Here is a 72,089-nt window from a genome sequence, read left to right as displayed (position 1 = left end):
AATATATTGAGTTTCACTCAGTCAGATACAGGTACACAATATGGAATGGTTCCTGCTCTTGAAAAGAGCAGAGAATAAGGTATCACACACACACAGACACACACACACACACAAAAAGTATGATTAGTTCAATTTTACAGGTGGAAAGCTGAAGATGGAAATTTCAGTGTCTCACCCCAGATCAACATCAGAAGTTGTAGCTTTGCTAGGATATTGTCATTTTTAGTCACAGGCTAATACCTCACTGAAAGATTGCTCTTTCTTTGTTCTGTGACTGTTGTAGGATAATAGCTGACTTTAGGCATTAATCTGAGACCATGTAAAAAAGCTATCAGTCACTCAGAAATTATTAAAAATTGCAGCTAATTTCTTTTTATGCCAATGTATGTATGCAATCACATCATAAGACATTTGGGTGCAGAATTCCTGGACTGTGATGTGCCTTAAATTTCCCCAGGCTCTCTCACTGAAAATTCTTTGTATCACTTGGCACTGGTATTAAAAGCTTACTGAAGAAAAGCTTCAAACACTGTGTTATGTCTTGTACAGCCCTATTTACAAGCACTCACTTCATTCTGAAAGTCAGATTCTGTCATCCTCACCCACAGTGAATTTTCATTATACTCCATGTATTGCTACATTGCTTCTAATGTGGTTTTGCATGCTTCAATATAAAAGAATGAAAGCAATGGAATTAATCTCAGTATCTTTTGGCTGCACTAATTCTGGGAATGATTTTTTTTTTTCTCTTTTCCCTCCAACACTGTCTGTGTGGGTCAAAGAAGAGTAAGAGAAAATCTTTTTTATTTTTCAGAATTTATTTACCAATACAGTGATATTTGAGGATAAGCATAATTTGGATGGCTTTAAAGGAAGCTACAGCATTCCCTATCATTCTTTGCCTTGGAACCAATAGAAAAGACACACTTAGTTTTGCTTGATTTTTTCCCACCTCTTTTTTGTGTGATTTTTTTCTGAACTCCCTGTTTGGGGGCATCAGGAAAGGAAGGACCTAAAAGTCAAGCTAAGTCTTTTGCTTAGAATATGTTCTCTTCTATGTCACAAAGATGTGTAGAATAAAAGTTGCTTATTTTTTAATGAGATATTTAAAATGCTATAACTTTTTTCTTTGTTTTCTATCTACTTAATTTTTCTTCACAATGAAATAAAATAAATAAATAAAGACACCATTAAAATTGCATTTACTGATTGAAATGAGAATAACATTTTGATGTAACATGCTATTTACGAAGATCTCTGGGTGGCCACAGCAGAATTGTGACGTAACAACTCATTAAAATTAATGCTGTATACCATCTAAGAAAAAAAGAAAAGAAAAGAAAAGAAAAGAAAAGAAAAGAAAATAAAAGAAAAGAAAAGAAAAGAAAAGAAAAGAAAAGAAAAAGAAAAGAAAAGAAAAGAAAAAAGGAAAAAGGGGTCAGACAATTAGATACAACAAGGTTTTCACCATTGTAATGTTGGATAGTTTATATAAAAAGTAATGGTACAATGTCAAACACTTTTAAACTCTCTGAATGCACAGAAGGCTATTCTGATAGTTTGAAGTTCCCATTTTTAAAGTGTAACTTCCATCATTTGTTGCTAACTTTAAGTTCATAGTTCATGACAGTTAGACCTTCCCTAAAAGAAAGAAAACTGCATGCAGGATACATAAGTATGTGAATGGACATGTATACATCACACAGAATTAAAAATAAAATAGTTTCTCTGGTGTTGACTAAAACTGACAGCAGTGTGCACCCTCTTCAGTGTCTAGGGAATTTACTCCAGGAGTAATTCAGTGAGCTGTGATAGTTTGTGAACAGTGTTCTTGAGAAAATGAGGAACAATATTACTCATTTTCCAGAGAAGTCCAGAATCTTCTCAAAATAAAGTATTGGCATCGTTAATGTGGGAAGTGTGAAATGATAACCAATTCAAGGGGGGAAAGGGAAGGGGAGGCACTGGGTAGTGTAGGGCATAATTAGTGAATGTTAACATCAAACCCCCATGAATAGGAATTATACCAAAGGACAAAACACAATACATGATTTTCTGAGATAGCAGCTACCCAAAGCTTCTGGACAAGTCAGAAGGAGCTGACAGTGTTCAGAGCCTGGGAAAAATCCATCCTTTTCTTTGACTGCTAATGCCTCAGTAATACAAATTTACTGTATAGATTATGGTGGGTAATAATAATCACACATTCTATATTTATGCATTGTACACAGGTTACAAAGTCAGAGGAAACTCTAAATAAGTTTTAACTCTAAATACGCCTTCCAATGTCCTTTGTTTTTATTTACCAGGATTAGTTTTAAAATTACAAGGCTTCTGCCTCAGGCATCTGCAGGAAAAGTGACCATTAGGAAAACATAAAAAGAAAATTTCCCATTTATATTTCCTACACACAAAATAATACAGCTGATGGCACAAAAGATATGCACTATAAAATTCCTGGGGCCCCTAGATGGCAGTCAATGGAGGGATTAGAAATGACTTGTATCTTCAGCTTCAGAAAATGTATAGCAAGGATACTTCCGTGAATCTCTTTTGGGACACTACACTAGCGATTCCTTAATTTGATGTATTGAGAGTAGCTTATTTCTTTCACTTTGTTTTGTATTTTTTTGTGACTACCTGCCTATTAAAATTTGCACAGGCACCTAACTATTAATATTTTTATAAGTCTGCATGATAATATACATACTTGCTCTATACCAGTGTGAACAAAATTTTGTGAACAAAATAATTGCAGTAGAAGAAATTAGGGGATGCAAAGGAATTGACGTTGTGCAGGACTGATAATTTTTGGCATGTTCTGCAAAATACAGCTCACACAGAAGATGTGCACTGAAGCACAGACGGAATATGTATGAATTTACTGGCCATGCCCCTCTGAGAAGGATGGGGCTTCTGGACCTTCAGAGACACCCAATACAGGGACTCATAGAGCAGCAGTAATGGTTAGCACAGAGAGAAGGGCCTTTCACGCCATCACACCCCTCAGACCCAGCTGAGTGTTAGTCCCTTTATTCTAAATCTGCTCTGGCATCAGACTTCCATCTTTCTGAATAACTTTAGAAATTATTTCAAGTCCTCAGCGTTCCTACATGTCCGAGATGTGAATTCCACCTTAAGTGTGCACAACCAAAAAGCATGTTTATAGCCCTGAGATGGATTTTTAGGGCCACTATAGAAAGAAATGCAGAGTTCAGTGATCTTTACTCACTGCTATTCATATGCATAAAGAAATTTCTTTGTCCCATAAAAACTTAATCTTTAGCTAAAGTACTGATTCTGAATCATTTAAATTGGACTGTGTTATAAAGCATTTTAAAGTATAGGAGCTGGTCTCTCTTTCTCAAGACTTTTATATTAAATGAGCTGTTGTGATCAAGTTCCAACTTCTGCTATGCATAAAATGTAATTTGATATTTAAACTGAGTAATAGCAATTTAATTTTCAGAGTCTCTGGGAAAGCAAAGATTCCAATGAACTTGATTTGTTCTGTAAGTTATCAGAAAAGCAGGCTTTTGAGTATCTTTGCTTGGGATCTGAAAAGAATCCTTTTCATTTGTTAGTTTGTATGAAAATTAGACTCTTTTGTTTAACTTCTGGCCTGTCAGGCTAAGTGCCTTACATTAAGCTTGAATATCGTTGAGCCAGATTCCAAGGTCCTTATCAAAGATCCAGCTCAAAATATTTTAATCAGTTGGGTGCTTCTAAATTGCAGCAGTTGAAATTTGTCAGAGATAAGATCAAATGAAAATGGGAAGAATTTAAGAAGCTGGGCTCTGTCTTTCTCCCATGTTGAAATAATTGATTCAACTGGGAACAGGACTGAATAACTGTTAAAAGTTAACAGTAAAACAAGGCAGCTATAGTTAAAGGCAGAAATGATGGGTTCTCTTTATCAAGTAAAATAAATTAAAAGCATTTAGTTCTCATATTTAATCAACTATATTTGGGTGATTTGCTGTAAGGAAAATACAAAAGTTCAGCAAATCCGATATTTTCCTAGCTAGATTTTCCTTTGGGAACATCTCTTGTGCACTGCTTTTAATACCTTATGCACAAGTACAGCCCAATATTAAGGTTAATTCAAATGGATTTCACTGTGGTCCATACTCCTGGAAAGGACAAAGGCATGCTGACCTTCACATGCACACTCGTAAATGCCATGGTTTTTTCAGATGATTTTCTGGAGAAACATCTAGCTTTTGATACAGTCTTTCAAAAGATCTTTTTCCCAATCAGGTGAAATAAAATAATGATACTATGATTATTTATTTTTCCCCATATAGAGCTATATGATTTCTCTGACAAGGTCTACAGAGAAAATGGTGCAGCTAGTAGTTTGCCACTTCCGGCTTGGAGAGGTTCATTTCAATTTTCCTATTCGCCTTTGTATTTTCACTGCTGGTTTAGGCAGGGCTCTGTGGTCCAGGAACTAAAGACCTTCTTTCATCCTATTGTCCTCTATTGATTTTACTGGGACTTAAATACTTTAAAAGCTCTTGGCTTCAGTTTCTCTGGAGAGATTCTTCTAGTGTTAGCCATCTTGTCAGGCATCTAATCTGAATCAACTAATTTAGATTTAGGCTTCTTCTAGTCTACTGAGAGAGAGAAGAAAGAACTTCCAAAAGCTCTTTATCCTAAAATATGTATTTAGAATAATAAAAATACGCTGTTCTCTGGGATGAATATCTCTCTATCTTGATTTGCTACAGAGGAATCCTAAATGATTAGCTTAGACTCAGTGGTTAAGTATTCAACAATTAGCTACGTGTGGTGAATGGAACCAGCTCTATCCCAATACCTAACTATAGAATAAGAAAAGTACCTAAAAAATCTCGCTAAGCATTTAAGATTCATCACAAGAAATGTTTTCATTAGTGAGAGAAGACATCATGAAGTAAATTAATTTTTTGAGACATATCAGCAGGAGGAAAAGGATTTGTTTTAAGGGTCAGAGCCTAATCCCCCAGTCACTTCATTGAATACTTCATTCTTCTTTCATGACAGGCATAATCATGTTGGAATAATATAAGGTTATTGACATTTAGTGACCTGTTTGGCTGTCTTATCTGGCTTAATAACAAAGATAAAAAAAGCTTGTTTTTATTTTTTTTATTTTTTTAAATCTGAAAGACTGTTTACCCCATGTTAAAATGCATGATTTACTATGTTATGCTGAAAGCTACATATTAATAAACTGCCATTAGTAGCTACTGTACCAAAATGAGTTATAAAAATTCTAATGGAAAAATTACTATCTTATTACTTATTTTCTCAAATCTCAAGGTCCATATGAAAAATAAAATCTATCTCCTATACCTAAAAGTTATTTTGCAGACCCAGGTTAATAAAGTCTCCACCCTAAAATAGATAGGAAAAACTGTGGGAAAAAGATACATTTACTACTAGTCTTTCTGACAGTGTTGTAAATGGTAATACAGCTTTTAAGCAGAGCAGAGTATTACTACTGTTAATGAAAGCAAGGTGCACACTCTGTACACTCTTAAAACAGCCTGCTGAAGACTTACAAAATAACTGTTATTCTTAATTACCAGGGAAGTTTTACCTTTTTTTTACAATTTTTCTAGGGGGTAAGGTAAGACCATATTCTTTCACTTGTATTGCTATACATTGCAGTTTATCATATTTCTTGGATATTTTTTTTTCTAAAGAAGCATAACAAAACAAAAACTATTCCACATGCTGATACAAAACCAAAGGTCAGTCAGTGGAGGAGAGAGCTTTGGCTGAATATCAGCTTGGCAATTTTGAGTTGATATTTTGATAGATCACAATATGCTGAAGGTGGTTCAGAACTGTGCTGCTATCCTCCTGCCTTCTAGAGCAGACAGTTATTTGAATTAATTAATACCAATCTACTTTTAATAGAGTGTTTCTGAGACACATTTCAGTAACAAATGTTACACAACAGAAAATAAAACATAGCCCTGTCTGATATATATGGAGCCTCAGCTGTACATATTTGACCCCTATTTTACACAGTTGCGGCTCATTGATTCTCTCTTTTAAACTCCTGGACCGAGCACTCAGCAATCATTGGACCACCCATACATCTTCTGAGCTGATTTAGTCTATGAACTGTAACCCTGCAACAGGGCTGTAATGTTTCTGGCACCTACAATGCTGGTTGCTTGTCATTATGACATATAACCTAGAAGATGTACTTAAGAACAAATAACCTCAGAAGTGTTAACATGCCATCAGTCTTTTCAGCTAAAGCAAAGACGGGGCTTGAAACTATCCAAAAATGAATAAATGACCAAATTCACACACTATCACAGAAATCACCAAAATTCACGTTTGGATCCAAAAGTGTCAGAGAAAGAAAGAAATCTAGAAAAGACCTAAATAGCACAAAGATCTATTCATTTTACTTCATTACTTCATGAAAGGCTGTACAGTCAGGTGAGCCATTTTTCTTGTTTGAACTTGAAAGATTATACTCTTTTACATAAAATGTCTACAATTGCTGCATGAAGCTGATGATGGACAAGCTTAAATTATAAATATTTTCCTTTTTCAAAGTTTATTAGAAGTGCCAATATGAACATAGACCAATTGAAATAGAGCATCCTAATTTAACGTAATAGAGCTTTCTAAAAGGTCAGGCAGAACATTTTACATTGAAAATTAAAATATAGATAGCACTAGCACTGGAGTTACTGTTTATCCCACTTCAGTCCTGTTCTTAATGAAATTGTATTGAATTTTTTATAATGCATCATAGAGTCAACATGAAACAGTTCACAGAGTATTAAATATATCAACAATATAAAGCTGGGTCAGATAATGGCAGAATTAAACAAAGACGAAAGGTAACAAATCTGCCTTCAATTAATGTACTGAATTAATGAATGATCTCTATTACTCTACTCATGTTCATTAAACAAGTATAATGGGCTTCTGAATTGTCCATGTGAACCTAGAGAGTCTATTCAATCAAAATTACCTATGCTTACTGTCAATCCCTTGCTGATTATTCATTGTCAGAGGCATTTGTAATGAGCCCTTTGGCACTGTCAGTTGCTTAGGGCTCGAGCATCCAGTGTTACCAGGGCAGTGCCTGTGAACACAGATTCCTTTAAAAGAGTAAATCCCCACTTTTTATAGCTCTTTGTGTGTATATTCACAGTCAAATAACATACTGGTCTTTATTAGTTGCCTGTAGGGCTAACCAGATCCGCCAGCTGTGTACCGTCCCACTTTTTAGAATAAAGGTGTTCTTTGACTGTGGACTCCCATAGGGAGTAACAGTTCGGGGCTGAAAGACTGAGTGTTTCTTTCAATGCTCAGGTACACTCTTCCTGGAGAAAATGGTGAAAATGGAAGCAGGATGTAGACAAATCTGTGCCTATATACATTTGTAACATCAAAAAACAGGTGTCAGCAGGTGCCAATGACTGCTAGAACTACAAGCACCTCCTTGTAAAGGAAGGGATTGTGGCCCTTGGTAGCAATTCATTCCCTCCTGGTTTGCAGTCACTACCTGTGTGCTGTGTCTTGGAGTGAGTGCAATCCTTTAAATTTCCCCACCGCCCACACCAATTTGTGTAGCCTAGAGATTAAATTCCTGTGCTTGTCATGTTGGCTCTCCCAAGCTAGACAGTGAACATCTGTAGTACTTCATGTGTGCATTTTTAGTGAACTTTAAAAACAAGACACTACAACCTAGTCTTTTGTTTGTAGTCAGGCCAATAACCACTGCTTATTTAAAATATATTGTCTTAAGGGAATCATCACTGCCTTGCTCATATGTACTCAACCAGTTTCTCACAAGCTGTTGAAGCAGAATCATTTGCCTGTTTTGCTTTCATTTGCTTGAGTTACAGAACACAATTCAGCCCTTAACCTTGTTATGTTTTCCTTGCAGTTTTCGAGCTGAAAACCATAAGTCTTTTCCAATAACCTCTACAAGATGGCCCTGTGGCTTTCTGTTAGGATGTTATAATTTTTTTGTGCTATTTTATGACAGGAGTATTAGAATGAGGTAAAAGCACTAAACTCATGTTAAATGTTTCTGTAGGAATGATGGTTGCATTTATTAGGATTAATAGACTACCTATACTAGAAACTAAAATCCTCTTTTTATTCACATTCAGTATAGTGTGCAGGTAACCAAAATCTAATCTTCTTAATCCTCAGTGAAGCAGCTTTTTCCCTGACTTCAGCGACAGTTCAATTTCTGTTATGCTAACCATATGCTTCTGATTGATTATCAGTTGTATTTAATTATTCAGAGTTACAGATGGCAGTTTTGTGAAGCAAACTGCTGATCTCTGGAGGCCCTGTGTGCTGATGTCACTGACTCTGTAGTTGCAACCCTTGAGTCTCTGAGGCTGAGAAAAAATGGCAATTTAACAACTTCTATAAGCTATATTGGCCTATCCAGCCAGAGGAGAAAGCAAAGATTCTGATACTAAGGTATTTTGAACCCATAGAGCTGGAAGAGAGGATATTGAGATGGAAGCCTGTGTTATAGAGCCTTTCCTCAGTGAACTGTTGTGAGGAGTTGCCAAAAGCCTTCCCTGGGAGGAAGGATGGCTTCCTGGCCCTTCCCATTGATACTTCACTCTGAAGAATTCTCAGGAAATGCTCTGAAAAACTTCCCAGAGGTGTTACAGTCACCAGAGCACGAAGCTTTCAGTGATGGTGCCATCAGATTTCTCTGCAGCTTCCACTGTGGGTAGTAACTGATGGGATCTCTCAGGGAGGGCTGTACCAGCTGACCTAGGCTGCTCATACATCGTCGTATGAAAGCATGTATTTCTTTGTGGCCAGTAATTTTCAGACTGATTCCTGAAGCTCAGGAGCAGCAAAGTAAGTATTATTTCCAAAAGTGGACTGTCCCTACCGAATTCTGCTTTTGTAGAAGAGCATCAGGTTAATCACAGCCTGCAGTACACAATGTCTTTTGTTTCTTTGGTTTTCACTTCCAGCCTTCTGTAGTTTGTATTTATGAATAATTATAAAAATGGATGTTTCTGCCACTCATAGAATATAAAATTAGGGATTATTTATTTATTTATTTATTTATTGTTAGATAAATAGCATCTTCCTAAGCCACTAGCTGTTAGTATGAAAAAATAAAAATAAAAAAAAATCCATATTCAGAATCCAAAGAGGTAGAAGATTATTATGTTAGAAATAATAAATTAAAACCTTCCTATAATTAATGACACTCTTTCTCCTGATCCTTTGAAATATATCTTCAAGTTGCGCTACATTTTTTCTTCCACCAATTTTTCCCATTCTCCATGTCCCAGTTTTGGCTGGGATTAGAGTTATTTTTCTTCCTAGTAGCTGGTATGGTGCTGTGTTTTGAATTTAGAATGAGAGTAATGCTGATAACACACCAATGTTCTTAGTTGTTGCAGAGCAGTGCTTGCAGAAAGCACTGTACAGCTTTCCGTACAGCTGTACTTTACAGCTTCTCATGCTGCCCTGCCAGTGAGGAGGAAGGGGGTGCACAAGGAGCTGGGAGGGGACACAGCCAGGACAGGTGACCCAAATAACTAAAGGGATGTCCAACATCATGTGGCATTGTGCTGAGCAATAAATATAGGTTGGAAGACCAGGGCTGGGGTAACCACTGTTTGGGGATGGGTGGGATGGACATCTTTCAGTGGGTGGTGAGCAATTGCATTGTGCATCACTTGTTTTGTGGATATATATCATATATGTATTACTATTAAGTTATTATTATTATTGTTGTTGTTGTTGTTTATTGTTTATTATTGTTGTTTTGTTGTTGTTGTTGTTGTTGTTGTTGTTATTATTCCTTCATATTCTGTCCTAAACTATCTTTATCTAACCCACAAGCTTTACCTTTTTCCAGTTCTCCCTGCCACATCACACTAGGGGGGAGTGAGTGAATTGCTGTTGGGTGCTTAGCAGCCTGACGGGTTAAAGCACAATGCTCCACATCTGAAAGGTATTTGTGCTATACTACTTATAATAGTGTGCTTAGTATAGAATTAAGTCCTTGCTTCCATAACCATAGAATCTTTCAGGCTCTCCGGTCAGTCCTTATAACTCCAGTATTCAATACAGAACAATACTTGGTAAGCAAAGCAGCATGGGTCAGATGCTTTGTTTCCAGAATGGAAAGTACACAAACAGCACATAGACAGCAAGTTGAATATGAGCCAGCAGTGTGCCTTGGCAGCCAAAAGGGCCAACCATATCCTGGGGTGCATCAGGCACAGCATTGATAGCTGGTCGAGGGAAGGGATTGTCCCGCTCTGCTCTGCACTGGTTCGGCCTCACCTCCAGTGCAGTGTGCTGGTTTGGGCACCACTGTATAAGAAGGACATAAAACCGTTAGAGAGAGTCTAAAGTAGGGCAACAAAGATGGTGAAAGGTCTGGAACACAAGACGTATGAGGAGTGGCTGAGGTCCCTTGGTTTATTCAGCCCAGAGCAGAGCAGGCTGAAGGGAGGCCTCAGGGCAGCCTGCAGCTCCCTCCCGAGGGGAGTGGAGGAGCAGGCACTGAGCTCTGCTCTCTGGGGTCAGTGACAGGACCTGAGGGAATGGCATGAAGCTGGGACAAGAGAGGGTCAGGCTGGGTGTTAGGATGTTGGATGTCCTTCACTGAGAGAGTGGTTAGGCACTGGAACAGGCTCCCCAAGGCACCAAGCCTGCCGGCATTCAAGAAGCATTTGGGCAATGCTCTCAGACACGTGGTTTGACGTGGTGGTCCTGTGTGGGGCCAGGAATTGGACTCAATGATCCTTGTAGGTCCCTTCCAATTCAGGATATTCTATGATTCTATGAACAGCAGAAAACCAGACAACAAAATATTTCTCCCCTTTTCCGAATGGTAGTACTATTGAAAAATCAATCAATCAATCAATCAATCGATGTTTTCTCCCCTTGATCTTTTATTTGGTGATGATTACCACAGGGACAGTGGGAGAGAATCTTTTTTTTTTTTTTTTTTTTTTCTTGCTACTTTCCTGAAGGAGGTCTTTTGTTTTCAATTCATCTGATAGCGCAGTCCCAGCAGAATGCACCTAACAAATCATAGTGTGTGTCTGCACCTTGCTATGTATCAAAGTCCCTTAATGTGCCAACAAAGTTCTCCAAGGTCAGAAAAGCAGTTTATCAACCTCTTATATCTCTTATAGCAGACAATAAATTTATTCTACTGTTGGAATCTATGAATATTTCAGATGCTCTGTGAGATAAACACTATTGCTTAGGATGCTCTGCATGTCATTGTCAACTAGTACCAAGCACTGTCATTGCTCCATGAACTCCATACTTTTAAATTGCTCTGAGCTCAGGAAAATGTAATGCTGTATAGCTTGCATTTTTCTATGCCCTTTAGCTCTTTGAAGCTTGTTTTCCTGGAAGCAGATGATTATTAATACAACTTTCCATTAAAAAAACAGATTGAAGCAATTAATGTTCTGATTAACTTTTTGTTCCCCTCTGTTTTAATCTCTAAGCAAGCTAAAAACTATCTTTATAAAAAGATAAATTTTATCTCTTCTATAACTCTTTATAGAAGTTTTATAGAACTTCTTATGAACAAAGCAAACAAAATTTCTTCATTGACTATTTTTATAGCAATCATTGAAATCCAAGGTACTTCCTATTTCTCTTCAGCTTAAGCAAATGTATATGATTTAATATATACTTAAGCCTAGCTAATCTTAGAATAATTTTATGGAACACTTTAAAATACATAATGAAATATTTAATTCACTTATTATAAAACCATTCTGAACTTTACGACATTTATCACAATATAGCCCTACTGAGCCAAATTAAAATTCATTTGTATGATCTATGAGATAGGAAATAAGAAAAAAAGAAAAAAAAAAAAGTAGGATTTTTGAACCATCAGCTTTGTAGAGGGACTTAAAAGCCAAATACAATGGACTCCTTCTTGTATTTTCTCCTTGACTGTAACTTCCATATAGAGGCAAAAGTAATATTTAGTAGTAAGTAGTTAACTTTGTAACCTGTACTGAAATTTTAGATTCTTCTGGATGGTTTTTAGTGTCTACATCTATGACTAGCCAAGAGATTTTAAACATCATTTTGAAATTTTAACTGATAGAATTGTGCAATTTTTTTAAACATGGAAAAGTAATACATTTATATACCTGAGTCCATATTTACAGTGAATAACAGCTACTGAAATTAATAGTATGACCTACAATATTTCTAAAGAACCTTAACCTCATTTCACCTAAAAGGACTCAGCAGTTTTCCCTGACACTATCTCCTGCTTCTGAAACTTAAAGCTCTTAAATTTGGTAGAATTTTATATTAGAAAATATGCGTATGTTCAGTTTTATGTGATATGAAGTAAATAAGGTTACAGTGGTGAAGGGCTCCTAAATGTTGGATATACATTTAAAATAAAACAAATAGCTATGCATAAGGAGTCCTACAAAAAGAAATAAGATTATATTTCCTAAAGCAATTATAATAATGGCAGCTTTTCAATAAAAGTAAGCAGTTAAAAATAAAATAAAATAAAAATTGAGAATAGCAGTAATGATTTGGCCTCAAAGAGGAAAGTTAAATGGAAAGAGAATTCTTGTATCTCTTCCTAAATGTCCTCACCAATGACACAATGTTTTGTGCAGCAGTCCTCCATAGATCATTGCCATTTTAGTGGAATTTTCTTTTGCAGCAGTGACAAAGCTATAAAAGGCAGAGGAATTGTTTTAAGATGGTAGGTTTTCTAGTCATTCTGATATAATATAAAGTCTTCTTTAAAGCAGTTTGTTTCTTTGTTTCTTCACTCACTTAACATCATCAGACTCATAAAAGAATAACTGGTCCCTATTGTACAGCTAAATTGAATCAAATCTTTTAAGAGATTGTTTCTCTAGACGGAACATATGGATGTGATTAAGACAAACATTTTGTCAAGCCTGTAGCATTCATTTCAGTTGCTGCTTATAAACTATAACAAGAAATATACATATATATTTGTACACACATATTCTCTGTGGTTTACAGTATGATACTTGCATTAAGTATTAGAAAACTACCAAAAGGAAATTATCTAGAAGATTATATTTCCTTCTTTCCTTTCTGGAGATCTGATTATTGTATAATAGGTTATCTTCTTTTAGCTTAAATCCATTTTCTACACAAAAGTCCTCTTAAAAACTCACCCTGTTAAACCCACCCTGTTTTTCCTTTGAGTTGACTGAAAATAATTTCATTATTCTAACCAAAATGTTTCAAATTGAGCAAAATCTGAAGTTGTTTTTAAATATGCATAGAGCATATATTTTAATGGATATTTTTGTGTTTATATTTGAATGATTTTGATCTCAAAATAAAAAAAAAATGAATGAGTTGAAAAAAAGTTGAAAATTTTTACTAGAATATTCGCACATCTCATAGCTCACGCTGGTATAGGGTTCGGGTAGTTACTGTTGATTTTTCGACATCCTCATCCTCATCTTCATCCTCCTGCACACTTGATGGCCCAGCCCCGTCTTCTCCATACCCAGACTTAGCAGAAGACTGTCTGCGTTCTAAACGACCTGAGTCTCTATACCATTTTTTCACCTTGTCTACAGGGGCAACTTGCACTGCTACAGCTTGCTTCTCTGACCCAGCTACAGGGTCTGCCACAGGGGTTGGAATACCCTCTGCAGGGACAACTTGCACTGCTACAGTTCGTTTCTCCGACCCAGCCACAATTTTTACTAGAAAAAGAATTTTTCTTTGAACATTCTCCAAATTATTTTGATTCTGCTCTTCACATATATAATATATGTACTGTCCTAGTCATCTGAGAAGTCATCATTAAGCCTCACAAATTCAGATGAGGAATGATGTTTAAACAAATACACCCTTTATTGTAAACATTCTATTGGAATGAAAAAAAAAATATTAAAAAAAAATACTGAAAGGGCCTGAGGAGATGAAATACAACCTCAGAGTTCTGGGACAGTGACTGTGCAAGCTGTATAAACTCACCTTTAATTTATAAGTTTAACAACCCAGCCGTTGCACTCTGGATGTCAAGACATTTGCAATTAACACGAAAGTGAGGCTTCTTCCTTTCAGCAAAGACTCCTTAAGACAGGAGTTTTAGGCCTTCAATGAAGACTAAAGGGAGACCAGAGGTAGGTGAGAAACCCGTGGAGCAGTAGCTCCCAGTCCGTGCACGTGGATATACCCTAAGTTAGGTAGTATGTACTTGCAGAACTTGATAAAACCCTTTGCTGATTTGTACTCCAAAAGAAAAGTACCCCCCCCCTCTCCCTTCCTGGTTCCTGCCTCCCTCCCCGCACCCTCTTCCCCCCGCCCCCCCCACCCCAGTAAAACCCCATAAAAATGGCTTTTTTGTTATTATGCTAAGAGAGTATTTACACAAACTCTGGATCTAACAGGTCTGGAAGATTCTTAGGCAACCTTCCTACAGTGAATTTCATCAGTATATTTCTGGATGTTTTTTGTTGGTGTTTGTTGTTGTTGTTGTTGTTGTTGTTGCTGTTTTGTTTTTTGTTTTCCTTCCTTAGGCTGATGCAGTCCCTGAGCTGTAGTAAATTAGTAAATGCATAGATAATACCTTGTTACATGTACTTCAGTCATGTAAATGGGACAGATTTCACACTTGCTGTAATTTGGCTCCATTTTATTCAGGCCAGTCTGGAAGAACATAGTTAAATATGCTGTATGCTGTTAAACGAATATAAGGAATATTTATTAACTGCTGCAAGAAGTGATAATAAAATGAGTAAAAACATGTCTACACATAAAGATATTTATACAATCTGGCCTCTTGCAGAATTATGTGACACTATTCATTGACACACACACACCCACACACCCTGTATAAGAAAGTCAGTGTTGTTTTATAATCTAATATCACATTTTAGAAACAACAACAGTGACTATTTATAGATTTCCTACAGCATGGAGGGTTTCCCAGTAAACCATTGCCTGCCTCAACTGTGTAATGTAAACAGTATCTACTTTTTTTTTTTTTTTGGTCTTTAGTATGGTTATAAAGTAATGCTTCCTTTATGAGTCTTATCTTCCAGCTGTAAATTTAATTGTTACTGCAGACTATACCACTGACATTAGTTTTAATGATGTGAGACTCCAATAACTCCTAAAGAGTTTAAGATTAATGCAAAATAACTTAACTTTGTGAGTCATGACTTATTTTTATTAGTAACTGCAGTTTGATTTAGATTCAGAATGGGAGATAATATTATTTGCCCATAGAAATGAGAGACTGCTTATTTTATTATATCATTTATAAGTAATATGTGTTTGATTCTAATTTCTATATGCAACAGGGAAGCAAATATTTGGGGGCAGGTAGGTCAAAATTCTTGCAGGCTGCATAGTTTCTCTATGGGGCCCATTCAAACTCTGCCAAAGGACTTTATGGAGTCTCCTTCTCTAGGGATATTCAAAACCCGCCTGGATGCCATCCTTCGCAATGTGCTCTATGTGATCCTGCTCATCAGGGGGGGGTTGAACTAGGTGATCTTCAGAGGTCCCTTCCAACCCCACCCATTCGGTGATTCTGTGATTCTGTGACTCAATCAGTGGCTTCAGAACCAGACCTGCACTTTGAAAAGGACAAGAAAATCTCAAGTACCAGAGACAGAAATGCTAAAAAATATATATATATTTTGTTTTGTTGGTCTGACAGCAGAGAATGGAGTGTGCTGTTACATCAGATAAGGACATTGCCAAGTTGAAGCCTGATAATTTCTTTGTACCCATCTAACCAGACCATTGGAAAAGTCCCTTTCTACTTCATCTTTTCAGATAATAAGAATGAGGCTGTCAGAAATTGAAGTAAGGAGAGAAGAGAATAAATAGTTTTCATAGTGGAACTGTCTGACAATAAAGTGCCTTAGATACTGACAAAAGTATGTAATTTAATGTGAATAAACTGTTAAGCTGCATGGCGGCAGAAATATTAACTGTCTTTAAAAGACATGTTCATCAAGGTGCCAGGGATTTCAGACAAGTGAGATATGACCTCAATACCAGGACAATCCTTTCAGTCTTAAAAACATAATTATAACCGTTGTGAGGAGTTAAAACAACAACAGCAAAAACACACAAGACTATCCTTTCTTGTTAAAAAAAAAAAATAATCTGATCTAGTAGACTCCTTTGATGATGTCAGAAGAGTGGTCCATATCACTGATGATTTATCAGCCATTCTCACTGCCAGAGTTCAGAGAAGACTGATCAAAATAATAAGAAAACACACATATAAAAGAATAGAGTTAATAATCCAGGTTTGTAGTAATATTAAAAAGATGCATATAAGCAAAGAAACGTTAGAAACACCCCAGATGATTAGCACAGAGAACATGTATCCCTGTTCTTGTTTCTTAGTTTTCAGGAAATGATCAAGAAAGAATTTTTAGTAAGATTATAATGTAAAAACAAAACGAAACAACAACAAAAAAACACATCAACAAAAGCAACAAGCAAACAAAAAACCCTAAATATGCTAAAATGGATATATTCAATCCCTTTTTAATTATTTATTTAATAAGTTTTGTTTTTGCAGTTGCAAATCTCCCAGCTCTTTTGGTTGCTGTTGTTTTGACTTTTGGATTATGCCAAGTGAATCTCACCCAGCCAGAAAGCAAAGTAGAGCATTAACCCTCTGACGTGAAATAGAAAAACTAACAGCTGCAGAACATCAGGATAGGGATTATTGTGATCTGACAAAGATAGAATTAAATAGTTTCAGCAGGCTTCATAACAAAAATGTGTCCCAAGCTGTTAGTATTTTTTCTTAACACAGTAAATAGAGAAGCTATTAAAGAATTGAGACCTGTGCTATGAAATAAACAACGTTACCCACAGAAAGGTTGTTCTCTCAGAAGTGAATTCATTAGAAATCCTAAGTAAGGCCACAGTTGAATGAAACAGAACAGAACAGAACAAAATTAACAAAACAGAACAGAACAGAACAGAACAGAACAGAATAGAATAGAATAGAATAGAATGGAATGGAATAATTCAGTTGGAAGGGACCTTCAAAGACCACCTAGTCCTACTGCCTGTCCATTCTAGGGCTAACCAAATGTTAAAGCTTATAATTGAGGGCATTATCCAAATGTCTCTTGAACACTGTGCTTTAAATCCCTTGCAGTCTCAGAGAAAGCAAACTCTATAGTACATATAAAAGGTTTTAAAGAAAAGCATGCTTTTCTTTTTACAGGCTATGTGCATGAGTGGAACAGCTCACAGAATAAAACAGTGACTGAAAAATTAGGACAGTACCATTTTTTACGGTATGCCCAAAGAACTGCTTGTATTCCCATCTCACAGCTGGGAACCTGAAGCATGGAGAAACCACTTGTCTGAAGTTACTAATTTTTTGGAGATGAAGGCCATGTAAAAGCTCTCATGGGTTTGACTTTTGCTGCTATCTAGAGCTGAAAACCAGTCACCCCCAGCCTTTGTTCTTTTTCCTCTTTTCTATTTCTTGCAGCTGCTGTCAGGTCTCCTTTACCTTCTGTTATTTGCTTTCAAAGGCAAGACATTTCACTGGTGGCTGCCACCTTGTCAGAAAGACCTGTCCTTTTAACAGAGATTTTCCTCATAATTTGGGAATTGATATGGGAGATGAACAATTATATTTTTGGAAGTTATCTGTGGTTAACCATTGCCAAGAAGATAAGAGTTTTGCCTTTAACTTGGTTTAATATGTCTTTCAGCTCCAAGAGGGAACAATAAAAATGAAACAGTGACCTGTGTATCATACACATAATTGCCAATTTACTGTTAGGCTACAAAAATATTTTTCTTGATATCTGTTTTGCTTCTTTTCTGTTAGTTTGTTAGCTGTGTTTAAATGTTTGTGTGAATAAATCTTGTTTGCTTATGTTACCCACTCACAGCATTGCTTGCCAATAAAAGATATTAAGGGGAATAAAGATCTCAGTTTGCTGCTTTGGAAACATACTTCACTAAAAACAGAGAAATCGAGACCTAGTTTTGAAATTAACTTTTTCCTGACACTTTCTAAGATAATTTGAATTCTGGATACTTTAAAAGATTGTGGATTGCACATAACTTAAAAGAGCTCAAGGGGAAAGTTGTTGCTAGTCAGCTTTTACAATGTGGCTTTTGTTAAAAGCCAAATGGAGGCTGGTTGGTTGGGTTTGTTTTTTAAATCATCTTTATGAACTGAAAAATTTAATCTTTTTTTTTTTTTTTCTTTGAATATAGAAATTTTCATATGATTCAGACCCATGGTTTTCATTTGTCAGAGATCCCTATTGACTTCAATGACTGACTTAGTTATACCTGTTTTCTTTCCTGTCACATATATTCATAAGGATGCAGTATGTAACTGATTTATAATAAATTTAATGCCTTACACCTCTATATCTGTATCTCTATATGTTTGTCTGTAGCTGAATGTAAAGTTCACAAAATGCAAGCAAACAAACAAACAACTCCAGTGCTTGCAGTAGGTAACAATTGAAACAAACTAAACTAAGCAAAATCTGTTAGTGTAAGCTTCATACAGGCAATGAAACCACATATGGAATTACTTTGGCCTGCCTCTGGGCAGGCAGACAAAGATATTTTTAACCTTTTAAAATGTAATATAAAGAGTCTGCAACTTAAAAATTCCCAGAAAGCAAAGCAATTTTATTTTTGTTTATTAATTTGTTCACCTCAAAGAAGAGTTCCAAAAAGAACCAAGAGACAATAGGTCAGCTTTAAAACCTATAACATTTGCCAGACAGTGTAGAATATTTTACTATATTTACATATAAAATTTATTTTCAGAATTTCATAACTTACATCAGAGTTCTTTAGCAGACTCTGAACAAGAACTTAGTCGTATTCCACAAGGAAGGTGAAAATGCCTCCTGCTAAAATAATCACATTTTATATACTTCTATGGAGAACAAATCAGCTTTTAGAGAGCAAAGCTGGCTAAAAGACTCTTGTTTCTTAAAAGTAATCACATAAGTATCTATGTCATCTAAACAAGACAGAAGAGAATTAAATGTTCAGTGATCAAGTAAAACACAGCATTGCACTAAAGGAAATGAGGACCAAGCATATTGAAGTTCAAACCCTGTGAAACAAGTCAAAGCAATTTTCACAGAACCACAGAATCATCTAGGTTGGAAGAGACCTCCAAGATCACCTAGTCCAACCTCTGACCTAACACTAAGTCCTCCACTATGGTGATATGGTTATATCACTAAGATGTTTGGTATAGATACCACAGAAGGTGCTCTGGTAGAACAAGCGATCCATACATGTGCGTGGAATGATGGCTGTTGGAAATACTGCTAGATAATGTATATGTACGGAAACAGTACAGCCAAAACTGTAAATGCTGTGCAGCTGGTTGGGATATCTGCATCTGTGGAAGTAGGAACAGTCAGAAGGGAAGGAGGGCATCCGATGCCTGCTGGAGACAGCTCCTGCCCATTCTCCAGCAATGTTGCAGAAAATCAGAGATGTCAGAGGGCTGGGACCTGAGGGAGGTGACCAGCCCTCCCGTCCCACAGCACTGCCAGACAGTCCTCCTGGGCTGCTGGCCCAGCACGGAGACCTCCAGGCGGTGGTGGTGGAGCACGTGCGGCCTGAACCGCGACTCACATTAGGGTTTCTTGTTGCCTCCGGGTGCCAGAGCATTTGGATGCACGTTAATTAGTTCCATTAACACCTTGGTATGTTTGCAGGAACTTGTTTATGGGGAGAGGAGATGGTTCCTGCCGAGTGGGAGCCTCCTGCTGGCTCTTCCCAGCCTGATGGAGCGCATCCAGGTGCCCCATCTGTGGGGTGGGAGCACCTCCATTTGGGGGATCTGCAATGACAGGAGGAACTACCTGCCAGCTCACGGGACTGTGACGGGACTGGAGCAGGCATCCTGGCACAGAAGTGAAATCCTCTACATGGAAGATTTACAGGTCTGGGTAATACAATGTATAAACGAAGAACTCAAAGTTTGCTACGCTGTTCTTCTATGTCACAATTTGTCAGTTTTCCATTGTGGCAAATGATTATTTAACATAGTACAGGTAAAGATAGTAAGTATAACCAATGGAAAATGCTGGCTTTTTCATCAAACAAGTAAATGTTTGCTGTTATGAAAGAAACTTATGGTCACAAATGAATAATGATCTTTCTGTTCACTAACTCACTGAAATTCCTTTCCTCTTTATTTCAATGTCTACATTAGGTTATCCAAGAGTCTGAAAATTGTTGCTTTGCTTGAAGTAGTGAAAGTATATAGTTCTCCAGGTACTTATGAGAGAGACAGCACCTTGCTTAGGACACAATTGTGTAAATTCTCTTTCAAGGGGTAACCTCTAAAACACACAAGAAACACAGCACAAAACTCAGTAATGTGAATCTCTGCAAGAGGACAAAAGGAGAAGTAGAAACTGTTCTTTGTTAAATCAGAAGTTATTAGTGAGATGCTGGTATTGCAAGCATTAGTGCTGTGTCCTCTACTATTTTTATTCATACAAATGAATTGGATAATGCTTTTGAAAGCAAGATTTCCATGTGATTCTAAATTAGGAAGAACAGTAAATAATGAGGAACAACGCAGACAGTAACAGGACTAATAGATGACAAATGTAGTTCAATGCAGCTTAATGCAGAATAATGAATTTGGTAGTGAAGAGAAAAAAATAAAAGAGAGAAAAATTTAACCACCTGCAAGCTCAAACACACACAAAAGAACAAAGCTAAATGAAAATGAAAAGAAAAGGGAAATGGAAAGGTAAAAGGGGAAAAAAAAAAAAGGAAAAGGAAAAAGAAAAATCGTGGGCATGTCTTTTCCTAAAAAGAATTCTTTGCAAAGCTCCAGCCTCAATATCTCCTGAGGATAAGAAGACTGGTTAAAGGTTGGGTTAACTACAGGGAAGACGTGGAAACAAGATGATAAGATGATGGTTATCACTCTTAAACAGAAAAAAAAAAAAAAAGAGTTTTTCCAAATCTGTTCTTTAATCCTCTGTTCATTTTGGCCCCTGAACAGCCTGCCACAGACTAAGTACATGGATAGTTGAGGTGATGCATTGGTGATGACTGTTGTAGAAGTTTACACTTTATTTTTCAGCCAAAGACAATGCTATTTTCAAACAGTTTCAATCCATCTTTTGCTGTTTAGCTTCAGATAGCCTAGTAGCCATGGTTTCCAAAGGTTCCCTTTCAATACTGCATTACTAGAAGTAATTTCAGTGAGCATATGCAGTGTTTATATACCCCACTGCATATCTACCGTCCAGATGGTAAATCACAAAGGAGCAACATTGTTGGTTTTCTACTCTATGAGTTTATTCATATGCATTTTAATAATAATTTATAGGAATAGCTTTTAAAAATTAGTATTTTCTAGTTAATGCTATCATGTCAGTGAAACCAGTATTCTTCAATACTGGAAAAATCACTGTTAGTGCTGGTTATTTAATCTTGACAGTTTTCAGATGTAAGCAATTGAAAGCATGTAATCTGGAAGCTTCCTGATGTATTGATATGGCATGATTTTGGTCTGAATCATAAAGCAATTTGGAAAGCACCACTAGGTTGTAAAATATGATCTTTATTATAGGCAACTATGATGTAGCTTCCCTGTATTATGATATTATGGTGTGGACATTCAAAGCTCTAATACAGCACATTGCTTTAGTATGTGTTTAGCATTAAGCATCTGAGTATTGCTTTTGATGTGGATATGATCATGTAGCTTCTTAAAGGATAAGTCTTCCTCACCTGATTCTGATTCTTTTGATGTATACTTTTAGATAGTTACCTATTTTATTAGGTGTTTTGTTTCCTCAAACATTCTTTTCATTGTTGTTACTTCCTGATAGGAGATTATGAATAGGATTATGTTTCTTTCTCTTCTTTCCTTATTTAGTTAATTTTGCCTTAGGAATTTTTTTTATGCATTAATAATATTAATTGCATTAAATTAGGTGTGTTTTTTTTCTTTAAAAAAAAGTAAGTTTACTCACTTTTCTGAGAGATTAAATATTTGATTTTCTGAAAACACAAGATATTTATCAATAATATATATATATATGTAGTTTTTCTCCTTAAAAATAAGCATTTGCTTATTATAAAAAACAAACAAACAAAAAACCGACAACAAACTTTCCATTCCCTGTTTCACTTATATTTTTTGTTTGTTTGTTTGTTTGTTTGTGAATTTAAAATCACCTAGCTCTAGTACCATTTTTCATGTACCTGCAAGGTTCTTCTGTTGAGATCTTTGACTGACTGTAGGTTTGTTTTAAACACTGGATACCGAGGATCAAGTGTTCAAGGCCAACAAATGCTATTTTGGTCAGATTGGAAGGGAAATTGCCTTGATTTTGTTCCAAGCAGGCAATTAAGAAATGATAAATTGGAATCCCTGTAATGCTGGAAACCATTATTCTCAGATGTGTCATCTCTCACTTTACCTTGAAGTGTAAAACACCAGATGATAATAATAAATACTATTACTAATTGTAAAACAATGCAAATGAACACAAACATATATGAGTGATGTGTTTTAAAAGCTGGCATTTGTTAGGAAATTTCTACTTAATCTTATGGAGTTAATAATTTTCCCACCTTTTCTATGTAATGTTTGAGCAACCTGTCCTTGGTAACATAAAACTAATTCTTTGATGCCTTAACATTTGTCCTTCTAGAATTTCCATATGTAATGTTCAAACAGAAATACAGGACCTCCTCTGCACTTGTAGCAAGCAATGATAGCAAAGGTTATGGGAGGTACCAAGTCAGCCATCTAGCATAGGAGAAACCCCTGTTACTTCACCACCTTCTCTTGGGTGTGCAGGCTGCATCTTGAAATTAAAATCTAAATCCTAATACATATTACAGAAGACCTATAAGATATGTGGAATAAACAGCAGTATTTATGAATGAAAATATCGGTTTTAAGGCGTTGCAAAAGGAAAGAAAGACTATCGTTGTGACCATGTAGAGCTCAGGTTTGGGAAAAACATTTTCAGTTCTTGACTCGTATTATAGTTGCAAGCTGCTTCATTTTGCTCTTCTTATGTGGAATAAAATGGGAATCCTTGCAAGCTCCATTAAATAAGTGTCTGCACTGCTAGCATTGCTATGGCCAGGATACTCTTTGTCTTTGTCAGGTAGTTGGAACAAATTGATTGCTCATGGAAATTGTATTTTTGTGATAATCTCTTCTTCCAGGTTAGTTTAGATTAAAACATACATACAGAACAGAATGAAGTCATTCACATAGGCACAGTAACTGTACATGGGGAGCAGTGCCAGGAGGCTGCTACCTTTCATGCACAGTAAATTTCCTTTAAGAGAATCTACCTGTTACGCTAATTTCTAGGCCAGATCTGATGTTAAGTATATCCATCACTTGGTAGGTATGAAAGTTTTCACAAGCATTGCAATTTGTAACCAATGGATGTCTCTTTCTGATTAAAAAAAAAAGATACTTCAAGAGATGTACTCAGTGATATTCATGCAGATAATATGACCTAAGTGAATAGTGTTGAACATGGTCTAGTACAGGGACTTCTGGGGATGTAATTTAATTATTCTGATTACCTACTTAAGTGACCTTGTTCAATAGCTGAATAATGAAAATTACTTGTCCACAAAATTATCTGAAATTGAACATTAACTTTGACATTTTTCTGCTTAAGACTTTGAAAAAGTAACAAGTGTTACATTTAGGAGGGCTGGGATTTCCTTGCAACCAAGTCTATTTTTTAATTTTCCTAGGTTTCACTGTAGACTAATACTTTGGAATGCGGTAACTACCAAGTTCAGTAACAATGGAAATAAATATTAAAAATGAATGTGTTTGTGATTTCATCTGTTATTTATTTATTTATTTTTAATGCTTTTACATTTCAACTGATATTTGTTATCTCCCACCTAGTTTTTTAAATGTTTCACTACTTGCTTTTAGTACTGATTTGTGAATAGATTAGAACTCAGTCTTTTTAAGATTTCTGTTCCAATTACTTGACATCCTGAAGACAGAGAAAACACTCAGACACTACTGTTATATTTTTTGTGAAGTATGACTTTATTCATTTTGTCAGAAGTTCATCTTCATTAACTGTTTCTGAAAGAAGAATGGGCAGTGTTTTAATTGGATTCACTTGAAACAGCATAAGGAAAAGCAACTGCAGAATAGCACTTATAAACAAAAGCTATCTGTTTGTTAATCACAATTACAAAGAACAAAAGATTAAGCTTAAAGGTCATTCCAAGAATGGGTACTAATGACTTGTTTTATTTTCTCGATTGAAAATTGAAGTGAATTTTTTATATCACAAGAAAAACTCTTTAGATGAGTCCAAGCAGCACTTTAAGCCTTTGTTTCTTGCATGAAAATAACTTAAAATTGCTTATTTGATCTACACCTGAAATCTATGTTTTCTCACCTGCTAATGGAGAGACAGAAGTAACATTAGCAGGGAAATCCTTTCTGCAAAGAGATGCTTTAAGATCAAAAGACATTGGCAGAGAGTCTGCCTTTTTCTGCAATGATGACTGGAACACAATGACCAGCTTAAGTTTTCCTCCTAATTTTTAAACAGCTAGAGTTATATGAGACAAAAATCTTATGTCTATAATTTGTCTGACGGTGCTGGAAACAAACAAGATAATATTGAAGAAGTTTGAATGTTGGAGTAGTTGAAGTCCAAGATAGAATTATTTGTTCAATCCATTGAAATGCTTCTGTAGCAATATGTAGTGACATTTAAGAGCTAAAATAATGTGGAACTGGCAAAGGCCACTCTGCTAATGTCCACCTATGTGATAAAGTGATAAACTTTAAGAGCTGCTATTATGTCCAGAAGTAAAAAGGAAATATAACCTACTTGTTAGCCAATATGGCTTTAAAAAACAAAACAAAACAAAACAAAACAAAACAAATAAAAACAACAAACAACAACAAGAACCACTTCTAAATGGAATCAAAGTGTTTGAAATCAAATATGCAAATGAGGTTGAGATATTATACTGTGAAATTATACTGTGAAATTTAACGCTCATTTGAACTCTTCTTCCCAGTCCATATTGGGCTTACCTTGCAAACGTAGTGATGTGCCCTCTATGTCATCTCTCATAATCTATGGAGATATATTGGGATTTTGATGGAAAAAGTGTTTTCATTTCAAGCTAGATAATATTCTATTGAACATTTATTGAACATAACATTACATTGAACATTTAGAGTGGTTTTGCTTTTTAGCTTTTGCTACCCTCAGTATGAGCTTCCTAGGTTACAAAGAGGAGTTTCACCCAGATTTCAGACTGTTCTAGGCAGTAGGCAAGTCCTTATGCAATAATTAAAAAAAAATTAATTATCTTGATTTATTATTTTTCATAATTGGGATAATATGTATCTACATATTCATCACTTAAAGACTCACTTAAAGGACTACGGATGAAAACCTGTATCCTGGAAAGTCAGAAATTTAAAAGAGGTATAAAGATTGTTTTTATCAGATTTCTTGTGAGATATTTATACATTTTATTATGATTTATTGCTACATCACCTAAATAATATTTATTGTATCTAAAACCAACCAAACAAGAAAACAACCTAGACTTATGTTAGGTTTTTATTGTTCTCGAAATGAAAATAATTCACTTTATGTTCACTTCCTATAAGAAAAGTTACTTGGGAAGGATATGATCTGCAGTTCAAATTCTGCTTTCCTAAAAGCTTGGTTAAGGCTTAAAACACAGACTAAAATTCAGTTGTAACATTCGAAGCCCTATTTTCAGACTGATCACCAGGAACTAGAATTCGTAGGACAGCTGAGCTATAGTAACTATCTCAGAATTAGCAAACATATGGCAATGCACTGGGAGAGTAGCAGAATTTCCACTGCCTGTTTCTTGTCAAAATAAGATATGGAAGCTAAATTCTAATCTAATCTATTATGGCATTCTTGTGACTTTTCCCCAGGGCATGCACTATAAGACCAAAGCCATTTCAGCAAGTTTGTAATTGGACAATTACCTTTTTCCAGCCTGTAAATGCTGACTTGGAGACTTGTCTCTCCATTAATCTTTTGTCTACCAAATGGCACGTGCATAGTTATTTCATAATCATCACTATACACACAGAAAAAAAAAAAATCTGCCTACCATTTCCTATTGTTAAAAATGTATAAAAACCATAATTTGTTTCAGTCTTGCAGTGACCCAGTGGGTTGATGCACTTAAAGCCTTTTCCTTCTGGAGGCCTGGGTTCAAATCATTCATTTGAGGTGACAAGGAAAATGTGTTGGTCTCAACATATTTCTTACTGGCTGTTTGTACACAATGACAATCATCCACATAATTCAGCATGATTGATAGTCTCTGTTCAGAAAAAGCATTTTTATGTCTGAAGCAACAGGATACAATTCAAATTCCAGTTCAAGCACAGTAACTACTCTCAGGGAGAAAGGTGGTAGAAAAACAAGAATAGAAAGACATTTCCTAATGCATACATACTTTACTTCCATTAAATTTTATTAGAAGGCCTTAGCTTTGTAGTCCTTTTTCTGGTAAAATCCCCATAGAAAACAGAAGGATTTTTACCTGTAGATGATTTGTTTGGCTGGCACTGTAGTTTTTGTGACTAGCGGTCAAATTGATGAAAGCACTACAATCATATTTCTTCAGTCATTAAAAACTCTGTGTTTATTACTAATTGTCTGTGATGAACAATTTCCATAAAGCCATACAGAGTATGTATTTGGTGAGAAGAGGAAAATAAATAATATGTATATATATGCTATACATAAGCATAAGTTCTGATGAAAGAAATAACATTCTTCTATTTGTTTCACATAACACCTTGATTTTCTGGCTCAAACATGTAAAAGGGACTTCAACTAAACCACTCATTTTGTGGTCACAATCAATAGCATTTAGAGTTTAACTACATGATTTGTGCCTGCAATCAGGTATTTGGACATCTAAATACTCCAATTACTTGCACCTGTAATTGATTGCCAGTGCAAAATTAAAGGTTGCATTTAAAAATATGGCCCACAGTGTAAAACAGAAGGATGTCAAAAAAGAAAGATGTTCTATGTTAAAGTGCCAAAATAATCTAAAATTGTTCCAGTATAACACTAAGCAAACAACATCTGCCAATCTCATATTAGAAGCAGATATAATGCATTAAGTGGAAATGGAAACGATAACAGTAACTGAAGAACGTTGAAAAAATTAGATTACTAAAATAATCTTTGGTAAATAATCAGAAAACAAAATATTCTTTGCATACTTTGCAGACTACTGCTTATGGAAGCCGAACAGCAGTGATAGTTATGTTGTGCTAGGCATTATGCAAGTACAAAATAAAACTACTGTGACAGTTTAAATTTAGACATATAAAAATATAGAAATCCTTTGGGACTTTATAAATATATTATGTAACTATCTCTATTTAGAGTTTAAAAAAAAATAATAAAAAGGCTACATTTCCCACTGTCCTGGAATTTTCTAATGCCTTTCTCATTTTACTAAATTTTATCATCAGGTATACAGATTATTCTTGCTTGATTTTTATGTTTTGGCATTTGATTGGAAAAAAAAAAAAAAAAGCAAATATTTTCATCAAAACTGAAGATTTTAACAACTATGAAAAAGCATCTTAATTTTCTATTTCAGTGTTTAGTCAATACCTGGTTTGGATTTCCTTTCTTCACAATTACCTTTCCCTGTCATCACTTAAAAATTCATAGTAAAAAAACTGTATTGCTCTGTCAGTTTATTTTTAGCGTATTGCTTTGTTTTGTTTGTTTGTTTTGTTGTTGTTGTTTGTTTGATTGATTGATTGATAGCTTTTTAAGGTATATCCAGTTTAGAGAAAAATACGTATATTTAACTGTACAAGTCCTATATGTACAAGCCCTATAAAAGCATATCAGATATGGATATTTACAGACAAGAACCAATAAGACAGCAGTTAAGCTGTGTGTAATGGGAGTGATATTTCATTACAGTGTATGTAGTGAAAGAAGTAACAGGGAAAAAAAAAAAAAGACATTTTCTATATAATGGATTTTTCTATAGCAAGTTAAGTTTGTTATGAAGTATTTAATTATGAAAAATTATGTGGTGTTTTTGTCTTTTATATTCTAAGTCCTTCTTGTCATAGGGTAAATATGGTAAAAATTGGACAGCTAGACTAACAAAAGATGACAACAGGGGAAAGGACAAAGAAGCAGTCTGTTGTAATTTAATTTTAAAAGGTACCATCATTTATTTTCAGTTGGTATTCTATTTTCAATACACTCATTTTAAAATGCATTACTGTTTAGTTTTGAATGTTATGGTAATTTGGCAATTGACTTAGCTTTTCTCAGAGTTACAGATATGAGGCATATTAATGAACATGAGTTTCGGATGACAAATGGTGCTTGAAGTTCCCATGTCTTTTAATTCATTTTTTATTATAACATGGATGTTTTCTGAAATATAGATGGCATTTGCCAGACAAAATGGTTATCTGATTTCAACGTACAATGTGATGCTTCGGTGAAGTTTGAACTTTAGAGTGATTTAAAATTCATTGGTAATAGTGCTATAAAGGCCATGTTCCCTGGCTCAGAATGCAGTAATCTGCAGGACAGTGTCTCCTTTTCAGCCACTCTGAACCTTCAGTCAATTTCATTTACAGGTTTTTATTTTATTTATTTATTTATTTTGAATGAATGAGTGAAATGAATGAATGCTGTACTAACCTGTGAATTCCAGGCATGCTTCATCTTGCTTATATTGTCAGAACCAGGTACTGGTGAATAAGAATTTTACTAAGTGAAGGAAAATGAGTGGCCTAAACTGCACTGTATTTTTTAGAACACAGTAGAAGTATATTTATGCATACTCATTAGAAGACTAACACATGAAGATTAAAACGAATTCTGAGGAAGAGAAATTAATTTTCTTATATGTGTGCAAACCCAAGATCATGTTTACAATAATCAATCTGGATCAGTTAACATGAAATGATTGAAAACAAAACACTAACATGGATTTTTTTTCATATTCAATTTTTCTTCCTATTCAGCTCAGAAAAGTTTACAATTAAAAATATTTCCAAGATTCTCAGCACTTCCAAAATGCATAAATAAACCAGATGGTAGAGGGTCTTAATTGACTCCCCTCACCCCCCCTCCTTTGTTTTTTCTTTGTTTTTTTTTTTTTTTTTTTTTTTTTAATGGTGAAATTCATCAATTACATGAACTTCATCAGTTGTCATTAAATATAGTTGCCCCATTTTTCCACTCTGTATCTTTCCACACAACTTTTTATTTGGGATTCCACATGATGCTCCTCGACTGTGCTGTGCTTAAATCTTCACGTGAATCCTGTGCTTGCTCATTAATAACAATAAAAATATTAATCACCTTCACTAGAGCCCTAACCCATCTAGGAAAATGGAACTTCAAATGTGTGTGTCAGGGAACAGTGTGTTAATCCTGCTCTTGCTGAAGACCAGTCTGAAGACAAGTCTATAGCATGAGGCCAAATTCCATCTAGGGCTGCCTATAGATTCCAAGAGATCCATCCAAGTGAAAAGCTACCTGCAACACAGGGCCAGGGTCTGTAGGGCTGTAGAGACAGGGCTGGAGAAAACTAACAACAGAACTCAAGCAGAGACTCACCTTGCTCCTCCTTTCACTCTAACAACTGTATTCATCTGATAGCCTATTAGACTCTGATATATCAGTTATTACAGGAAATCTACCACAGACGTTTTTAATACTTTAATATCTGTTATGTCTATATTAATATTTTAAGATATCTTTATTTTCACATCTTTCTTTGAAATTTCTTTGAAATATGTTCAATACATATTATCATTTGGGAACATTCTCCTTGAAGCCATAAATACAAGATGGCTCATTAACTCCAAACATTCACTGACAATTGGATGGAAAATTTTAGAATCTTCCACTGATATTCTATGAAGAATTCTTCTGTTCTACAAAGAATTCAAAGAATTGATATTTCTCAACAATTATTTTACACACTGACATCTATGTATCTTTTGAAAATTATTTTGCTTCTTATATTTGTTAAGAAAATCTTTTAGGATATTGATAATTTCTGATTTCTTGATGGACAGGAATTAATGGCACCTTGTGATAAAAAATAAAAATAAAAATGAAAAAATACAAAGTGTAGGCATTTTGATTCCCAATAAAGTTTGGATTCTGGCTACATATTTCATCTTTTCACTTGATTCAGATGTGGCATCATTTGAATAATGTGTGCAGTGTTTCTATTACTTGTGCATATAATATAATATGCCTATAATATAATCCTCCTGATACAGGTACAATTAAGCCTGAAAACAGATTGGAACTGGTTTAGCTGGTACTGAATCTTTGAATACTTGCCCCAAAGACCACTGAAAGCCATCGCTCATGTCACCTTTCTTAAATGCTGGACAGTGCTTCTTGACATTCAAGACCAGTAGTTGACGGCAGATGCAAGATAGCAGAGTAACCTTAAGGGAAGAAAATATTTATAACCACCAATGTTTATACAAAAGTTCTCATTAAGTGAAGTTGATAGTTTCTTATACACATTAATCAGGAATAGGAAACTACATGTTTTCAGTTCAAATAAATTCTTTAGAATTATCAATTTGCAGTGAAAAAAAAAATCAGGTTGATATGAAATTTGTTTAGGGCTGCAGCTTATGAGGAAACTTAATTCACCTTAATCACTCGTTAATGCTCTGTTGACTGATTATTTTGAAGGAATTATTTATGTGAGTTTCCAATATTTGCAAGCATAGAAGCACTCCACAGTATAATGTACTACACTACATAGCTGAGAAAAAAATAATTACATTGAATGTCTTTAGTAGATGCCATTAATTTTACCAAAGCCAACATATAGAAAGTCTTATAGCAAGGCAGATTGTAAAATCTTACTCTATGTTAAAGCATCAAAGTACTGGAGATTTCTGTGGTAATGAGGAGCAGTGCAGGTGGTGAGGTGCCAACAACATTTGTACTCAGCTGAGGTTTCTGCTGTGGAAGTTCGTCAAGATCCTAAAGTTAAACACCTGATAATGCAGAATGCATGAACACCATGTAAGTCCACAGAAGGGCTTGGTCTGCTAGATGTCATCATTTATCACTGCTCTGAACACAGAGTACAGCAGCTGTAGATGCTTCAGCTCATAAACAAGTGTTGTCATACCAACTTTATTTGTGTGCATGTGAGACCTTGTGATCCCTTCCTAGGGTTGGGACAACAAAACTTGTCTCTCTCACACATGTATCTGTCTCTTCATACGAGAATGTCTCGGCCATCAAGAGGTTATACTGTGGATGAACAGAGAGTCTCTCCTCCAGCTTTCTAAGCTGAGCTGAGCAGAATCAAGATTCACTATGTCAAGAGACAAGTCAACAAAGTTAAAATGTTTTAGGCTTGCAGTGGACATATCAGCCATCAGACAAATATTGCACTCAAAACCTTGCTATGAGCAAAAAGGGGACAACATTTATATGCAAATCTAAGAATATGTTGTTAGTTCAATTTATAGTTTAACAATCTAATCAGCCTAGAACAAATCCTTTTCTTATTAGTCCATCTCCAAGAACAATAATGCTTCTAGTCTAAATTATGTAATTATTACAGAAAAACCTCATCCACAGTTAAAATTTCTATACTTCCTAATACCATTTTCTCTGGTGTTGCACTCATACTTCAAAAGACCCCGTTGTCCCTAAGACTGAAAATCAAGCTTCACAGTTCCTGAACAAGAAGTGTGTGCGTATGTCTGTGTGTGATGTATGTACATATGTGTGTGTGAAGGGGAGTTATGGCAAGTCATGTGTCCAGAGTTCTTTGCCAGTAGGAGTGTGATGTTCATGCTGAAGGTTTCTGCCCCCTTGGTCTTCATCCCTTATGCAACCTGCTCACTTGCTCTTTCTTCATTGGTTCCCAGAAAGGATTTTACTATTTTAACTATGTCATCTTAGTTACATAATTAGCTAAGTATGTATTAGCTGTCAGCTGAAGTTGCACAGTCCAGTTTTTGACCTGGAACTTCCAAAAAGGGAGTACCAGTTCATGTATGATCTGAGTTAGTTTCAAGCTTGAAAATCCCTGAATTTTTGTTCAGTGAGTTAGTCAATCTTGTATACAAAATCTCTTTTAATATTACAGTTATATAAAATCCAAACAAATCTGTTCTTCCTACCTTGTACATCCTTTCTCTCCAAATTAGACATTCAAGATGATATTTAAACTGTCGATCACACAGTGTATGGGCTTAATTGCAATCTAATGGTAGAATTCATCTAAGAATAAGCTGAGCATGACTGTGAAAAGGGTATGAAACATGCACATAAACACTTCTAATTCTCATCTATTTTTCACGTACACTAACATTTGGTTGCCAACATGTAAAAATTAAACAAACAAACAAAAACCCACCACCAACAATTAGAAACAGCAACAACAATAGAAAGAAAAATTAACAAAAATTGAAGACATTTAGATTCAGGTTTTCAGATATGTATGTATTTCTAAAATTGTCATATAGCATGATTCTTAAAAATAAAAATAAAAAAAATTGTTCTTAAAGTTAATGTACAAGGTAATTTGGAAGCCTTGGCTTATAGGAGGTAGAAGACTCACTTAGACTGTAGAACTAAAATTTTGCTGTTGCTCTTGAAAACACCATTATCAGAATTCAAGTACTTCAGAAACCTTTAGATAACTATATGCCTCTGTCCTGGTTTCAGGTAGGACAGAGTTAATTTTCCTCCTAGTAGCTGGCAGGGTGCTATGTTTTGGATTAGAATGAGAAGAGCGCTGATAACATGCTGATGTTTTAATTGTTGCAGAGCAGTGCTTACACCAAGCCAAGGACTTTTCAGCTTCTCTCTCTGTCCTGCTAGCGAGCAGGCTGGGGATGCAGCAGGAGCTGGGAGGGGACAGACCCAGGACAGCTGACCCAAACTGGCCAAAGGGGTATTCCATACCATCTGACGTCATGCTGAACAATATATATAGGGGTGGCTAGCCGGGGTGGAGGGGGGGCCGGCTGCTCGGGGATAGGCTGGGCATCGGTCAACGGGTGGTGAGCAATTGCATTGTGCATCACTTATTTCGTACACATTATTACTATTAATACTATTATTATTATTATTATTATTATTATTATTATTGTTATTCTTTTCCCTGTCTTAATAAACTGTCTTTATCTCAACTCACAGGCTTCACTTTCCCGTTTCTCTCCCCCATCCCGGAGAGGGAGGGGGGAGGGTGAGCGAACGGCTGTGTGGTGTTTGGCTGCCAGCCGGGCTAAACCACAACAGTCCATCTGGCGCCCAACGTGGGGCTCGAAGGGTTGAGATATCGACAGATTTGACCGGAGTGTGTTAAACTAAAATTGGTATAAGTATTCAACCTGCTTAATAGTTGCTAGTCACAATGTTGATTGCCTTAATCTCAAGTCTGCTGTACCTGTTTCCCAAATTGAGTTTTATAGCAAGTTACTTTCTGTATGTGCTCCCTGTCATGCTGTTTATCCTCTCCGGGCCCTGGTTTAAGATTGTTATGGTACTGTGTGGTGTAACGATGGCTTATGAAATGATGAGATATCTAGTCATGACTCTAACCTGGTATTTGTACTCAGCACTGTCGTCGACTCTATACTTCAGAAACCATATCTCAGAAACTATTAGCAATTACACCTATTGCCTTTTTTCATCAGGGAGTCAATCTCTGGAGGGGACAGGGGAAGATATTTTTCCTACCTGTTCACTCTCCCTTCCTCCTTCACCACCCTCTTATCCCCCGAGCTAGTTACGGTAGCTCTCCAAGATGTTGAATATCCTTGGGATACTCAGACCAGCATGTTCTTGTTGTTATGTCTCCTGAATGCGCTTCAGGTTTTGTTTAAGGTTAAACAACTACTTAGGAATCTCATCCGGAGATCTGTCTTGAGGCGGGATATTTGCGAGTGGCAGGGAGTGTGGGAGGATATGGGCAGGTTTCTAGGGCAGTGGGCACCTCCAGTGTTTTGGACATCCACCCCTGAACAACTGCAAAATCCTAAAAAACTGGTAGAATGCTTGAAAAAAAGGTGTCATGACTCTGGCAGTTCCAAAGTGACACAAATCACTGTGGCGTGCTGGGGTCTGGCCTGTGCCTATCGAGCTGCAATTGATGCTACTATCAACCTGGTGACAGACCCTGCGGCCGTTCCAGCTCCAGCTCCCGCAGCCGTTCCAGCTCCAGCTCCTGCAGCTGTTCCAGCTCCCGCAGCCGTTCCAGCTCCAGCTCCCGCAGCCGTTCCAGCTCCAGCTCCTGCAGCCGTTCCAGCTCCAGCTCCCGCAGCTGTTCCAGCTCCCACAGCCGTTCCAGCTCCCGCAGCCGTTCCAGCTCCAGCTCCCGCAGCCGTTCCAGCTCCAGCTCCTGCAGCTGTTCCAGCTCCAGCTCCTGCAGCCGTTCCAGCTTCAGCTCCCGCAGCCGTTCCAGCTCCCACAGCCGTTCCAGCTCCCGCAGCCGTTCCAGCTCCAGCTCCCGCAGCCGTCCCGGCTCCCGCAGCCGTTCCAGCTCCCGCAGCCGTTCCCACTCCTGTGGCTGGGTCAGAGAAACGAACTGTAGCAGTGCAAGTTGCCCCTGCAGAGGGTACTCCAACCCCTGTGGCAGACCCTGTGGCTGGGTCGGAGAGGCGAGCTGTAGCAGTGCAAGTTGCCCCTGTAGAAAAGGTGAAAAAATGGTATAGAGACTCAGGTCGTTTAGAACGCAGACAGTCTTCTGCTAAGTCTGGGCGTGGAGAAGACGAGGCTGGGCCATCAAGTGTGCAGGAGGATGAAGATGAGGATGAGGATGTCAGAAAATCAACAGTAACTACCCGAACCCTATACCAGCGTGAGCTACGAGATGTGCGAAAAGATTTTGGTCGCTGTATAGGTGAACAGCTTGTCACCTGGCTGCTCCGGTGCTGGGACACTGGAGCCAATTGTGTGGAATTAGACGGCAGGGAAGCCAAGCGGTTGGGATCCCTTGCTAGAGATGCAAGCATTGACAAAGCAATTGGAGATGGAGCACGATCTCACAGCCTCTGGAGGCGTCTCCTGTTAGCTGTGAAGGGAAGGTATCCCTACAAGGAAGAACTTGTATGTCTACCAGTCAAGTGGACCACCATGGAGAAGGGAATCCAGTACCTGAGGGAATTAGCCGTACGGGAAGTAATTTATAAGGACCTAGACGACGCACAAACATCCACAGATCCAGATGAAGTCCAGTGTACTCGACCCATATGGCGGAAGTTTGTACAGAATGCACCATCAACATGGGCCAGCACATTGTCAATAATAACCTGGAAAGACGGTGAAGATCCCACAGTGGGTGACATGGCTAAACAACTCCGGGAGTACGAAGGAAATCTCTCTTCTTCCCTACAGGCCTGCGTCTCGGCTGTGGAGAAACTCTCTGAAGAGTTTCACCAACTTAAAGAGAATTTATCTCCCCCCCCCACCTGAACAAACCAGTGGCCACCAACTAAAAGAGAATACTTTGGAGAAACTTTTTGAAGAGGTCCACCAACTTAAAGAGAATTTATCTTCCCCCCCACCTGAACGAACCAGTGGCCACCAACTAAAAGAGAATACTTTGGAGAAACTTTTTGAAGAGGTCCACCAACTTAAAGAGAGTGTATTTTCTTCCCCACCTGTACAAACCAGCGTCTCGGCTATTAGGGGTAAACGCGCATCCGTGCAAAGAAGACAATATGGTGGGTACACACCCCGCGCCACCCTGTGGTTTTACCTACGTGACCATGGAGAGGACATGAGAAAATGGAATGGAAAATCTACTGAGACCCTAGAGGCACGGGTACGTGAGTTGCAAAAGAAAACAATCGGGAGAAAGGGGTTCTCTGAAAAGTTTGCTGCTCCAACTTCTAGCAGACAGTCTTTTAAACACAGAAACGAAGATTCTGACCAGGACTAGAGGAGCCCTGCCTCCAGCCAGGGGGAGGAAAGGGACAACCGAGTTTATTGGACTGTGGATTCGATGGCCTGGCACGTCTGACGCACAGAAGTATAAGGCTCTAGTAGACACCGGTGCACAATGTACTCTAATGCCATCAAGCTGTAAAGGGCCAGAGCCCATCTGTATTTATGGTGTGACAGGGGGATCCCAGCAGTTAACTGTATTGGAAGCTGAAGTGAGTCTAACTGGAAATGAGTGGCAAAAGCACCGTATTGTGACTGGCCCGGATGCTCCATGCATCCTTGGCATAGACTATCTTAGAAGAGGATATTTCAAGGACCCAAAAGGGTTCCGCTGGGCTTTTGGCATAGCTGCCTTAGAGACAGAGGACATTAAACAGTTGTCTACCTTGCCCGGTCTCTCAGAGGACCCTTCTGTTGTGGGGCTGCTGAGGGTTGAAGAACAGCAAGTGCCAATCGCTACCACGACTGTGCACCGGCGGCAATATCGCACCAACCGAGACTCCCTGATTCCCATCCACGAGCTAATTCGTCAACTGGAGAGCCAAGGAGTGATCAGCAAGACCCATTCACCTTTTAATAGTCCCATATGGCCAGTGCGAAAGTCTAATGGTGAGTGGAGACTAACAGTGGACTATCGTGGCCTGAACGAAGTCACGCCACCACTGAGTGCTGCAGTGCCGGACATGCTAGAACTCCAGTACGAACTGGAATCAAAGGCAGCCAAGTGGTATGCCACAATTGATATTGCTAATGCATTTTTCTCCATCCCTCTAGCAGCAGAGTGCAGGCCACAGTTTGCTTTCACTTGGAGGGGAGTCCAATATACTTGGAATCGGCTGCCCCAGGGGTGGAAACATAGCCCTACCATTTGCCATGGACTGATCCAGTCTGCGCTGGAGCAGGGGGAGGCTCCTGAACACCTGCAGTACATCGATGACATCATTGTGTGGGGTGACACGGCAGAGGAAGTTTTCGAGAAAGGGAAGAAAATAGTCCAAATCCTTCTGAAGGCCGGTTTTGCCATAAAACAAAATAAAGTTAAAGGACCTGCACGAGAGATCCAGTTTTTAGGAATAAAATGGCAAGATGGACGTCGTCAAATCCCAATGGATGTGATCAACAAAATAACAGCTATGTCTCCACCAACTAGCAAAAAGGAAACACAAACTTTCCTAGGTGTCGTGGGGTTTTGGAGAATGCATATTCCAAATTACAGTCCGATTGTAAACCCGCTCTACCAAGTAACTCGTAAGAAGAATGCTTTTGAATGGGGCCCTGAGCAACGACAAGCCTTTGAACAAATTAAACAGGAAATAGTTCATGCAGTAGCCCTTGGGCCAGTCCGAACAGGACCAGATGTAAAGAATGTGCTCTACACCGCAGCCGGGGAGAATGGTCCCACCTGGAGCCTCTGGCAGAAAGAACCTGGGGAAACTCGAGGTCGACCCCTGGGGTTTTGGAGTCGGGGATACAGAGGATCTGAGGCCCGCTATACTCCAACCGAAAAGGAGATATTGGCAGCATATGAGGGAGTTCGATCTGCTTCGGAAGTGGTCGGTACTGAAGCGCAGCTCCTCCTGGCACCCCGACTGCCGGTACTGGGTTGGATGTTCAAAGGAAGGGTCCCCTCTACACATCATGCAACTGATGCTACATGGAGCAAGTGGGTTGCACTGATTACTCAGCGGGCTCGAATAGGAAACCCCAGTCGCCCAGGAATCCTGGAAGTGATTATGGACTGGCCAGAAGGCAAGTACTTTGGGATATCATCAGAGGAGGAGGTGGTCCGTGCTGAAGAAGCCCCACTGTACAACAAGCTACCAGAGAATGAGAAGAAATATGCCCTGTTCACTGATGGGTCCTGTCGTATGGTGGGAAAGCATCGGAGATGGAAAGCTGCTGTATGGAGTCCTACACGACGAGTTGCAGAAGCTGCTGAGGGAGAAGGTGAATCGAGTCAGTTTGCAGAAGTGAAAGCCGTTCAGCTGGCCTTAGATATTGCTGAATGAGAAAAGTGGCCAGTTCGCTATCTCTATACTGATTCATGGATGGTGGCAAATGCCCTGTGGGGGTGGCTACAGCAATGGAAGCAGAACAACTGGGAACGCCGGGGCAAACCCATCTGGGCTGCTGCATTGTGGCAAGATATTGCTGCCGGGGTAGAGAACCTGGTTGTAAAGGTACGCCATGTAGATGCTCATGTGCCCGAGAACCGGGCTACTGAAGAACATCAAAACAACCAGCAGGTGGATCAGGCTGCTAAGATTGAAGTGGCTCAGGTGGACCTGGACTGGCAACATAAAGGTGAATTATTTATAGCCCGATGGGCCCATGACACCTCAGGCCATCAAGGCAGAGATGCAACATACAGATGGGCTTGTGACCGAGGGGTGGACCTGACCATGGACACTATAGCACAGGTTATTCATGATTGTGAAACATGTGCTGCAATTAAACAAGCCAAACGGTCAAAGCCTCTCTGGTATGGAGGACGATGGCTGAAATACAAATATGGAGAGGCCTGGCAGATTGATTACATCACACTCCCCCAAACCTGCAACGGCAAGCGCCATGTACTTACAATGGTGGAAGCAACCACCGGATGGCTGGAAACATATCCTGTGCCCCATGCCACTGCCCGGAACACTATCCTGGGCCTTGAAAAGCAAGTCCTATGGTGACATGGCACCCCAGAAAGAATTGAGTCAGACAATGGGACTCATTTCCGAAACAACCTTATAGACACTTGGGCCAAAGAACATGGTATTGAGTGGGTGTATCACATCCCTTATCATGCACCAGCCTCCGGGAAAGTTGAACGATACAATGGACTGTTAAAGACTACACTGAAAGCGATGGGTGCTGGGACATTCAAAAATTGGGAAAACACATTTGGCAAAGGCCACCTGGTTAGTCAATACTAGAGGATCTGCCAACCGAGCTGGACCTGCCCAATCAAACCTGTTACGCACTGTAGAAGGGGATAAAGTTCCTGTAGTGCATGTAAGAAACATGCTGGGTAAGACAGTCTGGGCTACTCCTGCCTCAGGAAAAGGCAAGCCCATTCGTGGGATTGCTTTTGCCCAGGGACCTGGATGCACTTGGTAGGTAATGCAAAAGAATGGGGAGGTTCGGTGTGTACCTCAAGGGGACCTAATACTGGGTGAGAATAGCCCATGAGTTGAATTGTAGTATGTTAATTATCATATAACACTGTATGTCATCACTACCATGGTTGCTATATATCATAGATGAAAATGGTGACTAATTAGAAGGTATTGGAAAGAGTGTAACCTGAGCATGACTTAAATGGTATGGAATAAGGGGTGGATATCTGTCCTGGTTTCAGGTAGGACAGAGTTAATTTTCCTCCTAGTAGCTGGCAGGGTGCTATGTTTTGGATTAGAATGAGAAGAGCGCTGATAACATGCTGATGTTTTAATTGTTGCAGAGCAGTGCTTACACCAAGCCAAGGACTTTTCAGCTTCTCTCTCTGTCCTGCTAGCGAGCAGGCTGGGGATGCAGCAGGAGCTGGGAGGGGACAGACCCAGGACAGCTGACCCAAACTGGCCAAAGGGGTATTCCATACCATCTGACGTCATGCTGAACAATATATATAGGGGTGGCTAGCCGGGGTGGAGGGCCGGCTGCTCGGGGATAGGCTGGGCATCGGTCAACGGGTGGTGAGCAATTGCATTGTGCATCACTTATTTCGTACACATTATTACTATTAATACTATTATTATTATTATTATTATTATTATTATTGTTATTCTTTTCCCTGTCTTAATAAACTGTCTTTATCTCAACTCACAGGCTTCACTTTCCCGTTTCTCTCCCCCATCCCGGAGAGGGAGGGGGGAGGGTGAGCGAACGGCTGTGTGGTGTTTGGCTGCCAGCCGGGCTAAACCACAACAGCCTCATGTTCACAAATTTAGTAGACCTCATTTTTTCCTTGGAACGGTATAGCAAGAATGCAAAGATATTATGTGAAGATATCCTGCACTGCTTTTCACTTAACAGACTCTTGAATTACCATTGGGACTCTTCAAGATGAGAGGGCTTTTTGTAACAGACATTTATCACAAACACTTACATGGAATGATTATATGGAAAAGTCCCCATAACAATAGCACTACTGGGTGAAACCAAATATCTGTTTGATCCAGTATCACCCCCCGGGGTGGTCAAAGTAGTTGTACACAGAAGAATATGAGACAAATACAGGGATATTCATTCTTTCTGTCATATAACAATTTAATTTGATGCTCCTTTTGACTTATATTGTGAATAATTACTCCCTGTGTCACCCACGATTAGAGATTGTTATGATACTCTCTCTAAGCTGCCTCTTTTTTGGTTTCAACATTCTCAGTTTATCCCATAGATAAAATGATTTCTGCCCTCATTGAACTGTACCACATAATTTTTGTCATGGGGCAAACAGAATTTTACCATGTTAAAATCCATGGATTCTTAAATTGTAAATATTTACCATTTATTCCTTCCTACCAACTCCTAGGATTCAGATTGTTGATGTTGCTTTTAAACCACTATTGAGATTTTATGTTTCCATAAACTGATTTACTTTAACTCCTGACTCTAGTTTCTGAACCATAATACCTTGTTCTGAATAAGCTTCTGAATAATGACCCACAATATTTTCAGGTACAAGTATTTGTCCACTTAATTCTTGCATACTCATTTATCCATTTTTTGATTAATTGATTAGTTTTGTTGCAGTGTGGGTTTGTGAACACACAAGCAGATGTGATCACGTTTTAAGGGACCTAGATCTGATTTTCATTGACCAATAATCTTTTTTTGACAAAAGTGATACCCACTCTAAAACTACTGACAGAATGATTATAATGTGTTTTAATTTAGACAATATTCACATTAAGATTGAAACTCCTGCTAGAATAATCTAAAGGGTTTTAAAATACCCAGAGTAGATGTAGCTGGAATATGGAGAGAGATGAGAGATACATAAAAATGTACCCACTCAGATGCCAGGTGACCCACACCAAGGTTTGCATGACTAGATCACAAACTCGTGTTCACTGTGAATATTTTAATACTTGCTGTATATTGCACTGCTATCTGTATTTATTTCCCCTTTAGATTTAAAAGTAGTTTTAATTTAGAATCAAATTAAAATGAGTTGTAATTAAGGATGAAATTGGTGTAACATAATGACGATGAGAAACTACATCATAAAATTCTACCCAATGACTGTGTATCACAAAACCCCCGTGTATTAAAGAAAAAAAGAAAAGAAAAAAAAGGATGAATTAAATACTTTTTAAAATGCTTCAAGTAAGCAAAATGCTTCTAGAGTATTATGTCCCTGATGATGCAAAAGACTGGTGAAATAAAATATTTCCATGAATTTCATTTCTGTGTATGTAATCCACAGAAAAGCCTCTACAGTAGTGCAGCTCCAATGAAAGAAGGAAATAAAATCTTAATCCTTCAACCTGGTACATTGTCCCATTCTCTATAAATATTTGTTGAGAAAAGAAGGGACATATCACAGCTCATTGCTTCTAGGTATTGTAATACCTTACTAATAACCTCAGACTTTTAAAAATATCTTTATTTCTGGAAATTGCATTATCACAGCCCACTGTGACTAAGGGTCAGGGAAATGTGTTTTTCATGATTTTTCTATAGTAACTACAGACACCTTTCTACAATACCTGTATGTTTCAAGATCTTTTCTTTCACCTTTTCACTTCCCTTCTCTGTTTATAGCTGTCCCTAAACATATCTCTTAAGCTACAACCAGAGCTCAAAACATGTTAACAATGTTAACAAAAAGTAGTGTGTTCAGTGTGCACACTTGATAGAAAAGGGATCTCATGAAAGAATGCAAAACATCACTGGTATCAGAGTAAATAGTTTTTTGATACAATAGCTGCATAACATAGAAAGAAGGATCTGGAAACAAAGGACATAGTTTTGCCTTTCATAATATTTAAGAACAGAAGCTACATTTTAATTAACTAATTAATTTATTTATTTTAAGACATATGCCATTACTGTGAAAAGCATGTTTAGTTTTACTCTGAATGAAATTCAATCCCACAGTTTTACAGAAGTACAGATTGGCTTTTGATTTTCCCCAAGCCAATTCTAGTCTATCTCCTGTGTAAAATCAGCTGCAGCTAGTTCCTTGATTTTTACTACAGAGCCACCGCTTTGGATGATTAAAAATCTTTTATGCTGGAGTGCTTACTATGTACTATGTTTCACTAAGCAATGTGATAAGATAAGTAAGAGGCTGTCTTTGTTGGGGACAGAACAAGACCTGGGGGTGATGTTCTGAATTTCTGAGAAACCTTTAGATTCTTTAGGGAGGGTAGGAAGGGGAAAGTTCCATTTCCTTTCACAGAATCATAGAATGGCTCGGGTTGGAAGGGACCATGAAGACCATCTAGTTTCAACCCCTTGCCATAAGCAGGGATGCCACCCACTGCATCATCTCAGGGCCTCATCTAACCTGGTTTTGAACAATTCCAGGGATGGGGCACCCATAACCTGTCTGGGCAACCTGTTCCACTGCCTCATCATCTTCTGAAGAATTTCCTCCTAACCTCTAATCTAAATCTCCCCTCTTTTAATTTAAAACCATCCTGTCATTATCTGATTGATCAAAGAGTCACTCTCCATCTTTTTTATGAGCCCTCTTTAAGTACTGAAAAGCCACATTAAGGTCACCCCGGAGCCTTCTCTTCTTTAGGCTGAACAGCCCCAGTTCTCTTAACCTTTCTTTGTAGGAGAGGCTTCAGCCCCTTGATCATCTTCATGGCCCTCCTCTAGACCCATTCTAACAGATCAACATCCTTGTTGTTCTGGCATCCCCAGACCTACTCCAAGTAGGACCTCACAAGGGTCGATCTGCTGGCCACTCCTCTTTTAATGCAGCCAGGATGCAGTTAGCCTTCTGGGCTGCAAACGTGCATTGCTGGCTCACGTCAAGCTTTTGTTGAACCCCCAGGGCTGCTCTCGATGAGTTCTTCTCCCAGTCTGTACTCATGTCTGGCGTTGTCCCGGCCCAGGTGTAGAGCCTTGCACTTAGATTTGTTGAATCTCATTAGGTTCACATGGGTCCACTTCTGTAGCTTTTCCAGGTCCCTTTGAATGGCACCCCTTCCTTCTATTGTACCAACTGCACCCCTCAGCTTGGTGTCATCTGCAAATTTGCTGAGGGTGCACTCAATCCCACTGTCTATGTCAAAGATATTAAACAGTACAGGTCCCAGGACAGACCCCTGCGGTACGCCACTTGTCACTGACCTCCACGGTGACATAGAGCCATTGACCACCAAATTTGTTGTTGTTGTGTGTTTTTTTTTTTTTTTTTTTTTTTTTTTGCTGTTGTTGTTAAAATGTTATTATGAGCTGTAATTCTCTCAAGTTTTTCTTCCTGAAAATATATCTTCTAATGAATCTTTTCTGAATTTTTCAAATGTAGATCTTTAATCAAACAAATTGTCCTAGTTTCAGATGAGATAGAGTTAATTTTCTTCATAATGACTGATATGATTCTGGGTTTTGAATTTAGGAGAAAAACTATGCTGATAACACACTGATGATTTAGTTGTTGCTGAGCCGTGCTTACAGTAAGTCAAGGCCTTTTCAGCTTCTCATGCTGCTTTGTGAGAAGCCTGGAGGTGCACAAGAAGCTGGAAACAAGAACTAAGACAGCTGACCCAAACTTACCAAAGGGATATTCCATGCCACATGGCATCATGCTCAACAATAAAACTAGGGGGGTTACCTGGGGAGACTGCTACTGCTTGGGGACTGGCTGGGCATCAGTAAGTGGATGGTAAACAATAGGTTTGTGCATCACTTGCTTTATATATGCGTATATTATTATTGTTATTATTGTTGTTGTTATTTTCCCTTCCTTTTCTGTCCTACTAAACTGTCTTTATCTAACCCGTGAGTTTTACCTTTTTCTGATTCTCCTCTCCCCATTTCACTGGAGGGGAGTGAGAGAATGGCTCTCCTGTGTGGTGCTTAGCTGTCTGCCGGGTTAAACCTCAACACAGATGTAATAACTAAGCAACCATATTTAAAATTCAGAAAAAGCAGTCAGTCACAGGTTTGCAAAGAAAGGCAGGAAAACAGAAGTTACAAGGTTCCGAGGTGTACCCGATAATGCAGGTTTAGCAATCAACGGTGAGATTCTGTATTGGACCTCGTAGAGCAAGTTATGTTTTATGGCCAGTCCAGTTCAGCACTACTGTTGTTTGTCTGCAGGGTTTTATGGCACCTTGGCTGCTCCTCAGACACTACACAGAACAGGCAGTCCAGATGCAGGGACAAGACATTGTTATCTTCCTCAATTCCAGAGGATTCTGTAACCATTAGCTGAGAGACAAGCATTAAAGACACTGCAAGCATCATGCAATCAAATTTTTACCTTCAGTGTTACCTGCCAGCACGCTCACATTTTAGACAGGTTGTGGTGCTCTGAATCTAAAAAATGCAGATACACTAGCCACAATGTTCTCCTATGGAAGAACATTTATTGGAAGTATGGAAGAAAAACAGCTAGTTTCTGTGTAGGGGTATATAAAGAAACCCAGTGATATCCTTCTTATACATATCTTTGCTTAAATAAATTCAAATGCCTTCTAGTGTCAGTTCCTTTCCCTCCTCACTAAAAGCAAGAAACCAGCATGATGGTGGTGAACAGGGTAGTACTGTATATTTGGCTGCTAACAGCAGTGAGTTAATTCTGTTTCAGAGTATGGAACTTCTGCGTTGTTTTCTCATGTGGAACTAACTAAAACCTTCTGTCAATAATCATGCCTTTTTAGTTACCAAATCTGTGCCCAGTGTAGACAGCAAAAAAAGAATTTATTTTGAGAAGTTTGAGAAGCTGAAGGTTTTTGTATCCTGTCGTCTTTAGAATGGACTTTCTATTCATCTGTCTGCCTGCTGAGACTTAATTGTAATGTTAGCTGTTTCCTATCCTTGAACAAATCAAAACCATATGAAAAACACGTCATTTGAAAAGGGGAAAAAGCTTCCAGATGATATAACATCAGCAAAAAAGGTAATTATGAACACTGGGACAGTTGCCCCCTTCACAAACCTTACACATGCTTTATGGGATCCTAAATTCTGTTTATCGTTGATGTAGTGACTCACTCATCTGCTCTGATGGGATATAAATAAGATAATTTGGGTTGAAGTAAAAGGTTAATATGCAATACATAAATACCAGAATCTCAGCTTATAGAAAAGAACCAGCTATACTAGTGAGATAGGACACTAATTTCTGTTAAAATACATGTTATTTGAGGACAGAAAATATGATTTATCAAGAACAGAAAGGGTTAAATTACAGGGTAAGGAATGAAAATCTTGCTCATGGAAAAATATTATGGACAAAAGATGCCTAGAAAAAGTACCTAAAAGGAAAATGAAAAACAAACAAAAACAAACAAAAATATTTAAGAGATTAATAAATTCAATGCTTCAACTTCAACATTTTTGGTGCCTTCTTTTTTACCGTACAATCCTCACAGAAGAATCCAAAGCATAGATCTGAGCATGAAGGATCAAAGTGCAATGTGGAATGAGTTTTGGCCTTTAGTAGAATTATCCAAAAGAGCAGATTAAAGCAGTGTGGTAAGAAGTGCAACAATTTAACTGAAATCACTCTGATTTCTAAAGGCCTGGTACCAGGAACATAGTTGAAAAAAAAAATCACAAAATCTAAAACCCAAATCTTTTCCAAAAGGTGTGTATACCTACAGAAATTTGCTGTAAGAGCTGAGGAGGGCAATTGCTTAAAATTTATCTTCTGAAGAAGATCCTTTTTTTAACTCTTGTGTTAATATAATGATTAGACATTTTGCTCAAGATGTGGAAGTTACTGATGCTTGATGTTTGCTTGATACTTTGGAGAATGATTCAAATAGTGTGAGAGGGAGAACAAGGAAGCACGATCATACCTGTGTTGCCTGTTAATCAGAGTCAGGACTCTAACTTCTGTGCCAATTATTTGTAGTAAATGGGATAAATAGTTAAGTGGACTTTCATGGCTACTTAAATTAGACATTAGTAGACAAATGTAGAGACCACAATTGCCAAGCTGCTATGTACAGTCCTGAAATTTGTCTCTTTACTGTGTAATGGATCTTATATTTTATGTTAAACAGTGACCCAGTTTTTATAAATATAGTAGAGAGATACCTTATGGGAAAAGCCATTATAGCACAGGATCCCTTAAGTTTGCAAACTCCCTTACAGTGCATATTTTAGAGATTCCTAGGGCATTCTTTATATCATCAGAGCAGTTCCTTACACAGCTATGTTTTTGTATTGTTTGAGAAAATAGCAGTGGTAGCATTATCAGCATCAGTACTGCAAGTCAGAAAGCTGTTGTGTTCCAGAAATACATACACCTGTGGATTTTAGGGCCATTTGTTTCTAAATATTTTCTCTATGTTTTCTTTATTGTTGTCTGTGTCTTCTTGGTTTGCAGTAAAGGAACAATAACTACATACTTCTCAACATTAAATATTAGCTTTATCAAGACCTTCGTCTTTTACTTGCAGAGACATGGTACATCCATTTGAAATAAAATATATGGGAATGGTTAGTAAAGGTGAACAACACAGTAAAATACATTAATGCAATAGAATATTTGACTAGGTTTTGTCAAAAATATTTTTCGTTTCCTACCAATATTTCTGACATTTTTGTATTTTTATCTTGTCCTGTCTGAAAGGCAAAACTGGGAAGTATGAGTTTAAATTCTTCCTTTGAAAAATTCGGATAAACAACTCAAGCCTTGAACAAACACACATGTGCATTAAGCACCAGGCTTATGGCTATTCTGGAAGGATGAATCAGTCTGTGGGAGCCCTTCCAACTGCATAATATTAGTTACAATAGAAAGAGACTTACACCATAGTCCAAGATTATTGGCAAACATTTTGATAACACAACATGGGAAAAGCAGAGGTATGAAAAAGGTTTTCTTGTACCCTCATGATATCATCCACTATTTTGCCATAACCTGTCATCCAAATAAAAGGTGTTTATGACGTTTATTTACCTGAAGTCATCTAGCTCCAAATGTCCAAAATGACAGAATTTTATACCGGAATACTTGTTAGCCTGATGCTGAAGTCACTTATGTGGAATTCAACAGTTTGGGGTTTAAAATTAGTGATTTAAGATAAAGTAACTTTAAAGTAATAAAGAACATCTTAAAGAAAAGACTTTTTTTTTTGCTTTTCACTGAAAAAAAAACAAAACACAAAATTATGACTAAAAGAGATGTCGACAAATTAAAATATTGAACAAACAGGTAGTTCATTCAAAGTTTCTGTTTTAGTATCATAGAACGGTTTGTGTTAGAAGGGGCCTTCAAGACCATCTAGTTCCAACCTCCCTGCCATGGGCAGGGATACCTTCCGAGGTTGCTCAAAACCCCATCCAAACTGGCCTTGAACACTTCCAGAGATTGTGTCCCATACCACAACTTGTCTGGGCAACCTGTTCCACTGCCTTAGCACCTTCATAGTAAAGAATTTATTTCTTCTATCTAATCTAAATCTACCCTCATTTAGTTTAAAACCATTACCCCTTGTTTATCACTACACTCCCTGAGAGAGTCCCTCCCAGTCTTTCCTGTAACCCCTCTTTAGGTACTTCAATGCCTCTTTTCGATGTCCCTGGAGTTTACTCTTCTTCAGGCTGAAAATCCCAGCTGTCTTCATAGGAGAAGTGCTCCAGCCCTTCGATTGTCCTCGTGGCCTGCCTCTAGACTTGTTCTAATATGCCCGTGTCCTTCTTGTGCTGCGAGCCACAGAGCTGAACACAGCACTACAGGTTAGGCCTCATGAGAGCAGAGTAGAGATAGAGAGTTGCCTCTCTTGACCTGCTGGCCATGCTTCTTTTGATGCAGCCCAGGATTTGGTTGGCTTTCTGGGCTGCAGGTACACATTGCAAACTCATGTTGAGCTTCTTGTCAGCCAACACCCCCAAATCCTTCTCAGAGCTATTCTCAATCCGTTTTCCACCCAGCCTTTACTTTTGCTTGGGATTGCCCCAGCCCAGGTGCAGGACCTTGCACTTCGCCTTGTTGAACCAACCTCATGAGGTTCACACAGGCCCACCTCTCAAGTCTGTCCTCTGGATGGCATCCCTTCCCTTCAGAGTGTTGACCATACCACACAACTTGGTGTCATCAGCAAACTTGCTGAGGGTGCGCTCAATATCACTGTCCATGTCAACAACAAAGATGTTAACCAGTGCTGGTCCCAATACTGACATCTGAGGAACACCACTCATCACTGATCTCCACTTGGACATTGAGCAGTAGACCGTAACTCTATAAAGGTGACCATCCAGGCAATTTCTTACCCAACCAGTGGTCCATCTGTCAAATATATGTCTCTCCAATTTAGAGACAAAGATATCATGTAGGACAGTGTTAAATGCTTTGCACAAGTCCAGGTAGATGATGTCAATTGCTCTTCCCCTATTCACCAATGCTGTAACACCATAGTAGAAGACCACCAGGTTTGCCAGGCATGATCTGCCCTTAGTGAAACCATGTTGGCTGTCATCCATCACCATTTTCCATGTGCCTTAGCACAGTTTCCAGGTGGATCTGCTCCATGATGTTGCCAGGCACAGAGGTGAAACTGACTGGCTTGCAGTTCCCCAGTTCTTTTTTCCCTTTTTTAAAATTGGGTTATGTTTTCCTTCTTACAGTCAGTGGGAACTTCACCAGACTGCTTTGACTTCTCAAATTTGATGGGCAGTAGCTTAGCAACTTCACCTGCCAGTTGCCTCAGGATGCACGGATGTATTTCACCAGGTCCCATGGACTTGTGCACCCTTAGGTTCCTTAGATGGTCTTGAACCTGATCTTGTCCTACAGTGGTCATTTCATTCTCCTGGTCCCTGCCTGTGTTTTCTGGGGCTTGGGCTATGTGGCTGGAGCTCTTGCCTATGAAGTCTGAGGCAAAAAAATCACAGAGTGCCTCAGCCTTCCCCATATCATGGGTAACCAGGTCTCCCATTTCCTTCTGGAGAGGGCCCACAATTTCCCTAGTGTTCTTTTTATCATTGACATACCTACAGAAGCCTTTTCTTTTGCCCTTGTATTTTCCGATGTCTTTAAAGCAAAAATTTCCAGTCAGTTCTACACTTGAGTTACTGCCCCTAATACCAGAAGTATGGTTTCTCATTTACTTTCCTGACACTCAACTTATTTCTTAGGTTGTTTCACTTGTGTGGTTTCCGAATAATATTATCTGGTTCTTTTATAGCAAATATGCAGTTGTGCTTATCATATAAAAGGCAGAGCTATTCCATCAGATGCAAGTATGCACATCCTCAGTCCACTGTGATCAGAGCTGATAGAAACCAGCTGTGGTCCAGAAATCTTATAGCCACATTGTAGTGGCACAGTGCCTAAGTTAACATACCTTGCCATGCAGATCAGCTTGGGAACAGGATTATGATTGATGGCTCATGGCTAATACCTGTCTAACACAAATCGTCAGCAGGGGAGTTTGCATCATCAGTCTTAGAGAGCCATTTAGAGATACTGTAAGACTACAAGTTTCCATCTTAGCTCCCAATTTTTAAGTACATAGAAGGAAATATTCTGTTTTTAGGATATTTTCTACAGTTTTCTCCCTTCAAAATGACATTTTGAAAACCATTATAAATCCAAATCCCTTTGGCCTGTTTTAGTTCACCTGTAATCTTTTAAAAGGCAAAAAACAACAATCTTCCAGTATAAATTTTACAGCTATTACCTATTTTTAAACTTGTTCACATTAACAGAACTAAACATGAAGCTTGAAACAGGAAATGGACATTTCTTTGAGTCACGACATCCTAGGATTAAATTTGTTGTACGTGATCTTTACCCAAGAGCTATTTATTATTATTATTATTATTATTATTAGCAAAATCCACTTATCTGTTCATGGGTATCTTGAGTAATTGTGCTGTGAAGTAGCATAAATTTCTCAAACAGGGCTGTAGCAATAAATACTATGAAATTTCCATTGAGTAACAATATTTCTATTCCGTTAAAAAAAATAGTTGTAAAAATCACAATTCTTTGAAAGGGGGCATTGAGCATACATAATAACAGAACACAGCTTGGTTGTCACTGTTACTATGTGTAACATGCAGTACATGTCCATCGTCTAACTGTGTGAAAAAATATGAACAGAATAGACCCCTTTCCAAGTTTTGGTAGTAGTGAAACATTCAAAGATTAAGCACCTCCTCTCAATGAGATGGTCTGAGGCAATGAGCATCCTATGCAATCAAAGGGTGAGAAAAAAGCAAGTAAAAAAACTGTGCGATACATGGAGAGCAGGACTGCTGGCCCTAAGCTATGTACAAGGAGGTTGCATCTGGTGCTTAGGGACATGGTTTAGTGGATAACTTTGGTAACAGGACAATGGTTGGACCAGATGATCTTGGGGATCTTTTCCAACCTTGATGATTCTATGATTATTTCCAGTCAGGTTCCACAGCTCAGGCTCCATGTCCAAGTAGAGCTGGTGTCCAGCCAAGAAAATCTTTCCTACAATGACAACATTTCATCATTAAAAGTTCTGTTCTGAAAAAAAAAAAAAAAAAAAAAAAAAAAAGAGGCTACCAACCTACCAACACAGGGAGTACAGGACACTAAGAAAACTCTTTGCCTCTGTCTTTCCCATCTCCCTCATCAGAAGCAGGAGCAGCAGGCCTGACTCAGCTCTTCCTTTAATCCATTCATTTTCTGTGGCAGAAATGAGTCTAATACAGCCTTGTCCCCAGATCCTCATCGTCACAATTCATACTACAGAATTTTCTGGATCTGATGCTTGAATTTTTCCCATGTAATGTTGTTCATTACAACAGTAAGGAAAATGGGCTCCAGATTGGTACCTACTGGGTCTTGAAGTTCCTGGAAGAGAAGATTTCTTTATTATTATTATTATTATTATTATTATTATTATTATTATTATTAAAATGTGGGCACACAAAGAATCATTTCACATACTTATTTGGATTTTTCCCCTGGCTGTTACAGTTCCATCCATCCATCAGTGCAGTCTTTTTGCACCAGAATTTCTACAATTATTATTGATCTGTTGTCAGGGTTGTCTCAAATATTAGCCACAGCTGAAGCTACATCATACTAAGAATAGGATTGCCAACTGGATACAAACCAGACCAGCAGTTGATTCAGTAGTTGTACCAAATTTTGCAGATAACACTAAATTGGGAGGAGCTAATGACTCCCTTGAGGGTAGAGAGGTCTTGTGGAGAGATCTTGACAAAGTAGAGGGCTGGGCAGTCACCAACAGTATGAAGTTTAACAAGAGCAAGTGCTGGATTCTGCACCTGGAACAGGGCAACCCTAGATAGACATACAGTTTGGGAGACAAGAGCATGGAGAGCAGCCCCACAGAAAGGGATCTGAGGGTTCTGGTTGATGGCAAGTTGAATATGAGTCAAGTGTGCCCTGGCAGCCAAAAGGGCAAATGCATCCTGGGGTGCATCAAACACAGCATTGCTAGCCAGGGTGTCATAGCATAAGAAAGACCTAAAACTATTGAAAAGTGTCCAAAAGAGGTTTACAAAGATGGTGAAGAGGGGAGGACATATGATGAACAGCTGAGGTCACTTGGTTTATTCAGTTAGAGAAGAGGAGACAAAGGAGGCCTCCTCATGGTGGCCTACATCTTCCATATGAGGGGAGTAGAGGGGCAGACACTGATCTCTTCTCTCTGGTGACCAGCAATAGGGCCTGAGAGAATGACATGAAGCTGCGACAGGGGAGGTTCAGTTTGGATATTAGGAAACGATTCTTCGCTAAGAGTGTGATCAGGCACCAAACAGGCTCTGAAGGTCATGGCACCAAGCCTGCCGGAGTTCAAGTCCTTAGACAACATTCTCAGACATATGGTTTGACATGGTAGTCTTGTGTGGAACCTGGAGTTAAACTCAATGATCCTTGAGGGTACCTTCCAGCTCGGCATATTTCATGATTCTATGATCTTTACAATATTGAAGTAAGGTTCCAAGGCCAGTAAAACTATGGTCTCTCTTTCACAGACAAAATCCCCTGAGCTGAAGTTCAGAAACCACTGAAGTGTTACTGTGAGAGCGCACCTAAAAATGTTTTGGATACACTTTGAGAGTTACTATGTGAGGACTCTGACATAGAACAGGGAGACACATGTTCTGTCTAGATAAATGGTAGGGTAATCTTGTTGTAATTATGAATTTTTCTGTTACTAGACACTTGCCAGACAAAGAGCAAGCAGTAGCAGTATGATAAATAATAATAATAATAATAATAATATATATATATATATAAAGTAATTGAAGAGCTGTGTTAGAATCTAGACACTTCCCTCCTCCTCCCCCCTGCCTCCCTTCCCCCCCCCCCCCCCCCCCCCTCCCCCCAAGTTTCTCTGGGCAATTCCTCTTGGGGAACTTTCTTGAGGAAATTTCTCAGTTTTCTGGGCAATTTCTCCTGGGGAATTTCTCTTCTATTTTCTATGGAAAAAAACTTCTGATTTCATGACAAACTTTACCACAGTTTCTGTTACAAGGTTGTTGACCTGATTGCTATGGCACATAATCTGAGAGAAGTTAAAAGAAGAATTGAAGCTTTTTTTTTTTTCTTTTTTTTTTTTTCTTACACTGAATCTTATTTCTGGTTTGATTAGTAGTGACATTTGCTTAAAGTAAGATAATATTCCTTTTGTTTTTATTCACACAAATATGTTCTCTATTTTTTTCCTCATATTAATACTCTAGATATTATTTAAGGTGTACAAGATCACAGAACATAATCTTAAAATGTAAGTTTGGCTAATAGGTGATAGGGAACTTAGTACCACTAAAAGTCTAAAGATCAAGGTTGATGAAAAGAATTAAGAAGAGGTACGTGTACTATTTAGAGGACCATAAGATTTGGGAGATGGCTGCTTTTTTAAAATTGGTTTTTCATTAGTTACTAAAAAATATGTTGGAATTTTGTGCTGATGGACAGGAAGGCTGGTGGCTGCTATGCACTTCCTTGTCCAACTTCGGATGCTCTCCAGTATACACAATTAGTACTACAGTTCAAATATATTATTTGATCAAAGGAGTGTTCTTAAGGAAGATAAGGAGTCTCCTTAAGGCAAGTCCACTGTAGACTCAAATTAAAAAGATAAATTGAAGTAAATAAAGAAGTCTACAATTAGAATACAAATGTGATGGCAAAACATAAGTCTCACCCTTGCTGTTTTCAGTCAAACCCCAGTGATTTGGTTTTGGATAGTGAATACATGTTAATCCTTTCTTACAACTAAGTTCTCTGACACCAGAGATTTGCCAGCAGTCTGGCTCATGTAATCTTCTTTATCTACCCAAAAATTCTTTCTTGGATGAAATGTTTAGTAGCATTGATCCAAAGCAAATTATAGTTGTTACTAACATGCAGGCAAGATATATTCATTCAAAATTCATTAAAGTTTCCAGTTCTAACCTGAAGGAAAATATTAGATGTGACTTAAGTAAATTGAATAGATCACTGCTATGACATGATTTTAATATTCACATTATCTCAAATGTCTCAAGAAGAGACTCTTTACATGTGTTGAAAAGTTTCAGAATCAAGTCTCAGATTTATTAGTCATCCTTCAATACCTTGAGACCAATTCAATTTGTCAGAGCTGGATATCATTGCCATTTTTCTCAGGATCCTGGGTTTTAAATCAAGGCCAACATAGCATCTAACCTTGGAGTGAAAAAGAATTTATAGTATTGGTGGAAGGGACATGTCTCAAAGGGATTTAAATCTTTTGAATAATCCATTCTGATTTTTTTTCCCCAGAGGTGTAAAAAAGGACATTGCTACTATGTTTAACAGAGTAACTAATAAAATCACATGTATACCAAGAATGATCCATACAGCAGAAATAATATGTGTATCTCTGGAATTTATCTTAAATTAGGGTTTGACACTAGGAGAATCCTGCAGGGTCTTCCAATCTGTTTTATGTGACTTTGAGAGATTTGTTTTCTGCAAATTCAGCTTGTTTTCTTGTAGAGGGATGATTTGGGAAGAATAATTATTTTAATAGGAAACAGAGCAGAAATTACACCATGCCACATTGTACCATACCAGATGTATGGGGTACATATATGTGTGTGTATGTGTGCATACTTTTCACAGACACACACACAGACACACACACATTTCAGGGTTGTACAAGTTCCCCCTATAAGCATTGTTCGAGTTGCTTATATTTCTACCAAAATTTAAGCAACCAAGCAGAAATTTGCCATTCCAACATTGCCTTAGATTGAAATGTTTTATTTCAGTTAAAATTGCTTAATCCCAGTCTGACAACTAACTAAGTAACTAGTATACTGTTTGTATGTTTTTTTTTTTGTTTTGTTTTGTTTTTTGTTTGTTTGTTTGTTTGTTTTTATATATATTATATATGTATAAATTCTGACACCTCTGTCTTTCACATGCTGAAGCACGGAAAATCCATGTAGTGGTATCTTGAAATCCTGTGAAGATGTGCCTTTCTCTAACTTTGTGAATACCTTCCTGAATCTGGTTGAACTGCAAACCTTTAAAACAGCATAATTAGTAAATGCTCAGTGAAAATGTTCTATTAGCTGGAATTCTTTAATTCTATAGGTGGTGAGCATGTCCCATCCTAAGATTGCATGACACTTCCAGCTCTGAGCCCTGCAGTTATTGTAAGATTCTGGTACCTGATTTAAAAGCACAGCAAACAAGATTGTGCCTCGAATGCTCTCAGTGCCTTTCCTGTCTCATACAAGGAGTGCAGATTGCCTAGAGACAGCTACCAGGGGAAAGTATTGAACAGGGCACCTGGAGCTCGGAAAAGACCTGTGTCAAGATTAACAGGGACTGCTCTCCAGGCAAGGGAGTAGGAGGACTGGTGGCCACTCAACAAAAAAAAGGCTGAGTAAAAGATAAGAAAGGAGGTTTCAAGTGGCTGATGAATTAGGTGAGCAGAGACTGTGAGAGAATTGCGAAGTGGTTGGCTCAGGAGCTGCAGTGAGACCAGACAAGTCTGGATAAGGAGACTTCGGTGAGAGTCATGAGCAAACACTTAATTGGGATGAGCTCAGGAAGAAAGAAGATGTGTGACAAGTTGAAGTCTTTGCCAGAGGCCAAGATTTGGATGAGAGAGATATATTAACTCAAGATATCTATAGTTACCTGATATCTATAGATATCAAGATATCTGTAGCTATCAAGAGATAGCTAAAGAAAAAATGGACCTACGTAGATGAGGTATATATACTGGCAATAGTCTGCAGAAAGAAAAATGTGGCTGAAACAAAATTTCTTTATTGTTCTCTCTCTCTCTATATATATATACAGAATCATATAGACGTATATTAATTATCACTGCTAGTATACAAGTTAAAAAAGAATATCCGTAGGCTTATGCATTCTGTATTTCTCTGTTTTCACAAGCAAAATGATAAATTCTTACATGTATTTACAGTGTGGACAGTTTCCTTAACTGCCTTAACTCTATGTGTAAAATGGTAATTCTGCTCTTTTAATCTTTGCTAAAAATACTCCAGAATGAAAGCATTAAAAGTAGTTACCTGAGCTACCACAAAACAACAGTAACAAACAAACAAAAAAAAAACAGCAAACAAAAGCAAGCAAACAAACAAACATTAACAACAAAAACAAGTTGACTTTAGGGAAGAAGGGGTTAGAATTTATTTTGAAATATTGACATTTTTTATTCAATTTACTATTTGTTCATTCAATGAAGTTATTCACAGTGTTCTATTCTGTGATATCAGTATCTCAGATATTAAACCTTGCCATGACATTTGTGGAATACTAGCAATAAAGCAAAGGATTGCATAATAATATTAAAAAAAAAATCAAAATTAAAAATGTTGGTTCTTGAGGTGTTTTTTTTTCCTGATCATACTGGCATTTGGAATAGATGTGCATTCTTAATTCACCTCTTTCTTTTTAATATTTTGCAAAATTGAAATTTAATTCAGTAGAGTAGAAAAAAAAACAAGCTTTTACTTAATCAAATTGCATTAATGATGTTAGTGATCTGAAACTAGCAATGTTAATATTTAAAAGTATACCTGCCTTAAGCTTCAGTAAATACAGTGCTGATAGCTATATTTTATAGACCATTTTTTTCAGAACTTTACAGGGTATCCTGATGCAGGCAAGTAGATTTCTGAAAGAATGAAATATTTTGCAAGTGAAATGAAACAAACAAAAAATAAATAAACAAAACAACAACAACAACAAAAAAACAGCAATTAAAACAAACAAACAAACAGAAAAATATAACAGAAGCAATAGAGTTTCTTATGAATGTACTCAGGTAATAAAAGAGAAACAAATATTTTCCTAATGTCAAAAGAGACGGAAAAATTTTGGTTTTGCCCATAAGAAAAGAAAAGGTCTAAATCTGTTTTGTATCACACAAAAACAATGTAAAGAAAAACTGTCCAGATCCTCCAAGGTTCATAAAATGAAAGGCAGAGTCATTCTGAAGGCTGCAGAACTCACTTCTCTTGTTTTCATGCTTACACCAGAATGGAAAAGTAGGCCATAGCTATTTCCCAGCTTCTCAGGCAGTGCAGTGATGATCATGCTTTTGAAATCTAAATAAATTTAAAACAATCCTGATGTCCTTAATTTCCCTGGAGTCAAACAGACACTAAGTAGAGTTCCTACATTTCAAAATGTATTCATTTCATAATTTATTCCTCTATGTATTTGCAGGTGAATCTAGTTTTTTTTTTTTTTTTTTTTTTTTCAATTGATAAATACTTTGGAAAAGATAGCAACAGCTAAAATGCCCTACCAAATTGAACAGAACAGTGTTGAAGTCTCAGAGATTGAACACATTGAATAGAGGCAGGCACCAAAGGCAGTCAGTGTTCTCGATTTCCAAATGTGTTAAGAGCAGCATGAGATAACACTTAGAGCAAAATAAGAGTGCTCCACAACATCGGGGGTGCTGATTGGCTGGTGATTTGTAAGGTTGAATTACATGGTAATATAAATACATTTTGATTGTAAGACAACTTCAAAATTGCTAAGATCTTAAACACTACTGATTATTCTAAATTATTAAATGAGCTGGAAGTAAATTACCTACGAAGCCAAAATAAGCCTTGATGATTTATATTAGTAGTAACAAAAACATGTTGATATTAGTAAGACTGAGAAATGAATAAGTACTTTGCTTCTGGGAGTAAAATTTGTCAGAATGTGCAGAGTTGATATAAAAGTAGTATTCATGGTTATGGGAAGATATATATATTTATATATTTATATAGATATAAAATTCCTCTCATCTATGGAAGGAAGATTAGGAGCACTCATATCCTGAAGTTTCTAACCGTGAGTAATTTCTCTGTTAGAATATATATATAATACTATGTAAAATAACATAATTCAACGTAATATAGTGCAATATGATATAATGTAATATAACATGATAAGATGTAATGTAATATAATATAATATAATATATAATCAACATAGCATAACATAAAACATAATATAATAATATAGGTAGATGGAGACTGTAAAAATATATTTCTTCTGGAAAAATACCATTATTCTAAAAGATTTCTGAGCAGGGATAGGAAGTATTTTATACAGTTTTCATTATTTTGCTACTACCTAAATATCTGAAGTACTACTTAGTACTTCTCATATTCCTCTAACAAAGATTGTAGTAGGTGTCCATCACAGATAAGTTAAAGAACAATACAAATTAAATTATCTGAGGTAAAAAATTCTAATTGGAAAAATGAGATGGAATGTAACAGCTTTGTTTCTGAAGTGGCCAAGCATATTAAGAAATATTGATATCCATAAAGTTACCAAGAAAAAATACTGGGTTTCACGATATCAAAGATGCCACTCAAATTTTATTTCAAGCCCTCCAGCAAAATTTCCTGTGGTATAAACTGGTTCCAGAACAAGTATTTTTGGTATTAAAAGGACCTTAACAAAGCAGTTTACTCACATTTAAGTCTCTTTGAAGTTCCACTAACTGAACAAGACTTAAGCATTAAAATTAAATACGTGGTAAAGAACTTTTTCTGTCTTTTTGCTTGCTTTTTTGTTTGCTTGTTTGTTTTTGTTTGTTTGTTTGCAATGATTTATACCTACATTATTCAGGGCTCAGTCACAGATTCTGGCTCCAGCAACCTCACTTGTTTGTCCTGTGGCCTTTTCCTCAGAAAGTCTTTGTCTTTTTGAGAAAACCTGCTCTCAGCCTCTGGCTCATATCCAAGACAGAAGACAGTAGTTTGTGTCTGCAAAAATATGAAATCTGATTTGGACAGAGGCAGTATGGATAGGTGTCTCAACTGGAAAAGGATGAAACTGAGGTGCTCTTACCCAAAATAGTGATTTGTAAGAACCGCTTTTATAACCTTATGCAGATAATCCCTATTTAGTTATAAGGCTACCTAAGAATGTTGGTTCTCTCTAGCCAGAACTGCTTTGACTGAGCAGTCTTGCAGTCTTCACTCTCATCCGTTCACTCTAGCCAGAAGTCAGAAACCAGTTGTTCATCAATGCCCCTGTGAGCTCTGAACCTTTTAGCTCTCTTGGAATTTGACCAGTACTCATCCAGATAACTAATATAATATAACATGCAACAGAAATTGGTCTAGTTTTAAAAGTAGGCCTTCTTTCTGTAGTAGCCTCAGGCTTATATGGGACTTCACTTTTTCCTTCTTTCCTAGAGAGTGTATGAGAATTTTATACTTGTTGTATATGGAAAGCTTTCTGCTGAAGGAAATGTGAAAGGGAGAATGAAAGATTATGTCAGAAAAACAAATAGGAAGTGTCATACCCAGATCCTGATCCAGATCCCAAGCAAAGATGAGGGAAATATTTCCCTTTATTTCATCCCAGGAGTCTTGAGCAGACTTAGAACAAACTGCAGGCTGTTACTCAGAAAACGGTTGATTGTATTAATAGAGGGACCTGATACCTCCTCTGAGAACTATTTTCAAACTTTCACCCGCTCCCTGTTTAGCTCAAGGTTGCTTTGAACTTCAGCTTTTAAGTTGTCAACTCCCCCTATTCAGTGAAGGGAAAAGCAGGGCTGAACTGTATTTTAAGTTGCAGGGTCAGGTACTGAAATGTAGGTAATGTGGTGTTTAACCTTAAGATATTTATGTTGTTTTTTGATTTAACCCTGAAATAATAATGCTTCTTATTAATCTTCCATAACACAAGAGAATATTTGAAAAATGTAAGGTCTTACAAACCCTCAGTAGTCACTCCAGAATCAGTAGTACTTGAGTATGCATACACATGAATAAGTTTGTGAAATATACATCCTTTTCAATGCCTTTTCATTGATAAGAACACAGTGGATAAGACACTGGTCACTTTAATATTGCTTACCATAGCTTCTACTGAAAATACGTGGATACTTAACATTGTGAATTGTCTTGTATGTCGAAAACCTACAGACTGAAACTTCATGTCAAAATTATACAACACAGATTTTTGTGTTGCAGAGTATGACTTATTGATATCACAACTGAATTATTCAAGTAATTGGTAGTGGAATTATGCAGCCTCAAACCAACTGAAACCAATAGAAACTTCTAAAACAAAAGTGTCAGGTATTCAAAAACTGAGTGGTTTAGTGAAATTATAGACCTCGTATACGTGTGGAAAAATCAGTAGTATCTCAAATGAGAAATTTATTGATAAATTTATTGACAGATTATTGATAAACATAATACCTGATTCTTGGCTTGGAACAAAGCTTACATTTAATCAATAACAACATTTAGTTTTCAAAACTTCCACAGGTCTGTAAATCCAAAAGAGCTTATGGAGCATGGAAAATGATACCCAGATTGAATAAAATCCATATCAATTATATATATATATATATATTATATATTATACATTATATATATGTGTGTCTATATATATATATATAAAGATTTCTTATATGCATTTTGCAATACTTGGGTAATGCTTCTTTGCTTCTTTCCCAGATTGAGGATGCAGTTGTATTTTGATGCTCAAGGATTTTCATGAATATGATAATTTTCTTGACTGCATTTAAAGCAGATAGGCACCTAAGTTCCTGTACACTGAGATGAGAATTTAGCCTTTGGCTCAAAGCACTCTGTTTGCATCACAGATCTTCCTATCTACTCATATCAAATTGAACAGTGTTATGTTCAAGCAAAGAAAGTCTTATGCACTGTGAAATAGGGAATTAGCAGACATGGATGTTCTAAGCTCAAAACTACTTAAACTATACAAAAGAATGGGTTCAGGATATATCTCCAGTAACTAGACATTTGGTAAAGTTAAATTTTATATTAAAATTTAATGATTGAAACTTATCTACTCTTGTTTTTGTCTGTATTATCTGTGTAGTTTATCTGTGCTTTGGCTACAGATAAACAGAATCTCATCATCCCACAGTTTAGAACAGATTTTCCGTCTTTTGTTCAGATTAGCAACTTGCTACAACTTCTTTCTTTGTGCACCACTTGTTTCACTTCACCCTCTTTTTCTTGCAATATTCATTTTTTTCCCATATCCTTCTCCTCCCATTTACAATATTCTCTGCAAACTTCTCATCCTTCCCCATTAACATAACGACAAAATTTAATGAACTGCTCTCATACAGTTCATTCTTATTTTAAGGTTTCAATGGATGTCCTTGAATTTACTTTATTATAATTATCTTAAATGGAGTGATCGTTATCATGTTTTTATGTAAGTGAAAAAAAATAATAATAATTTTAGAATTCAGTGTTTTCTCCAAGTGAGAGCCCCCCAAAAAACCCTGCTGTGGTGGAGAAAGGTTTCTGGATTACAGGAACTCCATTATTAAACAGCATTTCTTCCAAGGTCAGGATCGGTGCATCTCTAAGAGTAGAAAATCGGGGAAGGGGGGCAGGAAACCTGCGTGGATGAGCAAGGAGCTCATCGATAAGATCAAAAGGAAGAGGAAAGTCTATGAAATGTGGAAAAAGGGCCTGGCCTCTTGGGAGGAGTAAAGAAGTGTTGTCAGGGCCTGCAGGGATGTGACGAGGAAGGCTAAAGCCCACCTAGAGATGAGGCTTGCAAAAGAAATAAAGGATAATAAGAAGGGGTTTTTTAAGTATGTAAACAGTAAAAGGAAGACTAGGGATAATGTGGGTCCCTTGCTGAATGAGGGGGGTGTCCTGGCAATGGGAGACGCCGAGAGGGCGGATATACTGAATGCTTTCTTTGCTTCAGTCTTTGCTTCAAGGACTCCCCCCCGGGACTCCTCAACCCTGGTGGGAGGAGAAAGGGTCTGGGAAATGGAGAGCTCCCCCCTGGTTGACGAGAGTGTGGTTCGGGAGCGTCTGAGTGGGCTCAATGCACACAAATCTATGGGTCCCGATGGGATGCATCCATGTGTGCTAAGGGAGTTGGCAGAGGTGATCGCCGAACCACTCTCTATCATCTTTGAAAGGTCCTGGAGAACAGGAGAGGTGCCTGAAGACTGGAGGATAGCCAATGTCACTCTAGTCTTCAAGAAGGGCAAGAAGGAGGATCTGGGAAACTACAGGCCAGTCAGTCTCACCTCTGTCCCTGGAAAGGTGTTGGAACAGCTTGTTCTGGATGCCATCTCCAAGCAGTTGGAAGAGAACAATGTTATGAGAAGTAGTCAGCATGGATTCACCAAGCGGAAGTCATGCTCGACCAACTTCGTTGCCTTCTATGATGGCATCGCCAGCTGGGTAGATGGGGGGAGAGCAGTGGATGTCATCTACCTTGACTTTAGCAAGGCCTTCGATACTGTCTCCCATGACATCCTGCTAGCAAAGCTGAGAAAGTGTGGGATAGACAAGGGGACAGTAAGGTGGGTTGAGAACTGGCTGACTGGCCGAGCTCAGAGGGTGGTGATCGGTGGTGCAGAGTCCAGCTGGAGACCTGTGACTAGTGGTGTTCCCCAGGGGTCAGTGCTGGGTCCGGACTTGTTCAACATCTTCATTGACGACCTTGATGAGGGAATAGTGTCCGCCCTCAGCAAGTACGCCGATGACACAAAGCTGGGAGGAGTGTTTGACACGCCAGAAGGCTGTGCTGCCATTCAGCAAGACCTGGACCGGCTGGAGAGATAGGCAGGAAGAAACAAATGAGGTTTAATAAGAGCAAGTGTAGAGTCCTGCACCTGGGAAGGAACAACCACATGTATCAGTACAGGCTGGCGGATGACCTGCTGGAGAGGAGCTCTGAGGAGAAGGACCTGGGGGTCCTGGTGGATGACAGGTTAACCATGAGCCAGCAGTGTGCCCTCGTGGTCAAGAGGGCCAATGGGATCCTGGCATGCATTAAAAGGAGCGTGGCCAGCAGGTCAAGGGAGGTGATCCTCCCCCTCTACTCTGCCCTGGTCAGGCCTCACCTGGAGTACTGTGTCCAGTTCTGGGCTCCCCGGTACAAAAAAAGACAGGGATCTCCTAGAAAGGGTCCAGCAGAGGGCCACAAAGATGATACGGGCCCTGGAGCATCTTCCCTATGAGGAAAGGTTGAGAGACCTGGGTCTGTTCAGCCTGGAGAAAAGAAGACTGAGAGGGGATCTGATTAATCTTTACAAATATCTTAAGTGTGGGAGACAGAGGGATTTGGCCAACCTCTTTTCAGTGGTTTGTGGGGACAGGACAAGTGGCAATGGCCACAAGATGGAGCACAGGAAGTTCCGCACCAACATGCGAAAGAACTTCTTCATGGTGAGGGTGACGGAGCACTGGAACAGGCTGCCCAGGGAGGTTGTGGAGTCTCCTTCTCTGGAGATATTCAAGGCCCATCTGGACGCCTACCTGGGCAGCCTGCTCTAAGGAGCCTGCTTTGGCAGGGGGGTTGGACTCGATGATCTTTAGAGGTCCCTTCCAACCCCTACAACTGTGTGATTCTGTGATTCTGTGATTATTTTCCATTAGGTTCCCATATTATGCAATTGTGCAAAAAGGTGGGTAAAACTCCAAATGATATGAGATTCTCCAAGTGTCTCCAGTACTTGTAGTTTTTGGTGCTATCCGGAACTTACTTTCAATGATCTTACCAGCTTTTCATAAATTTCAATGGGCAGTATTTTCAACACAATCGTTTTGATCCTACATTTACCAAAGAGGCTACATATTCTAGGATGAAGGTAAGATAAACAGCTAGACTCTTGAGTAGAGTTCCCTGCATCATGAACTAAACTTACTTGGCATGAACTATTACTCTCTTAGGAAAAGCCTATTGCAGAAGTAAAAGACATGCTGAGTGTTACTGTTCTTGCCATCTCTATCCTGTTTACAACACAATATTTATTGCTTCTATGGAAACATAACAGAACAAAAACGACAAATACATAAAAACCCCAGAAAAGCTATGACAACAATTTCAACTGGTATAACTTTCTTCTAGGCAAAGAACGAGGAATATGCTAGATATCAGTCATATTCCTCAGTGAATAGTTCAAAGAGAGTCAGACAACCAATTATCTGGTGTCTCAAGACCATTGTGATCAGAAAAAGAAAAATATGGAATAAAATAAAAATATTGATATGTCAGAAACACATAGCTTCCTATTCATCTTCATTTACATAAACATTAAGTTTGCTGACATTTACAACCATTATTAGGTTGTGGATGAAAAATTTAACTTAAATAAATCACTCTAAAATCAACTGTGCTTAACTTGTAATACAGTTTCTGTGTAATTTCTTACCCAGAGTTACATTAAATATTTTATGCTTCATCATTAATCTGCTTTTTAACATCTAGAAAATTATAATGTATCTAATTATATTAATTTTATCACAAAACTATTGAAATGAAAAAGGCATTTTAATAATGCTTTGCATATTATTTTCAGAACTGCAATAATGGAAATGAAAATAATTTGAAATCCAATATTATTCATAATTTGTTGTTTTGCTGTTGTTTTTAAGTCATTTAAAATATTAAAATTTTACTTAGAAATTAAATTGCTCTGTAATTTTATTCTCATGGTGATACCACACTGAATGTAACCTGACTTCCTTAATTCTTAGTTATTCCTTAATTCCTCCAAACTGGAATGGTTTATATTTCTGTTAGCCATAGTGTTTTTCTCACAGAATCTCTTCATATTTATTATTTTTTTTGTGTGTGTGTGTTATTGAGATATATCTTTAAATTACTATTTAAATTAAAGCTGTAAACACCAGTAGGAGCTTTATTAATAGATAATTAGACTTATTGTTAGGTATTAATTGAATTAATTATATTATTGTATTAATGCCTGATCTTGCTACCTGTAAGCTTTGATACTGAATTTAATGGAACTTGAATGAGACCTTTACAAGAGATTCTAAACTACACCTTTTGGTGTCCAGTAGCAAAATTTTATTCTGCTTCACACCAATTGTGAAGATCTCATGTGATACCAAATTGACGTTACGTCTCTCATGATGATTGATACAGATCTAGGCTGGATTCATGTGCAGTGGTACAACATTTTGCACTTCTAATCTAAGAAAAATGTCCATGGTAGTCTGTGGTAGGCAAGACAAATCATACTCAAGTGAGAAAAGGCAGAAATCTGTGCTACTGAGTTTTTCACCAGATATTCACACCGGAATGTGGATGATATGATAGTATTAGCTTCAAATGGAAAGTTGTATTGACTTTATTGTGTTTTTAAGACCCTCTTAGAGTGTATAGGTGAAGAGTATCCTTGAACTAAAAAAACACCTAGAAACAAGCCTCATCCCCAAGGTCAAGTGATACAGATTAGCTTAATTTATCCATACAAGTTCCCTCTAAAACAGACTGATGTTATTTGGACTACACGTGGGGATGTTCAGTCTGAAGAAGAGAAGGCTCTGAGGACACCTCATTGCAGCCTTTCAGTACTTAAAAAGGTCTTCAAAAAAAAAAAAAAAAAGATGGAGAGCAACTTTTTGCTCTGGCAGATAATGATAGACAAGGGGTAATGGTTTTAAACTAAAAGAGGGGAGATTTAGATTAGATGGAAGAAATTCTTCACTTGGAGGGTGGTGAGGCACTGGAACAGGTTGCCCAGAGAAGCTGTGGATGCCCCATCCCTGGAAGTGTTTAAGGCCAGTTTGGATGGGGCTCTGAGCAACCTGATCCAGTGGGTGTCATCTGTGCCCACAGGAGGAGGGTTGGAACTAGATTATCTTTAAGGTCCCTTCCAATACAAGCAATTCAGTGTTTAACCTAGTCAGAGTCAGTACTAGGTTAAAGATTCAACTAGATGATATTAGAGGTCTTTTCCAACCTGAATGATTCTATAATTTATGATTCTACGATTCTATGATTCTACTTTTTCTTGGTTCTATCTCCTTTTGCCTTGGGACAGAATACATCACTACTATTTTTTGTCAATATGAAGTGCTTAAGATAACATTATAGACACATTGTATGTTATCGGAATGGTGTCTTTGCTCCTGTGAGGTGGAAATATATGACCAGGGAAATTGCATTAAGCTGTAATACCAGTGTTAGCTATGAAAAGACTGCTGGGAGGGTGTTGGCAAAACAGTAGGCTTGAGGGCAAGGGATAAAGTGTATATAGTCTCACTCCTTCTGCTGTTTGGTGGAGAAGGGAGAATCTGGAATTATTTGTCCACCCAGCTGTCTTGGATTTGTCCTGGAAAAAGCTAGCTTTAGGGGTCTTAATCAGATCAGTATGAACTAATAATTAAGCCACGTGCCAAGGGCAGAGCATTCCTTTCTAACCTCCCAAATTATGCTGGAGATGTTCCTGCTTTCACTCCTCCTTACGTGGCTATAATTTTAATATTTCTAGTACAGCAGGGAAAGCCCTTGGAATGACTGCATATGACTGTTTTTTTCCTACATTAGGGCATTTCCACAGTGTAAACTATCTGTTGACCAGCTGTGGGCAGATCATTGGAATCTCAGTTTTACTCTCCTTGCTGCTCTGGTTCCAGTGAAAGGAGCTGAAAGCTGTTATTATGTGCTACCAAAGCACTTTTACTTTCTGTGATTTCTGAGATGTTTAAGTTCATGTTTTGTTCTGTTTCAGATAATGTGTTTCTCAAATTTGTTTTTATGCTATTCTATTTTTGCATTTGTTGTTACTGTGAAGCTTGTTTCAAAAAATAATAATAAAATGAATGTACACCCATTTGTTTCTGAGAATACTGAAATCATGACATTTGCTACCTGTTATAAATAAGCTTCTGTGAGAATTCCAGAAGTATTGTCACAAGTCTGCTGTCATGGTTTATTGGCTAATCAGCAAGGAATTGAAATCTTGATCAGCTTTATTTGTTAGTTGATTGAAACAGTGAGATAAGAAGTACTGGACAGATTAATTAATTTGTGCTGGAGAATCCAAACTTAATCTAAGGCATACTGTCAGTTTGATTGATGGTTGAGAAGAGGTGCTTTGAAACAACAACCAAAACCATGCATTGCTCCTTTTGTGACACTTTAGTACAAAGTTTTTGCCTTCTTAGTGGCTTGCATTCTGTTTTTAAATACAAAAATCAAAGTCAGAATGCAGCAACTATCTGTATGTTTAAAAAGAAAGATTCAATGAACATTTGAATAGTATTTAGAATAAGCAAGTCAAATGATTACTAAAAAGTATTCAGATGCATATATGCATATACAAAGGTTTTAAAAGTAATACATACTTCTGATTATCTTTTGAAATTATAAGAATTTGCAATAGACAGAAGACAAAGAAAAAAGAATAAGTTCCAGTTAGTCATAGCTAATATTTGTAATAAAATCAGGAGCAATGGAAGAATGAACACTGTTTTGGTTGGTCAGGGTTACAGCTCAACCATGTGCAAAGCACACTGTTAATTTAACCTAATAGTTACTATTATGCCATGATATTAGATTTTAAGCTACACGTCTGTTGTTTTATATGACAAGCTCCAACTTGGAGCCTTTCAGACAGATTGACACATTAAGTTCTTCATTACCCTAAGATATAAATATATCTTCTGTAGTTGAGAGAGAACAAACAAACAAACAAACAAAAAAGCCACAAATGGTAAAAGAGATTTCTTGCATTTTTGTTCTATAAATAATCAAAGCATTTTTTATTATATGATAAGAAATAAAATGAAGAGTTGCAAATTCATATATTTGCAGAAGCAACTGTTACACTCTTTTCTCAGAGGCGCTGATTATTTTTTATTTTTTAAAGTCTATTGTAAAGCACTACAAAATAATTTCTTTATCCAAAAGCTCTGAAGCAGTTATTAAACCAGCTGTTTTCAAAAGTACACAAATCTGCTAAGTTGCAGTTGGGTAACTGTTAAATGTTAAAGCAGTGAATGATCAGCATGTAGCAGATGGCCTGGGAATGGGTTGGAAAATGGCAATGTTAATACCACCAGACTGAGATGTTCATTTGTGCTGTGGTATGTGCAGGCTGGGTGAATAATGAAGGTTGTGTAATAATTGTGTAAATCCCAACATTATTAAATCGATTCAGCTGGGGTTTCTTAATATATGTGAAGCACTTGATGTACTTTGAGAAACACCTCCTCTTTTTACTAAAGCTGTTCTCATTAACTCATACTGCTTTATTTGCTGTGACCTCAGTGTTCCTGTTTAGTAATGAGTGGAATAAAAATTAGAAATCCACTTTAACTCTCAATATGAGAGCTAGGAAAATATTCCAGAAACTTGGCACCTATTACACTTTTTTTTTTTCAGGTTTGTCGTTGTTTGAAACGTACACTTTCTCTTTTATTATTTTAAAATAAAAATTTCACATGTGAGGAATGGGGGAAGGAAAATCACAACCTATTCAGTTCCTAAAAGTTGTTTTAAGCAGGTCAAATAAAAGAGTACACAAAATCAATAACCCCAACAGGTATCTTGCTCTAACAGCTTATCAAAGCTTGCTGCTTCCTGGGTGATGTCAAAGGGCAGAATATTTTTATATAGTTAAGAGGGACATAGATCAGGAGCAATATACTTATACATTTAAAGAGAAAGAAGTAATAAAAAATAAATAAAATAAAACCTATATGTGATAGCCTCAAAGAGATAATCACCTGTGATACTGAGGTAAAGCACGAATTAAAAAAAAAAATAATCAGAAAGTCAAGACACTGTAAACGTGCTCCAGGCAGATGTACAGCTTGCAGACTGCCCCTGGAGCACCATACCTTGAAATGTGCAGGTGTTAGAACATTTAAAAACTGTTAGCCACCTACAGGTGTTTGTACCTGTGAAGTGGAAATTCTCTTTACCCCTCAGCTTTTACCGCAGTTTAGGTGAAAGCTGATGGGCTATTAATACAGTATTACTTTTCACCACCATGGGCAATATGCTGTTTTATCTATGCCTGATGTGACTTACACTGACATCTGTGCCAGGACTGATAGCAGAAACATGGCCCTCTGGATCTATATGAGACACATCATACATGATTAAGAGCCAAAGCAGCCAGAAACTAATTCAGTCAATTCTTGTCATTGGCTATAAGGGTTACTGACAATATGGGAATTGACAATAAGGGGCACTGAGACCATAACAGTATTGTTTCCCTCTTGTAATAATCCATACTAAAGTCTTCAGATAAATAAAGCCTTTAAGTGACATCTATTATGTTTTGTTTAAGAATGTTGGATAAAGGAAAGCATAGATCTAGAGAAGATGTATGTTCTACTTATCTGATAATCAACAGTATGAACTAAAAGTATCTTGCAATACATAGAAGCTGCAATATCCATGAAAGCAATAAATTCCAATGCTTTTTCACTGCAAAAATTCGAAATGTTTACAAGAAAGAGTTGGACTTATATATTCTCATCCTTATTCTTAGTTGTGGACTTTTTCGCAGAATGAAAGCTCTCAGTGAAATCAAGGAAAGTCTTTCTACTGATTTTATACAAAACCACTTCAGTTCACAGTAGTGGAAACAGTTTTCCATCACTGAGGATGTGTAGAATTATTATTAAAAAAAAAAAAAAAGTCAGATTTTGCTCTGAGTCACATCTCTATAAAACTAGAAAGGTTGCAAATGTCCTTTAGAGTGTCATATGCTTGACTAAGGACAAAATTTGCCACTCAGCTTCCAGGATAAAGAGGGGCGACAGAGCTCTTTAGGATGTCTGCAATTGGCTTAGCTCTACAGTATAGTATAACTTATAGAAAGCATAATCTGCTCCCAAAGCTGGTTTAACCAGCCACAGTTAACTAGATTTAAGGATGAGCCTTAATTTTACAGGGGTAACAAAATGATTATTTCAACAGTCCTCTTACCTAGTCCAGATGCTACTTTGGCAAACAAGACAGTGAATTTGATAAAATAGCAGTCCTGCCAGAGTGTCATTATTCTATGCCAATCTTCAAGTGTGTTTCCAGATTCTTATGAAAAGCTAGGACCAGTACAAATCTAAGTATCCTTCAGACTCTCTTATCAGAGAGTATGAGGGCTGGTCTTGCATAAAGGAGCAGCAGGAAGTGCAAAGATTAATTTTAAGGTCCTCAGAGTTTGTGTCTATAATACTTGTAGAGAGTATGAGCTATCCTCTCAGTAATGCTTATCACAGGAGAAACAGATTAAATGGCAATCCATAGCTGGTTTGAACACTGTGATTTTTTTAAGAACCAACAAGATTAGAGCTTCTATCCCATTTGATTATTTCATATACTCTGTTTCCCCTCGGCATCACTCAGTCTAGCCATCCTTTCCCATTGAGGAGATTGCTGCTGATCTGAAGGTCCAACTGGTTTCATGTGATCCAGTAATTTAGTTACAGCTGTGTCCTTAGACATCTGGCAATTGTTATTGCATTTCAAAACATCTCCTGCTGGATGAGGCTTACCCAATCTCCATTGTCCATATGCAGAAGCACAATATGTCATCAGCTTCCAAGCTGGTTCTTCTGAATAATGTATAGTGTGTATCTCTACACTTCAGAAGAGTCCCGTGTGTGACTTCTGTTTGGTCAGGCTGATAACAGTTTACAACCAGCCTGTACTGGCTGCAGCTTACTATAGCAGGTTTGTGCTTTGAGAGTTCAAAGGCTTAGTGTGTACACACACACACAATTATCTGCAACTCATTGTCATTCATTATCTAAGGCATTCCTTTTCTACCAAAATGTCTGAACTTCTTGTAAAAGAAAATTTGCACCATAATGGAAGTCTGAGAGTGAATTAATGTGTAAGTGTATACTGTGTACACGCATAACATGTATGCAATTAAGAAACAAGGCTCCTGGTGCAAAACAGACAAGACAAACTGACAGTAGATGGCTCGGGGTCAACACTACAGTGACTCATTAAGTAGTTCAGTTCTAAACCAATTTATATTTTCAGTGTGTGGAAAATCTTGTTTATGAGAAGGAACATTAGAATTGGACCTGATAGGAAATCTAGTTACTTAGATGTGTAGCTTTTATGATCTTCTTTGGAAATTGAAGCACAAAAAGTGTCCGTTGTATTGATTAAACTTAAAAACAAACAAACAAACAATTATTTGTTTGGAATTGTTTGGAATATTAATGTCTGTAAAAGCAACCAGTATTTAGTTTCACTTGCTGCATTTATTTTCCCTATTTACCCTTTTTCCAGATCATTAATGAAGTCTGCAAATGGTCCTAAATGGCACCATTTAGCAAACTCCGTATTTTATATTTCCCTGTTTAGAAAACACTGTTTATTTTGTCAGTATCCAATCCATAACAGTAGTTTGCCTCTTATCCCAAAATATCTGAATTTCCACATAGTTTTTTATGAGGAATATGACTGCAGCATTTCTGAATAAAAATAAATAATTGCTGTCAGTTACTGTTCACCTACTGTTTTGCTGACCAGCTTGACAACATCTTTCTAACAGGTTTAAGCCCTATTTTTTCCTTTCCAGTATCCATCTGGGTTTAGTCACATCATATTTTACCATGTTCCAGTACTTCAAATAAAGTTTACAAAGAAATACAAAATTTTAAATGAAACTTGTATTTTATTCAGATATTTTAAATAATAAGGTTTGGAGGAGTAGCACTTCAAGTTTTGAAGTGAATGAAATTTATATTTACCCATACATTTTACAGTTTCAATACTAAGTATTTGTTTCAAACACATTTTTTGAAGCCTGTCATAATGTTCACAGCTAGGTAACATAAGTCATTTTGAGAATGAGGTAAAAAGTTAACTTCCAGAACCTTTTATGCCATGTGCATTAAAAAAATAATTCATTTTTTCTAAGTTACACAGACATTTAGTTCTTAAATCTCTTCAGATATTTGGATGGACCTAGTCTTTGTATTTTCTTCCTAGGAAAACTGAAAAAAATATATATATTTGTTGAAACAGCTTCATAATCAAAGTATTTTTTTTTTAGAAAAATAAGATACTGGGGCATTGGAGAATGTCATAGCCCTGGTGCTGATAAGGAAGGAAAAAAGGAACTGAGACCAATCAACTCCTCTTCTGAAAATATCCGTAAAATAAAATCAAAGGAATTATTTGCACATGCGTGGATTATAGAAAGGAGATGAACAGCAGTCAAGAACAAATTGAGTCAAACAAACCTGTATGATAGAAGAACAGGTGTTATGTATAGGGGAGAATTGATACAAATTCTGTAACTTTAATTTATTAACTCATGTCTCACAAAGCATCCCAGAAACAAGCTGGGGAAAAAGATTCTTGAATCTTCTAGTCTGCAGCTCAATCCAGAAAATAGTTTTAAACAACTCACTGTTTACATAGAGAGATGTGTCAAGTAGCATTCTGATTACGATAGCCTTTGGTATTTTTGTTAGCAACCTTGCTGATGGAATTAAAAATGGCATTATTACATTTGCAAATGACACCAATGTGAATGCGGCTATGCTGGTGACAGGGTTAGAACTAAAAGAGTCTGGACAAACTTGAGAGACAATCTGAAAAGAATAGAATTAATTTCTGTGAAGGTAAATGCAAGATAATCAACTGTACTTCAGAAAAGGATCTGGGCTGTTGTGAATCACAAACTGACCACAACACAGTAATACACCATTGCA

Source organism: Cygnus atratus, chromosome 2, assembly GCF_013377495.2.
Source record: "Cygnus atratus isolate AKBS03 ecotype Queensland, Australia chromosome 2, CAtr_DNAZoo_HiC_assembly, whole genome shotgun sequence".
NCBI lineage: Eukaryota > Metazoa > Chordata > Aves > Anseriformes > Anatidae > Cygnus > Cygnus atratus.
Note: the sequence above shows the minus strand (reverse complement) of the source record.